Genomic DNA, 72,089 nt, shown 5'->3' with positions numbered 1-72,089 from the left:
TTTTTCTGTACCTTCTTTTCTGGCCCTTTCAAATCATAGAGAAACCTGCTGGGTTCTCATCCCCAGTCATAATCAAATTTGAGCCACAGTTCCCCCACGTGCTTTATCTGCAATTTTAAGTTGGCCCTGTATTAACTTTGCACATCATCTCATGTGGTCTCATTGGACTTTAGACAATGTTGAGACTTAGATTTGTTTACAGACCATATTCAGCTCCAGACTAAAAATCACCTCTGAAAATGCCAAGCTCTTCTGTCCACAGTGCATATACCCAAGCAAAAATCACTTACAGATTCATCATGCTGATACAAGAATTCTTAAATTTAAAAATAAAAAAAAATTAAAATTACAACACTGATTGTTCTTTGACTTACAGAGCTGTGAATAGAAAATAACTCATTTTAGTCAATTATGCTACAAAATTATAAACTGACCTAAGAGAACAGAAAGTAAAAAAAGCACCCACATGTTCTCTCCTACGTATGTTAATAAATGACTGGCAAATGCCAAATCCTTACATAGGGTTTAAGGCAAATGACACTTTTATTACCAATTACAAAGTGTTATCCAAGACTGCTGACATGCTAGCCCAAAGGAGAGACATATCAGTTTTTTATGGCTTTATTGCAGTGAGGAAAAGTACTAAAATAATTATCTCCTTACAGATGATGTAACTCATGTTACATCCAACTCTCTCAGGGATGCATTAATACTGGGGTAAAAACCATATATAAGCTTCTTGATAATTTCCTGGTATCAAAATTCCTGCTAGAACAGCCAGACAAGCACAACGGGATGCTCTAAGGTCCTCAAAATTTCTCATTCATCTTTCCTGGTTTTCTCTCTAGAATTTGTAGATGTACTAGCATTTTCAGATACACAGTAGCACTGAGCATCTAATTCCAGGCACTGACACAAACATGATGGAGACTTTTGTCAAATCCTTTTTTCCCTATGAAATGAACAAGAAGTAATAGAAGTTCAGAAAGTATCTGACATCTATGCACATGAAGAGATTTTTTTTGTGTGATTTCTTATTTGTATTTCTTTCACATATAGTGCTGTAGAAACTGAAGATAACTTCCAAAATAATAGAAGAGGAAAAGGACAATATTCACACTTTAAAAATATTAGCAAGCAAGCAAAAGTCCCAATTAAGCACATTCATTTAAAAAATTATTCCATTTTTTACAAAGAATTAGACTAATTTTTAAGAACTCCTTTCACAATAAATAGGTACCTTTTTGTTCCTTATTTTAGTCACAGAAATCTGATCTAAATCTATATTTTGGCTCATTTTGATCTATATTTGCAGAGTAATTAGTAATTTGTGGTGCTCTGAAGGGGCTTGCTCAGAAACTGCAGGTTATCATGCAGTTTCATCTGAAAAAAAAATGTTCTTCCAAGACTAACAGGCAAAACTGGGAACTCAGACTTGTGGTCATTTCTGATGGAAAAACATGAGTGAAGACCAAATGAGCAAATTTGTTTCTCCTTTAGAAGATGAAAAAATCTTTTTACCTTGTTAGGGAGTACATAGAATTATTTACCTCATTATCTTTCTACCAATAAAAACAAGAAAACCATTTTTGTAAGCCTTGCAAATATGAAAGGGAAATGTAAATTGTTGCTACAGAGGAGCTGAACACCCATACAAAGTTGGTGTGATTCTAATCCCTAGGAGGGCTTTGATACTATATCACTTGTACAAAAATCAGCAATCTCTTCCAACACAGCTATTCTGGAGGGAAGAAAAAATCTTAAATGCTTAAATGAGAAGTCTTTAAAAAGCATAAAAAATCACAGCATGCATACAATTTGCAAATCCAATTGTTTTCACACCTCTTAAAAACAAAACTCTGCAGTATCCAGACTGGTGAAATGAAAGCAAAGCAAACAGCAAATGCAGAGGTCAAGAGGGTAACGACTTAATTTGAACTATTTGGTGAACAGATCAATAAGTCAGTGAATCAATTTTGGGGGGCTTTTTAATTATAAATTACATCCAAGCTGAATAACAAAATGAAAATGAAAAGTGACATAAGAATTAAAAACTATGTCAGAGCTGACATAGTCAGGAAAGCAAAAAGACAGACCAAACCTGTTTGAAATTTCAAAAGCAAATATGACAAGTTATATATAATTAAGAGCATTAATGATCCATCTATCACCACTCAGCAGGGTCTGTAAATCTTTATTTGACCTACTGAAACAATAATGACTTAAGACATTCACAGCTTTTACTGTTGCTCTTATCTAGTATGGAATGGGAACAAATATAAACTTTGCATGTGAAAGGAAATATAGAAGGCAAGGAAATTATCTGAATTGTCCCAGATTTTATGTAACTGGAAGCAGGGTCAGTGTTCCCATTTTTATTATTTATTAATATTTTCCAGCTGAGTTAATGAAGATAAAATATTAGGATCAATAAAGCCTACAACAGAGTTCATAAAGAAGAAATCTGCTCTCAAGAAACATGAAGTATGCAGAAATGCATGGCAACATTCCACACCCTTGCAGGACATAAAGACCACAGAGGATGGAGGTGACATGTGAAATGAAAATGTATTCTGAAAAATGATGGAGAACAGCAGTGCAGCCCGCTCACGCATGCTTATACCTTCTGGGGAAAAAGGAAGCAAACATGAAACTGAGAACTAGATAGAGCAAAGCAGAAAGGACAAATTCAATTAACCTCTGCCAGAGAAGGCATATTTTCCCTGTTCCTTCATTATCAGTTATATCACTTTCAGTGTATATTGTCAGGACTTCAGCATAGGAGATTTTGGTAGGCAAAAGTCAACTCTTACATTGTATTACCTTGTCATCCCCAAAGCAGAAAGCCAACAGAGTTTACAATAATGGCAGGAATAGAAGCAAACAACATGATACAGAGTCTTGACCTGTAAAACAATTAAATATTTTTCTTCACTTCATATTTAACTCCTGACATATATTTCATATTGCTCTGTCATGCAACAGAAAAGTGTAACCAGATTTCACTATATCTGGATTATGGTCAAAGGGAAGCAAACTGTATGTGTGAAAATTACATTCACCAGCCAAAATAAAGCAACAGAATTATTACAGATAAATCATCTTCATCAGCTGGAGGTTTGTTTCTTCTTCTGAGATGAGTAATTACAGAGTCTAACACAGCAACAGGCACCCTTAATCTCTGAAAATGTGTCAACACAGTAAAATATAAGCACAGTCAGAAACATTTTCTGAGCACATTAAATTCATTAAATTCGTTGTATTTTATTAGCTGTAAAGTCAGTGTATCAATCTATGAACCATGGTCAAAAGAATGAATTCCTTCTGCATTCATGCAAGATTTAGTTTCATGCTCAGGTGTAACAATAGGGATTATAAAAAACTTTGAGGTCCAGAAATTATGTTTATAAAGAAAATCAAGTGTCAGGCTTAGAGACTGTTCCAAGTTCTCTTATTCAGTTCACTATCCTTCAGATTACATATGGATTACATCCTATGAGGTATTGTGTCATAGGACCTAGTTATACTATTTAAATTTTAAATAAAATTTTTTAAAGGACAAACAAAGAAAAATGCCCTTGCTCTGGAAGTACAGCACCATTTCAGTGCATGGCACCAGCAGCAGATCAGGTACTCTGCCACAGAGCATTTTTTTAATTTAGGTGGAGACAAAACTCAGAGAGCAAGCTTGAAGCACAAAACCCCGGCTAGCTTCTAGGAAGCCCATTGTTTCCTTAAGATCAGCTACTTGCCTATAATTGTTGCTCTCACCATTTCTTGGGAGTTTGGGGAGGGCTCAGGACATTTTGAAGGTTTCATCCAAGTGGCTTGGAGGCAGGGAATATCTCCATGTCCACTAACACACGTTCCTGAATGTAAGTGAATTTTCTGAAAAACAGGGAGTGGGTTTATTAGACACAACTCTTCACTTCTGAAGACATCACATCATACAGTGAACTTGCAGGGCTGTGGCACAAAGAGTTTGCATCCTGGGATTATTTACTTATTTTATTATCATGTAGGCCATGGCAGAAGAAGAAAGGTTACATTATTTCTGTGTAAACTGAGCTAGTGATATGACCACTATTAGACCACTCAATCTAGGTATGGCCTTCACATTTTAGAAATAATATCAAAAAATTGGAAACAACAAAAATATAAACCCCCATGAACATTCAAAGAATCATAATCTTTGAGTTATAGAGAAATTAAGAAGTTAATTTGGTGTAGTACATTGCAAAGAAACATACAACCTGGATATAAAAGACAAAAAAAGCAGGTTTTTAAATCTATCTCCTCTGTTCCTCAAATTAAGATATAATGAGATGTGTACAAGTTGTAGACTAAATGTTAATAAATTAAATATAAAAATTTTTGCCATCTTTATAAAAGAGAGTAAAATTAGCCATTGGCATGACTTACCAAGCATTGTTCATCAATAAAAATAAGAGATTGAAGGCTTGAGGTTTTTTTCTAGGAGCAGGGACTACTGAGCTCTGTGCATCTTCCAGTCAGATATCATTCACAGAAGTTCTACAGCTTCTGCAGCAAAGGAAGCCAGAATGAGATGATCATGGTGGTTTGGACATCTCACCTCAAAATTCATGAACTGAAACACCTAAAAGGTAATAAAGAAACATAAAAAATTTTGCTGAGGTCTCCAGAATGATATGCAAATACATAGCACAATAAAAAACAATCCTGTAATTTTCTGTTATTTTTCAAAAATGCCTTGTAAATTATACACTTACAAAGTAACAGAGGTTCAATACCTGTGCTCCAGAGTACTAGAGTTTTATATTAGAAATTTCAGTAAAAAGAATCAAACTACCAGCAATTCTTGTGTCCTATTTTTCTATCCATGAGAAAGCAGCCAAATTGAAGTCAGTCCAATTTATCTTACTTGGAAGTAACCTGTGAATTTCTCTCTGTGAGAAATGTTCCAGTGTTTTTACTTATGGGGGCACTCTGGTTTTGAGCACATGACTAATACATTTCTTATTTGCCTACAAGATTTGTATAAAGGTGATTCCAATATAGTTAGACAGATACGTTTGCAGTATTTTCATTATTATTATTATTATTATTATTTCAAAAGCTGCCACCTCCAAAAAAAGCTCATTTTGGAGCATTTCTGAAGTACTTTCTCAAGCAATGAAATTCAAATGGTCTCTGACATTTCTGAAGACAGTTTTTTTAATGAAAAGTGGCAAAACTCCTTCCTTTGGTATGCAGCTACAATCAAGGATATTTACTCACCATAAAACATATCAAAATAATGGATAGCACTCCCAGTAAAGAAAATTAATTTAAACGACTCAGGTAGAAACATGCACCCTTTTGCAGGGCAAAATTTCTTTGTAGTGGTTCAGTTTATTTATTGCCTCTTTGGAAAACCATACTACACAATTGCTTTGGACTCCTTTATTTTCCCTTTATTTGCCTTTGAAACAATACAAAATTCCAATACTTCTAGTAGTAATTTTGCTTCTCTCAACCTGTGTGGGAAAAAAAAAAAATCCATTTTGACTTCCAGCTGGCCTATTAGTTAGTTAATTAGTGCAGCTTATTACAAAATCAATAACAACATGCCTTTGCTGATAATTTTCCCATTTACAAATGTGAATATACAGGGCTTCCAACTACTTCATTATTGAATTTATTTCTTGGAAAGATTCTTCAGTGAGTAATGCATTAGGCTGGCCTGAATTCTCTCCACATATATAGAACACAAATAAAAGTGAGAATGAGGGAAGACTGCTTGCTACATTTCTAATTCTACAAAGTCTGTTTAGTTATCAGACTTTTCTTTGCTGTATGAAACACCAATAAAATACAGTATTAAAAACCCACACACTTTTCTATATTCTTTAATACAATGCCCTCTAACAACAGAAATAAAAAGAGCAAAACATTGCCTCACTCTAACTCATGTAATACCAGCAGTATCAATTTTGTGTGATTCTGAGCTCAGTAACATTAGATTCACAGCTATCTCTGGTACTGTAAAACACAAAGGGGAACATTTCTGGTCAGATAAAAGTCCTTTTTAGTACTCAAAAGCAACAGAGTAATTCTAGCCAAACTAAGTTGTCAGCATGTGGGACATTTAAAATCTAAGTTTAATTTCGTCTCACAGTGTTGAAACATTATTTGTCTTTTTCACCACTCTGACAGGTTTCTTAACCCCTGGCACTCCTTCCTTTACTTCTTTACAGGAAATAGAAGACCTGCAACACATGTAGTTTAGGCCAGATTACAAGACCGATCCCTCAAGGTTTGCTAGGAGCTTAAATTATTCTAGTTGTGTGATGATACTGGGTAGAACTCAAATCTTCAGTGATACTTAGAAGGAAGCAAGCAGTAGGATTCGTACTTGTTCACAGTATTCCACTTAGTTCCAAAATATAAAATACAAAAAGTACAAAACCACAAGCCCTGGAGAAATTCAACTTCCTTCATTTTGGCTCTTCTCTAAGTTACGAAGCGTTTCTAAGCATTGTGGATCTAAATAAGCTTCTCATGTGGCCAATTAACACCTTCTCATACTTACATTAGATTACTTTTACCAGCTTAGATTTATCAGAAAATTATGTTAATATATTGTGATTTCTGACCAATATAGTTATCTACCTAGTGATGTATGGTTGCTTTCCCTGGTAGCTGGAAGTCTGTGTGAGTGGTTACGTGCCTTGATGATCTGTTCAAGTGTTGTAAAGGAGCAGGCAACGCGCAGTAGCGCCGTATCTGGTTCTTCCCTATCCTGCTAACAGCTCACAGCTGACAGTTCAAATGTGGAAACACAAATTTCTTCTTTCTGCAGCAGGAAATATGCCTCTGGCATCTTTCTTTTGCACTTGTCAGTCATGAAGCTGTACTATACAGATTTTGAGAGCACTAGAGCAGCAGTGCTAACACAAGAATTACAAAAATACTGGTATTCAAGGATCTGAAGGGAGGCTTGTTTTCATGGGAAATAACTGAGGAAATGCTTTGCAAATATTCCACAGACTCTATGGGATTATGCCAATGCTTTGCCTGTGCCTGCCCCAACATCTTACTTGGATATCTCCTTGTTGCTTTGAAATTAGTGCAAAGACTGACTTCAGTACAGTTTGATCTGCTTAGAGCTGGATTTACCATTATTTCTCTCATCACAGAACTGACACTGCACACATAATTTCTGTGATAAAACTGCCTGGATATATTCATCATCTCACCCCACATTCATTTTAAAAGAATAACCACAACAAACCAAATTTTTAAAGTAGTGCTTTAAAACCTTTGCTCCACAGCCAGGTGGTCTATGGGAACAGGCTGAGATTTCCCAAGCTGAATCTCACAAAATTTGATATAACATATGTTCCTCAGAGCTCTGGTACACAGGAGATAACTGGCTATTGAGATGAGACTGCTTATAAAGCAGCATAAAAGGTGTTCCCAGATCACACTTTATGCTGCACTTTCGCTAATTTCAAAGATATTTTTATCTGTAAACCAAACAATCCTGTGCCCCATAGAGGCTCTTCTGTGAAAAGTTCCAGACAAACCAATGGAATAGGAATGACAGACTAGATGTTAGCATAAACACTTTCCTCTGAAACAAAGACTCAGTCTAAAACTCCTCTCTGTACATGGGGCTTGGGAATTAAACTGATCTACAGAACTGGTTTTGTTCCTGCTCTTTTTTGCCAATAATGGAAGCTACAGACATCTGACCAACTTCAAGGAACTTATATCTCTCTTGATAGTGCACAATTTTCCCCCAATATTTGAAGAATAATACACCATGATGAAAAAAGGCTAGGCAGAGGATAGAATAAAGTTTATGAGAATATATATATATATATATATGTAATTTTTTTTCATAGAAGAAATTCCTAGCTCATCGTCTCTGGGTACTCAGCATGTTTTCTATAAATAAAACACTCCAATATCTGTTCTGCAGTCCTGGCAGGAATGTAAAATATATTTTAAAAAGCAGATTTTTCTGGACCTTATATGATGTAAGATGAAGTGCTTCCCTAAAGTGTACCATGGAGTCCTGCTCTCTGCACTGCAGAACTGGTCTGCTGTCTTCATGTATCACTGTGGGTGCAGGTACAAGGTAGCAGATGTGCAGAAAGGAGTGCTCCATCCCTCTGGAGCATAAATTTGTAGTTCTTCTGAAAATCAGGTTAGTAGAGACAGAGACAAATGCAAGCAACAAAGCAAATAAGATTTAACTCTTTCAGGTAACAATGCACAGGAGAAAACCAAAGTACAGCTACTTAAGCAGATGAGCAAAATGGTTCTCAATTTCTTTCTGCAGTACTACATGCTGGGCCATAACATGCATTATTAATTTTTCTAGCAGAATAAGTCAGCAATATTTTCTATGCCATGTCACAGATCAAAGACCTGGATACTGTTCCTATCAAAAGTGACAACTGTGATAATGATTTTTGTTAACATTCCAATGACTCAACTACATCATTTTTTTGTTGGGAGCAAATGCACAGCATTGTTGAACCTTACTACATTCTCCTCTTTGCTCGAATGTAAATGGAATGATAATTTTCTTCCTCTCATGGCAAATAAGGTGAATTTAAAAATCTGTTTATACTGTAAAAGCATGGTAGTATTGTAGTCCATGGAACATTTGCAGAGCATTTTCAGTTATTTCCATATAATCAAACCTTTATTGTCAGTCCCTAAGGTTTTGAATAAATTTTGTGATGCCACTGCTGTTCTACTGCACCATTTGCTCTTAAAAGTTAATCAAGAAAGAAAGCAAGTTTTGGAGGAATTGAATAAAAACTTCTAAATACCAAGAGCAGACAAGGACAATTGAATTATTTCCACATTTCTTTAATCTCCCTCATGCTTAGACAGTACTGCATGGTGAGTTGGGATGTAGGTGATGTATCTAACATGCAGCAAAATGAGTTATGCAGAGAACTTGCTCCTTATTAGAGTAGTAAAGTCTACTGCCATAAGAATTGTGAATCTTAGGGGAATAATGCACAGGGTAGCCAGACATCCCCACATAGCTTATGCTTTGAAGGGTTTTCCCCTGCTTGGATCTCTCTCCAGAGCTGCAATATAAGGTAAGAGAACCTTTACCTTTACCTCACTGTGCTCCTTTCCAAAGTCTGCTCCTTTCAGTTCCCTTATGCCTTGTATGAGTATGTGGGACCACAGGGCTCACAGTTAATGCCTGAGAATCCCTCACTTTTTTATCAAGTGTACAATTGAAGATGAAAAGTTTAAACTACCACAGCAGAAAACTTGGGTGCTAGGAAATTTACCACTTCTGAAGTTAACTAAGACACCACCCTGCTGGTTGACTGATCTCAGGAGGTCAAATGAGTCTTACAATTAGCTATGAAAACCATTTTATATGGAAGAGGCATATTAGATAGTCTGAAATAAGTTCTCTTTAGAGAGTAGCACGCTATGAATTTCAAAGTGCTATCCTGATGACTTTTGCACACAGGGGAGTAAAAGATCAAACATATCAATAGCTTTGATTTATGTTGTACAGGTGAAATGACATATTTTTAGCAGTTTGGCTTTAAGAAAAAATGTGTCTAGATATGGATTTCATTCATTTGATAATTTCTATTTCACCTTCCCAGTTATTACAAACTTGCTGGCACAATGGCCTTTTAAAATAAATCAATGACTCAATTCTAAATTAATGCTTCAGCATATGGCTAATTTTGTTTGCTCTTGCTATCCATAAATGTCTGTGCCTTCAAATTTTATATTTACATGTTACATGTGTTTATTATGTGGGCTCAAAAGAAGAGGCAATCAGAAAGTGACAACATTAGTGTCTACTTGTACGGTAAGGTTTGAATACAGATCTTAATATCTTTTCAACCTTTCTCAGGTAGTAGTACATGGTAACCACTGTTAAGTCTGTTTCTCAGTATTGACTAGAATGAATTGATTATAGCTGATTAAATGTAAGGAACTATCTTTTGCCCCACGTCATGACTCTTTTCACTATGTTCTAACATGAAAGAAATTCCTTAAGTGGAGAAAAAAAAAAATCTGTAAAAGCTTACCATAGAGGCAGGCTGGAAGACTACACCAAAATCTCAGATAATCCCTAGATAGAAAAAGAAAAGAAAAAGAATATTTCTATTTAGTAAGTTCACTTTTTATTTAATATGTCCAGTTCTCACACCCATAACTGTTGAGAAAACTCAGAACATGAGAGTTTTAACAAAACCAAGGTCAGTCACTCATAGCTGAACTCTCACGTTTAAAGTGTGCACACAAAGCTTTTAACTCTTAACTTGGAGTTGCCACAGTTTGCCATGGGAACTGAGGCCAGGAACTGGGAATGTTTTTAGTGGCAGATCATAGATAAAGCTAACTTTAAACTTGCATGACAAAGAGTTTCCTTTGGTTTGGTTACAGGTTCTACACCCTGTCTAGAAATCTGGAAAATTTCCAAGCACTGAATGGATTCTCTCGATAACTGTAACCTTTAAAACCTCTATTCTGTATTCTCATCCTTTCTTTTACAGTCCTGTTGAAAGCTGCTCATCAGAAAGCTAAAGGGCAGTTTAAGCAGAATATGGACCGGACTGTTAAAACTTTCTGACAATGCTCTTCCAGTATAAATCAATACGTTTATGAGGATCTATCAATACTACAAAATAATTGTGTCTCTGTGCTCAGTCATTCTTTGATAATTGAAGCAGAGATTTTATGCACTTGAATTCAGGAAAATAGTACAATTCCAGGGAATTAATGCATTAACCTAAGAGAGAGCTACAGCTCGTACCCAAGCATCGCTTTCTAAAGTGCAGTCTGACTTTAGCCATTGGTGATTCAACCATACACATACATCTAAGGTGGGTAAATTTTTTGAAATTTTTGGAATTGTCCAGGAAACATAAGGCAATATGAACTCTAATAAAAGCAGAAACTATCCCAAGGACCTACTGAAAAAGCGGGGATATGGAGGTTTCTTGCATTTTCTTCTTCTTGTGCTAAGCTTGATAGAACCAAATGCTTGGAAACTTCTTCTCTTTGGCTTCTATTTGAAGAATGTAGAGATCCAAATAAAGAATTATAGTTACAACTTCACTCTTTTTTCCAAGAGTTTCTCAACAACAGTTCATTTCAATGAAACATCCCACCACAACCTATTTTTTAAAAATCAATTTTATATAAGATTTTCCTTATCAGTTGAGTTGATAGCACCCAAATTTCAAGTCTGAAGACATGCATACAGTCAATAAATCTCAAGCTAAGAAAACAGTTCTTAATCCTGGTGAATGCCTGAAAATATAATTTTATACTATACAAAAAATAACTATTAAACACTAGCTGCTGCTAGTAACTTCAAATGTGAGTGGAATGAATTACTTGTAAAAGGAATTTTATGTGAATGTGTAGAAAACTGGGAATTATTTAGTGAAAAGTAATGATCACCTTTCCAGCAGAAGATGGATGACAAGAAACAGTAGTCAATACCCCATTAGCAGGTCCATTATAACTTTGGAATAGAAACACACTTTATTTTAGAAAGCTAAAACAATTGTAAGTGAATTTTAACAGCTGAACAAATGTACGTGCTAATCTACAATTACAAAAGTTAAATAAATTAGTCATGCCATCACCATCACTTCTACTGCACAAAAAAGTTTGTAGCTCATTATAAGACCCATTATCAAACTGTTCATTATTATTACACACACTTTGATTGTTAATGTCATTTCAGCATTTCCATTACAAACACTTCTTCCAGATTTAATCATTGCTGAAATTCTTCATTGGATCCTTCATTCTGGAAGGTGCTTATAGGGATGGCTTTAGTATAGTTCTAAAAAACTTACAGAAGTGCAAAAATAATAGTTATTATTTTAAATAATTATTTAAAGTTCAAAAATTTCTCTGCCGTTAGGGATATAACTAATGTCTATCCAACTCGGGTCAAAACTGAGAGCAAAACCCAGAAAAACATTTTTCAAGTTGAAATGTTGAAAATATGTGAACTCCCCAAAATTCAGTTAATTGCTCAGAATATGTTCCTTCATGCCAAATTCTGTTACTTTCATAGTATCTGGATTTCAATAAATACAATGAGAAAACTAGAATTCGTTTTTGCTGATCCAACAGGCTTACAGAATCTGGACCTTATTTCACATACATTGTCTGTCAGTGAAAGCACATTATTAAACTACTTACTGACATGATTTAAAATAGTTGCCTTGTCTCATTCCACTTGAAATCAGGAATTCTAGGTCTGCAAATTCAGACTTCATGGGGATTTTTCTTTAACATAATTTAAAAAATTGATCTTAAGAGCCTTTCCTGTTTGGGAAAACTCTGCTGTTGGAGAGACAAATGTATACAAAGAAGTCAGGAAACCATATTGCACTGTGTCCTCTGGGGTGGTCTGTTGTGGAAAAATATGTTACTTGAGTTTTGTGAGTCAGAGTGAAAAAAAGATTCTGTATTTTCCTAGATGTCCAAGAAATGAAAGCCTCATGTAGGACTCCTCCATTAAAAGTGTCTTTCATCACACACACAAAAAAACAACAACAACAACAAAAAAAATCTAGTCCAGCTCAGTTGTTCAAAATGTAACACGCTACCAGACAAGAAATTTTTAAAAATACAGCAATCCAACTGTACTACAGCTGTTTTTAAACTAAGTTTGGTGTTGAGGAGAGATAAATTTTCTAAACTCTTTTTTTAAATTTTGCATAGCTATTCTTACCACATCAGACTTTTCCACATCTCAAGATAATGGATAATGGATAATAATAGTGGATCAATCCTGGTCTTTTGAAAAGAAGACTTCAAATTAAACCCTATTATAAAGAGCTTACCATGAAATGCTCCTTCCCACTAATCCATAAGACCAGTTGTGTGATGCTTACCTATAGTAGTACGTGGAGGTGCTCCCTTAGGAACGAAACCTGAAAATATTTCAATGGAGGGTATAGGTCTCTAAAACAACATATTTTAAACACTGCCTTGCTAGAAATATTCAAAATACATGTACACAGACAAGCCAGACGGATTTCCAGCAGCTCACAGTCACATAGAGTATATATTGTGATTACTACACCTTAGCTACATCTACCGAATTTTGCTCTTGGCAGATAACCACGTGCAGTCTGCAGTGTGCACCTATCTGAGGACATTCAGATTTCATGGTGGATGGAGTCACAGACTTGGCTGAATACTCATGAGAAATGCTACTTTGAACACTTTTACAGAAGGTAATTGAGCTGTATGCACTTTAAAGAGGTAAGTGATACTGACTGCTGGACATGTTGCTCCTCTTCCACCAGAAGAGCACTGATTACCCAATTAGGGCTGACTGTATCACTGAAAATGAAGGATATTCAGGAGAAAACGTGGTGGTGTGGAGAGGGTTGACAAATGCAACTTGGTATGTTTGAAAGATCAGGGAATTCCTAAAACAAAACCCTGTGAATGTAGGATTCTCCTTTGAGAGATGCAAAAAATTCAAAAGCAAAGGACTGTAACACATGTAGAAGGAGTAGCAAGAAACAAGCACATGGTGTCCAGTCCAAGATTCCTACACAAATCTAAAGGTAAAATGAGTGGAGTACAAACATTTAAGAACTTCTTGGTTCTCCAGACTTGCAAAGAAATAAATGTGACTCTTTGTCTTCTTCATTTTTTTACCAGAAAACAATGGAAAAAAACCCCCAAATTATGCCATTCTTCAAACTTCAAGGCTCTAGTAAATACAATCCAAAAACTCTTTTGCAAAAAACTACATTCTCCTGCCCTCCCCGTGTCCCCTTTTGCATCTTGCCAAACCAAGACTGAAAAACAATGCAACCCTGCTCCTCAGCCTTCCACTCTCTAACCCCAGAGCCTGCTGTGTTTTCTCTAATTCCTGGATACAGAGTACAACCCTCTCAAAAACTGTATTTTCCCAATCATTCCATATATTTTAGAGGAACTCACATGTGACTGAATCCCACTGTCCATATCAGGAGGATCCTCTGACAGCAAGAACTGTACCTCACGTCCCTGCAGAACCAGAGTCTCTGTCTAGCTTTGGAATCTCTTAGACCCCACACTGCTTCTCAGCCCAGTACACCCACAGCTTTCCCCAGCAGTCAAAACCTTGGAAGGGAAGAAAATGGAAGAGAGAGAAATATTTTTCAGCGTGGCTCAGGATAACACTGTCTCCACAAAGGCTTTACTGAAAGTGTTTGTTATGGTTTAAGTCCTGTTGGTAAAATTAGAACACACTTTATAAGTGGAACCAAAAATTTAGTGTTAGCTCAGACAACACCCAAATTATTCAAAATAAAATACCTCTCATTAATTTAGATATAATAAGATCAATAGTCTATTAATAATAATAAAAAAGCCCTTAAAACTGTCATGAAGGAAAACTTACTATCCACTCAATTTCTCTCATGTTGTAGTCTCCTCCTTTCCAATGTCCTTCCAAGTCAGAAGATTGGTGACTTCAGGTCTTCTCCAGGCAGAGCTGTCCTGTGACGTGCCACTGTGAGTTACCAGCACTCATAATAGTCCACCAGGAGCAGCACAATGCTGGTGATGGGGATCTTTCCCTCCTCACTCTTGGATTCACTTGAATCTATTTTTAAATATTTTCTTATCCCAGTCTATTTCCCCTCCCTTATGATCCCTGCACTGGTTTTCAGAGGAATTTGGAAAGCTGCAGAATAAGCTCCCACTGTCTCAGCTGGCACAAAAGGCTGTTGTTTGCTGGAAATCCATACCACCTTGTATGCTAGACCTGTTCATCTACTCCCTACATGTGTCAGATATCAAGGATGAGGTTGAGTTAAAGCAGATAAGCAAGAGTCAACTCTAGAAAATTGTTAAAAGACGCTAAAATCAGTGCAGGCCTAAGTCCTACCAGATCAATACAAAGTCTATCTACTTAAGCTAACCATGGCAAAATTCCTATTTACTAGGCTGTGAAAGATAACTGTTTGTTGCCTGGATTCTGGTTCCTGCCCTCCCTTCATATGTTCCATTGGCCAGAAGAAAAGAAAAGACGAGTAGAGAAAGCAGTGGGCATCAACTCCAGCTTCAAAACAACTCTAATACAGAAGGTGTAGACTGCTATCACAACTCTTTGGACTAGAATTATTTAGTAGTTTCTGAAAGAAAAAAAAACTTAAAATCTCATCTCTCCTTTCTGGCTCTTACAGTATTTCAGACACTTCTATTTATTTTATTTTTCTTTCTCCTGGAATTTCATAATGAAAAGTCTCTAGGCTTAGTTTTAGTTTTGTACTTCAGTGTTACCTGCTACGAGGGACTGCTTTTCTGATTGTGGCTTTTGAATTATGTGTAATTACAATGACTGTTTAGATATTCATGTTATTTTTTTAGCATGACTGTAGAAGCTACTAAGTAAATGAAGTAAAGTTCAGAAAATTAAGGGATACAATTATTACTGTATTCCACAGTGTCAAAACAAATCTTCATATTTGAATTTAGTTGTGTCTGAATAAAACATACAGAATAATTAGATGTCTTAAGGAACTTGGGGAAGAGTTCTGAGGCATTACAGACTCCTACTTATCAGAAAATTATCATTGCAAAATATAGTGATGGATGAGTGGTTCTCTGGCTCATTATTTATCACTTGTAATATTATTTTTCCAGCTCACTAGCTAGAAACTCCCATGCAGAAAAGTAACTCATAACTGTAGGAATCGTTACCATCCCTTCATTTGAAATCAATGTGGCTCCAGCTCTGTTTATGTCTTGGTTATACTAAAGCATTCTAACAACACACAGATAAATGAAGTGAAGTGAAAGATCACTACAATTCAGACTCATGACAGTAGCACATTAACATTTATGTTCTAAAACGGTTTTTGTAGACCATTATTTAACACTGTCACTGAAAACAAGTGACACATTTTGCACAACAACAAAATAGAACAATAAAAATATTTTTGAAGTTGAGGGGGTAGGTGAAATATATTTTGAGAGAAGAGTCTGTTGCAAATCTTTTCTGGGTTGCAACATTTTCAGGGCTCTTTGAAAGTGATTGAAGAAGAGTGTTTCTGAGACACCTCAGAATAGTTCTAACATGATGCAGGTCAGTTATGTTTCTTTCTATCTCCTGATATTCTTGTTCCTGTTATCAAGCAGAATCTAGAAATTGATTTCAACAATTCTGAGTCTGAAATGGATGACCTCTAGATACCAGGTAATGATAGTAACAGCAATTCTCATTCTTAGAAAAGCAAGAGTATTAACAAGAATAGTAACAGGTCTCAAGGAAGGAAATAAAATGGGAACACTGAAATCCGTTGGTAAACATTACAGTGCATTTAAATACAAACAAATGTGACTACACAAATGAGAACATCGGATGCACTAAATTCATCTTGCAGGTGTGGGGAGCCTCTTCCTTAGCTCTGAACTCCAATGAAGATCTTTTATCATGAATTATCCATTGGTTAACTTCAGCTTTTTGCCCATGGACACCAAACTGATCCAGTAATTTTCTCTGTGCTGCTGTCAGTGTCTGAATATGTCTTCAATTATTTTCACATGAACTGAATGATTTAAGAAGAATTTGCCACAAGGGAAACAGTCTCAGGAAATAATTGCACTTGCACATGAAAATGGAGGCAAAAGATCCTTTGAATACCTGTTCTCAGAGAGACTTCAAGACGACTTTTAACCTTCCTAGACTCCAAAGTCAAACTGATCTGAGAGAAATCTGTAGGAAAACAGACTGCCTTGCATTCTAGATTTTAGGGAAATATTGGTAATGGAAATAAATATTAAAATAATTCTAAATCTCTGACATCTTTTATTGTCCTTCCCATTCTATTTCCAGAATAAAAAATATATTAATTGGCATATCAACATATTTTCTATAACTGTCACTTTAAACCCTGGCACATAAATCACAGACATTTTTTGTACTATGGAACTAGTAAACAGTAGGCTGGAGGATCCTAATAAATCTAGGCCTTTTTCCTAGCATGACTGAAACAATCTTTTTTCTTTTGATTTACCTCCACGAGCTTAAAATGAAATTGAAGATATTACAGTGAACCATTCAAGGAAAAATATCGCTATATATTTCTCATTTTATTAGTTCTATTAGTGCACAACATATGGATAAGCCTTACCGTGCTCTTCTAGTTTCATAGGGCACCACTTTACCATTTTACCTTTTCACCTGCAGTATGATGTATTTAACAATACTTGTTCAGCTGTACTTCAGTAAATGCGGCATGAATCAGAAACATGGTCTAAAATCCAAAAATAAGCCAGAAGTAGTAGAAGATAAAATGTATGAGATGATCCTTTGAGTTTTATCTTGAAAAAAAGCCATTTTGTCAACAATTAAATCCAAGAGAAAATCCCCATTTTTTGTATACAACTATTTTACACCCATTGAAATGAACAAAATACTCAACAGGAACTTGCATACAGCACACAGCCCAGCTGTTGAGTACAACTTAGAAGCTATATTTTTTCTGCAGTATAAGGTGCCTTTGGTATTCCACAGACAAATCATGGAGGTGATAGACAAAATGAGACGTTATTCAATAAGGACAAGCTGTAAATCAGGTGTGTCTTCCACAGATGGATGCAGATTTATGTGGTTTCTGACTCAGAGATTTTACTGGAAAAAAAGAAGGCAGATGTTTATGCATGCACACATAGAAGTGATTTATGTTAGTCTTACCACAGTTTATTATATTAGAACCCCCTATCCTTACATGTGCTGCATCAAGTGTATCAGCAGGGGTGTATGTTCTACTGGACAATTAACCAAAATTCATGCTGAGAACAGTATTGGCATTATACACAACTTTGTGCTGGGATATCTGCAAGAGAAGGATCAAGATCAATTCCATTAACCACAAAGCATCACTGAAATAGATTTTAACCCCTTGGATGTAATTATCATGATTGCCATTAACACCACTCCATCCTTTTGATGGATTGAATGCCACTAGAAACTGAAGTTTTACTAAGACTGTAAAGTTATCCAGAGCACCTAAGGGTGGATATTTTGTGTCAGATTCAACTGATACTCCACATTCAGCCAAAAATCAGTTTTAATTTTTTTTCCTTTTTTTAAAGGGAAGGGGAGACATGTCCTTACATTACCATTTAGTCTCATTTTTATTTGCAGATACTGATATAAACTCATAACGGAGATCAAGCCAATGTGATTCCCCTTTCCACCCTTTGCACAGAATCTTCCTGGAGGAAGAAATGAAGAATGCTACAACTGCCCTGGGTTACAGAACCTCACTGGGACTTTGTTTCCTTATACATGCTGCACCTACTTTGTAGCTAGACAAACTACAGCTAGCAATTCATCTCCACACACTGGCCTCTGGAAGGCTATTCCTAGACAACAAAACATAGACAAAACTACAAGAAGACAGACATGCATATCATTCTATATTCTGCTTAGGAAATGCATAATGATATCACAACCTTCTAACTGCTAAATTTGTTAATGTATTTAGGTGTTTCAGGTCTGTGATATCCAGAGAAGTGTTTTGAGCAGAGAGCTATACCAGATAAAATTCTAAATTTTCACTGAATTCTGCTAGGATCAAGAAAAGATTAAATCAGCTAAGAATGTTGCTTTCAGGGCATTTTAACCTCTCCTATAGAAATCACACCATTAAATAGAACTCAAGACTTCTCCCCACATCCACCTGCCTATCAAGGACTCAAAGTTTCATAACCTTTCTTGTATCTCAAATTTTGTATTTGATACCTTCTGAGCTTCTAGGCACAGAGCAACATTTTTTGTGCAAATGAAAAAGTACAGACATTGGCTTTTAGAATATAAAAATGCAGTATCTAACTGTGTGTAAAAGGAGGCATTTACAGATCATAAAAATAAAAAAGATTATTTAAATATACATGCTTTATTTAAGTACTTCTTAAGGGTAGTTTAAGAATTTGAAATCATTACTTATGGAGGCTCCTATAACCCTGCATTGAACAACTTTACACTAATCTGAAAATGTAGAGATTCTGTGACAAAGACAACATATTAAAAATTAAGTTCTTCAAAACTAAATATTGCTGCAGACATCTCCTTTAATTTGTCACTTATTCATGGATGTGGAACACATAGAACCTGTCTCACTGCACTATCTGGGGGTACCAATGATGTCAAAAGCTCTACAATTATTCAGTGAGGGTGCATTGATCCAACTGAGCACAGCTAGATCTATGCAAACCTGCAACATTTCTTCGTCAACAATATAAGTTAGAGTGTTAGTAAAGTGGGTGAGAGGAGGAATCAGGAGCAACTGTATGCAGGAAAAGTTGATTATAAATGTAAATTATGGTGGAGAATATTTCTGAAGCTTCTGTACTGAGACCTTTATGCTCTTTAATACTCAAAATCAAGAGTTATGAATTGTGGGTTAAATGTTATCCTCTATCCTGCTGTAAGTCCAGACTAGCTATTGTCTTCAATAGGATAATATTATGTTACCAAGATCAGTTTTTTCCCCTAACCCCTTTTTGTCCTTATCCAGTCACAAAATCATTTTATAAACTAGCAAATCAGTGTTTGATTACACAAGTAGTAGCTACTAAGTTTGTTTAGAAACTGTGGAAAATGTTATTGACCATCTGTTTTTAATTACTGGAAAAAAACCTAAAGCAATTTTGGTGGCCCATTAGTAGTAGCTGTTTTGCACAGCTGTGTAGAGGCTCCATTAAACTGTGTATTAGTCCTCATAAAATTATTTAAAATTAAGGGAATGCCACTTTTTCCAAGTTGTCAAGACCAGAATTCTGCCCTGGAAATTCTGAAGTAACTTTCACAAAGCCTTCAGTAAAATCACAGAATGACTGAAATTAACAGCATTATAGTAATTCCAATATTTTCAAGATGGAGTCCATAAAGAAATGAGTCACATACTCGACTTTCTCCATTTTAAAGACGTAAGGAAGAAAAATAAGTCAAATTTGCCACTTACAATACTATGAGATAAATTACATATTTAGTCCTCATTAGTTTACTGAACTCATTAGTTTACTAAACATTTCATATGATGCTGTGAAAAAGAGAAGAACTGTCTAAAGAGGATGTTAGCTATTTGAAGAAAGGTTGTCTCCTTTGGATTTGGCAACTAGGAATTAAGTTTAGCATTTCTGAGGAACATCAGTAAAACTACCTAGTGCAACTTAAATCTCAAAAACAGGTATAAGTTAAATATTTTGGTATTGGATGTGTGTTAACCTAACAAAGAAAGAGGCATCATTTTGTCAGTATAATTTACACTAATTCAATAAATTTGAAAAGCAATTTAAATGTAATTGCTTTCATAACACAGTTGCTGGGAGGAGGCACCATTAGTGGTCCAAATTTGGTGAGCTCCTCATAGTTCTCTACCTTAGTACCATAGTCTCTACTACACTCTACTGGCAGTAGAGAATACCTTGCATCCAGAATGATGACATGTTATTGTTTGTACTCTAATACAAGTTCTTGCCTGGTGTTTCACTGCCATTTGCTGCATTCTTCCAGTGGTCACAGCTTTTATCCATTTTCATGCGACTGTTCTGAAAGACAGGAGAGAGCTGAAGATTGTCAAGGAAATTTCACAGCTAAGTAAAGCTGCAAAGAGATTTACAACTCAAAAGAAAAGCTTTGGCTATATGGGAAAATCAGCAATCCAAAGACAATTTCAGCCCTTATGCAAATAAAGGGTGAAATGCCAAATGTTGTTTAAATTTTCAGTTTGTGGCAGTTACTTTATTAAGTATATGAAATCTGAATCCACTCCTGAACTTATTTCTCAAATAGTAAAGTGAAGAAAATACCATACACAATGCATGCTGGGATTTAGTCATATTTTTTGTTATTGTTCATTTTTTAATAAAGTTCAGATTGCAAGGAAAATAAATGTGGACAGCAACAGTATCTTTTGCCTTATCATTAATGAATAGTACTTCGTCATGAGTTTAGAAAAGTATGCATTTTGTTCCCAATGCCAAAAGAAGGTATTGACAATCATATTGACAATCATAATATTCATTCTTTTTCTAACACTAGCTGAAGTCCTGAAGGATGGGGATTTTGGTCTTAATTTATAAATCTTTAAAAAGTAATTCTGGATTACATTGCTGTAAGAAACAAACTCTATCAAATGTTTTGTTAAAAAAAAAAAAGCTTCTGACACTGTTTGCACTGCAATATCACATTCAGAGCAACTAATTCTGACATTATTACCAGTGAGCAGTGAGTTTATCAGGCACGGTTTTCACACCCTATTTTGTATTGGCTTCTCTTTTCTGGCATAGTTAAACTTAATACTTAGCAACTTTTTTTCCCCCTATGAAAAAGAACCTCTAGCAAATTTGAAAAAAAAAACCCCACCCCACAGTAAACAATAACAATTCTTCAAATGACATTTATATTAATGTCATATATGCTGAATAACAGCATTCATTTGTGGCACAAATATGCAATAAAAATTATCATTAATAACTAATCATTTTGTTAGCTGTGTTGACTTTTAAATAACATTAGGAGAAAAGTACCAAAAGAAAATTACAAGAGTGGCATATATATAACGTAATACTTCTGAATTCCTCAACTTCAAATAGTGAATAATGCAGCAAGGTCAAAGATTTGTATTTAACCAAAACAGAATTATATTCTCAGGTACATTTTCCTTCTCATTTAATGACTATCAGAAAAGTATTCAAAGATCCTCTTTGGTAATAAAAACCTAGGGTTTAGGATTTCACATTCAGTGCTTTCCTGTACTCTGAACTGTCAGTTGTTTTATTTCTCTTTTATAATGCTGGTCTCAAGCCAGAAGGTTTTTTCTCTGATTAGTAGCCACTGTAATTTCTTTGAATTCAAGTGCTTTTGCTAGAGGTACACAGACATAATAGACTACAATTTAACCCATGGCATTTTAAGATTAAAAAGTTTGAAGTTATACCCAAACCACAGTGGTAGAGTGTCATTTCAGATGTGCCTCTATGTTAGTCTCAGTATCACTGATTTCAAATTATTACACATCTGAGATAAAAACCTACTACTCAACAAATGGCATATAACAATCTTCTCCTGATTTCCTGTCTTTTTTACACATAGGTGTCTTTCTTTGTTGTATATTGAGATCTGACCTCTCCTTCACTATCTCTTCAGTCTTTTCTCACAGAATTCTCCTTTATGTATTTGGGGTTGGGTCTTTTTTGTGTGTGTGTTCTCAACTTTTAATGTAATATTCCGCATATCATTTTATTTCCATTGTGCCATCAATAAGACATAATGTAAAAAAAGACACTATGTCATATCCTGTAGAGTTTTCCTTTTTTCCTGAATTTTTTCAAGTCAGAAATCATGACTCAAACTGCTCTGCCTAATTATATCAGCCAAGTTAGGAAATTACTCAGACTATATAGGTTACAATACAAGAAAAAAGGGGAGGTTTTTATATCATGGTATCAACACAATCAGTGCATTGTTTTCTAGTCATTAACTAATAGTGAATAAAGACTTAAACTGAGATACTAAACTGCTGCAGGGAAAGCAAGTTGCCTGTATCTTAACCTATCCTTGGATGGTATAATTTAAACATAAATATAAGCAGCTCAGTAATCATCCTTCTTGATCAAACATACTTCTTTTCCTTGAAACAAGGGAGTCTCTGAGCCTTAAAGCACCTCAGACCTGGTACCTTCCACAACATACCTCAAAGGGAAGTGAAGCTGCAGGCCAACTTACACACTAAAAGATGTGCCTCAGGAGAGCAGCAGGGATGCAGAAAAGCACTCTTTGAACTCAGCTGTTGTAAAAGTGTCTAGAACTAAAAACTATATAAGGTCAAGGTGTTGAAAAAGAGTGGGGAAAGTCTAATAAGAAGACTGATAGCTTATGAACAGATTATCAACTATGAAAAAAAGCAAGTCAAGAAGATCAATGACCCAAAAGAGCAAAAGCATGTCAAAATAGACAGGATATATTGGATCTTGAGACTTTTCTAGCTCAAACTATTGAAAAGCTCTTCCTACTGATCCTTCACAAAGCCCCCCCTCCACATAAATCACACAGCAGTACACATAACTAACTGCAATTACATGTTTTAAGCTTCACCAAATATATAACAAGCCATGTGAATATGCAAATATACATCAGAACAGAAGCCATATGTGGAGAACAGCCCATGCACTAGCTGGCTCAGTTCTCTGGACTGATCTTAAGACAGTTCCTTTTTTGATGATAGAAAGCATAAAGCTATGCTACTTGCCATAAATACATGCCTTTCTGTTTCTTCCTCAAATTCTGTGCAGTTTTTCTGTAAGAGACATGGAGGAGAAGATATTGCTAATGAAAAATCAGTACCATAGCAAGTAAACTACCCTCCTTTAAACTACATGCTGAAAAGGTTCATTAGGAGACGTTTTATCTTGTTTTTACTTAGTTCAGAATCAGTCTCTATTAAATCCAGTGATTTGCACAATGTCCCTGCTGAACAGTGCAGTCAGAACCATAAAAGAATATCATCTTCCTTATTCCATCATGATTCCACAGCAATTACAAAAATCCAAAGACTACAGTTCTACTAGTTAACATTCATGCTTGAATATCATTTAAGCAAAATTGATGAGGTTTGAATATATTAAGAACGAACCTAGTTATGTTAGAATTCTATCCCAGGAGTCTTCATAGGCTATAATCAAGCCATTAAAGAAAAATTCTTGATTTCAGAAATGAACTATTCTCTTGTATTTTAAATCCCATCCCCCCCAAGAAACCTAACCTGTCCGAATTCAAAAAGGCAGGTTTTAGGTGTCATTTCACCTTCATCACCAAGCATGGGGTTAAGTATTAGTTTTTTCATCAAACGTAAGAGCTGAACTTTAATTAAGAGCACACATAAAACAGTAAAAAAAAAAATTATAATTTTTCTCAGAGATAAATTACTTTTTTAAAAGCAGTTATTACAGTTTCAGTGTTGAACAGAAAATGCATAAGCTCCTTCCAAAAGAAAGAAATTTGCTGATGCGGAGATTTGTGATTACCATCATATTCACTATTTTGGTATGTAAGACACTGCGAGAGCAAATATCTGAGTGGCAAAGCTAGAGAAGATTGCTCTTGGATATAAAAGATGAGTAGAATTTTCACTCACTGAAAACCTGCTGGGAATGGCATCTGTGTTACTACATGAATCCTGTGCTCATGGTTGCCTTACACTCTTTTCTCACTGTTGATTACCAAAGAAATTGCTTTAGGTCAGAGCAAAATAAATATAACTTGTCTACAGCAAGCGAGATGACCAAACTATAACAAATAAATAATCCTTTTTTCTTTTCATCATCATTTTTTTTTATATATATACCCTTGGAGCACATTGTCCATGATACAAGACTGCCTGGGTCTCCTGTTAAGTATTGGCTGCACAGGAGTTTTAACACAAAATTTTTGCAGATGAGGCAAGTTATTAAGCAATGTAAATTTAAATTTTAAATTGATCTGAGGATCAAATTATGATGTGGTAAATGGAGTTTCATTCAGATGGTGGCCAGTTACTAGTGTTGTTCCCCAGGGCTCAGTATTGGAGACAGTCCTGTTTAGTAACTTTATCAATGACCTGGTGTCTTGAGGTGACTTTATGATGTGCATCCCCTATCTCTGCTCTATGCCCAGAAATTAATTTTTTGCCTTTTCTGTGCCTTTAAACTGAGCCTGAGAGGGGGGAGAGAAAAAAAAAACCAGCAAAACTTTCAAAGCAGTTTACAGACAGATACACAGACTCCTCTGTGTTCTGCTTTCTGCAGTAGAGAGCAGAGGAAGCACTGCTTGTTTTCCAGCCAGCTTTCGGCTTTCTTTTTCTCCAGAGGGAGACAGAGAGTTGAACTTTTGTTTTCCTGGGACTTCGGTTTTTTCCCTTTTCTCTCTGCTGGACTGTTTCAACATCAGAATACATTGGGAGCACTTTCCACCGAGGCCTTGGCCCTGGAGGTGGGCCCACCACCCCATCCCAGCTCCAAGGAGGGGGAGAGAGAGATCTACAGAAGGACTCTGAAATTTTTCCCAGGTTTCTCTCCACAGCGAGAGGTTTTATTATTTAGCATCATTATCCTTTTCCTGTGTGTTTGTTAGATATTTTTTATCTCTTTCACTTTCCTTCGAGGAAAATGCATTTTTTCCCAAACCTGGTGGGGGAGGGCTGGTTGTAACCTGCCTTCTATCAGAGAATATTTTTCCTCCAAATTTGTCCAAACTGGCACACCTGGTCGAGGGGATTGAGTGCACTCTCAGTCAGTTTGCAGGCAACACCAAGGTGTGAGTGTTGGTCTACTGGACGGTAGGAAGGCTTTACAGAGAGATCTGTACAGGCTGGATTGATGAACTGAGGCCAATTGCAAGAGGTTCAAAAGGTCAAGTGACAGGTTCTGGACTTGGGTCACAACAACCCCATGCAGTGCTACTCCCTGGGGGAAGAGTGGAAAGCTTCCAAGGAAGGAAAGGGACCTGGGGTGCTGGTTGACAGCAGCTGAACAAGAGCCAGTGTGTGCCCAGGTGGCCAAGAAGGCCAAAGACATCCTGGCATGTATAAACAATAACGTGGCCAGCAGGACCAGGCCAGTGACTGTCCCCATTTGCTTGACACTGGTGTGGCCACACCTCAAATCCTGTGCTCAGTTCCGGGCCCCTTACTACAAGAAAGACAGTGAGGGTTTGGTGTGTGTCCAGAAAAGGGCAACAGTGCTAGTGAAGGGTCTAGAGCACAAGTTTTATGAGGAGCAGCTGAGAGAGCTGGGGTTATATAGCCTGGAGAAAAGGAGGCTCGGGGAAGACTTTATCAGTCTCTACAACTACCTAAAAGAAGGTTAGGGTGAGATGGGTGTTGGTCTCTTCTCCAAGTAACGAGCAATAAGACAAGAGGAAATGGCCTCAAGTTGCACCAGGGAGGTTTATATCAGATCTTAAGAAATAATTCTTCACTGAAAAATGTTACCAGGTATTGAAACGGGCTGCCCAGGGAAGTGGTTGAGTCACCCTCCCTGGATATGGAGATACGGCACATGGGGAAATGGTGGATTTGGCTGTGTAAGGACTGGGGTTGAACTCAATGATCTTAGGATTTTTTTCCAACCTAAATGGTTCTATGATTCTATAAATGTACAGGCAAGTTTCAATATTTGGTTCATTTTTTTCATCAAAACATGAAGAACTGAACAAGATGAAAAAATGCTCAATATGATCCAAATTAATAATACTTTTTTTAATTTTTAAAAAATAATCAAGAAGTTGGAAGCTATTGTGTTAGCTTTTTCAAATGAATCACGTCAACTTTGCATGGCTTTTCATAAAAAAATGTGCTCTACTTTTGCTTTGTCTGAAAACATTATGGTCACCAGCTAAGGTGAAATACTTAGTGCTTTGGGCTGCACTAAGGATAAATCAAGTCAATATAAAGTTCACCTACCTTCTTAGAAAAAAGCCAAAACTATGCAGTTCCAGGCAGTAAGTGTAATTATTTTATTCAATTTTTTGGAACTGCAGCCACTCACTTCAAACATTCAGGTTTTTAAGCAGATTTGGGGGGGTTTTTTAATCTTTAACACTCAGGTTTCTGGCATCTTTCATCTCACCAGTTCTCTTTTCACACTGTAGCTTTACTACAGCTTGCATATATACTGCTTTGTTAGACTAACCCTGGCTGTGTCTGTACTGCCAAATCTCTCATCTACAGAGGTCTTTCAGTGCATCCTGGTATGCCTGAGCACGAATGTTAGCTAGCACTTAGTCCTTTAAATTATGCTGTAGAGGACTACACCTGGCACTTTGATCACTCCCTGCACTAGGAGTTATTTATGTCTTTCAAGACATACTTCACCAGACAGCCCAGTATGGCTACACACACCAGTATCACCATCCATGCCCTACTGCCAGAACAGCACAAAATGAGTGCAGCAACATTTTGCCTCTCACCTAAAACCAGAAGTAGATGGGGTAGAGCCACACAGCTGCACTTATAGACCCACCAATCTCTTTGAAGTCTGCAGACAACATTCTCCTCTGCTTAGATCCCAAGTCCAGTTTTCTCAGCCACAAAATGAAATTTTCATCTGGAAATCAGCAACTCTGCCAGACTTTGGTGTGATGAGGTCCAGCCAACATTACTTGCCAGAACCATGCATATGTGCCACCTCTCTGCAGCCACATGCCTGTGGCTACTCTTCTCCCTGACCATGTGCCCTTGTATCTATAATCAGCCAGAACACTCTAACCATATTGGTCTCTTTGTGCGCCCACAGGACTGTGTAGCCCCGGCTGCAAGCATGTGGAAAAACACACCAAAAATCATTTTGGACTGTCCCAAGACAGTCTATCTGTGACTTTGGGATGCATAAGGCAGAAATCTGTAGTCTATACCCATTACACCCCATTGTACTTACTATCATCCTCCACCTTCCAGCTTGACTTCTCAAGGGTGTGTCAATCACCCTACTCAAAGCCCCTTTCAGGATGGTTTGGGCATTCAGTGCAAAATTGTCTTGCTGTCAAGGATTCCTTAGAGAGACGTGTGAGCTGCAGGTGCTCTGTGCACACTCTCACCAGAAGAGAGAACTGCCTTCCCTTGGGAAACTCGGTTCAGCTACCCACCATTACCAAGATGTGATAGCCACAGGCAGGCTCGCAGTGCTTGACAGTACACCATTTTTCAAGACTTCCTCAGGGATACTCCCTGCAGCCTGGAAATCCTAAAATAGAGTACCCCTTGTCTTCCAGCTGTTACCCAGCTCCTCTGCAGAGAGAGCTGCAGGAGCTGTTCTAACACTTTATCATCCTGAGCCTGTCATTTTGGAAAGAGCAGGAAGAAATCCTGAAAATTAATGTTGCCAAAGATAAAAGCTTGGATTTGTTTAGGAGCTATAGGTAAACAAACATTTAAAGATTTGGTGAGTACCTGTTTTTTGTCCCAAACATGGCCAACAGTCCACCTTATTGCTACTCTTCTAAGAGGATGCCAGACCATCTTTCAGGATTAGTAACCTTGAGGGTCATCCCAAAAGGCTTGTGGGATACCAAAAAAAAGGCTCTCTCTACCTGATTAATCTGGTTCTTCCATAGAAGTTCTGCTAGGAAGCAGGGAATTCAGTAGTACATGTGTTTCTGGATTGATAAACTCTGTGACCATGAGACGTTCTTTCAGCAGCTTCTATATCTCCATATCTGCTTTATCTGCACATTTAACTGCAGATCCCTAAGTGCTCTGATATCACATTTTGACAAGGGAAGTGTCGTAGGTTAGCAAGGATAGTCCCGGAAGGGATGTCCTTGCTAAGGGGTGCTTACAGCTTCCTCTGGGACCTGATAGAACCTATCAGCTGGCCAGTTTGAATATGGACAATTCTTTAAGCCACTTAAAGTTGTGACGGCCTCTGTGATACACACTTAAGAATAGACAAACTCCCCCCAAGCTCTCTCTCGTTTCTGGCGCTGGGACAGGTGGCTGTGGGCCCCGTGCAGGGGCCAGCGGGCCCGGCCAGGCCCTGCTTGGGCCAGGCCGGGCCGGGCCACGGCCAGCCTGGAGCCATGGGCCTGTTCCAGCCATGGAACCCCCCCCCACTGCCTTGCCGTGGGCAGCCGGAGCGGCTCGGAACCCCCCCCCTCCACTGCGGCCGAGATTCAGCAAAGCGGCACCTCTGTCCGGCAGAGGTCAGGGGACCAACTGCGATAAGCCACATTCCAGCTGCAAGGCCGAGGTGAGATTAACCCTTTTAGTGCTGTGAAGAGCTGAAAACCTGAGGGAAGAGAGAGAGGAGATGCTTAAAGCTGAAAGTCTGTTGTGAAGCTATGATGTATCAGAGTATCCTGTTGTAATTTCATGAAGATATGGGGGGTGGAGTGTTCAACTCGTAAGCAGAAGCACCTGCGCTGAGATAGGCAGATGCTGATGCAGCTGTAATTTCATGAGAAGCTTGGACAGGGAGAGATGAACCAAATGAGGACTTTTGCTCCAAATGGGAAAGGAGAAAAACCTCAATTCCTAGAGACGCTCCCAGAGATAGTCCTAACGATGAAGATGTGGAAGACCCTTTGCTCCCAGGGAAGGAGAAGGGCCTCTGTTTCTTTGTTTCTGAACAGCTCAACCTTAAAATTGTACCCCAAAAACCTTCAAGAGTGGACCCTCGAAAGCAGTTGCGGGAAAAGCTGCAAGTCGGGGGAAGGGACTCACATCGCAAGCAGAGAGACTCCTCTTCCTAAATGGACTGAACAATATTTGGAAGTGGGTGGCTGTCTCGGTGTGATACTGTTTTCATAGCATGAGCAAAAAGAGACTTCTCTTTCTAAATGGACTGAACAAGGTTATTATGGAAGTGGTAAACAGACTGAACATCTCAAGGGTTGTCTTTACATTGTCAGTGGGAGAAGGGAGGAAGGTGGGGGGAGGAGGAGAGTTCTGAAGGTGGTATAATTTTTTTTTTTTTCCCTTTCCTTTTCTTCTTTTAGGTCTGTTAATAAACTTCTTTATATTCTTTCAAGTTTGGTGCCTGCTTTGCGTTTCTCCTAATTCTTATCTCACAGAAGATAAACAGTAATGAGTATTTGAGCCCAAACCACTACACTAAATTGGTGTTTCCGCCCGGTTACAAACCCAACCCGCGACAGGAAGGTGCTCTACTTTGCAGTTTTAGATTGGTAAAATTGCCAACAGGTAACAACACACACCCCCTTTTCTGTTGTTCTATAATTTGATAGTGCCAAGGAAAACAAGAGAAGGGTGAGTTGAACACTTTTCTGAATAGGCCATATAGGAAATGGCTCATCTCATATCTCCTAAACTCCATTGTAAACTATTATATAATACAGTTAATATCTGAAGAAGATGCATTTGATTTGCACAGCCCAGATTTATCTGTAAGTACATATTTCTAACAGTGAAGAGAGAACAGCAGCCCAAAAAGAATGCAAGGTAGAGAGGGATGTTTAATAATTTTCTCCTAAGTGCAAATGCCTCTGTGCATACATTACCTCAGCAGCCACTTTTCTGGAGCTGTTTACAAGAACTGTTGTTCTTAAACTACTTGAACTATCCGCTATTCTTGATGCATGGAAAAAAACCCTTATGAATTCTTTTGTATCAGTCTTCTTGGTGTATAAAATAATTTTTTTTAAGATGTTTTTTGGCTCTGTATCACCTTGTTTTTTCCCTGTTATAATATTCTTCTGCAGCTCTTCAGGTATCTTTCAACAAAATCCTGTTCACTAAAATACTTGATTGCCTCAGGATAATAGTCTTTACCACCTATAGGTTTTACCACCTATAAGATATGGTATGAGAATGACCCCTCGCCTTGCCTTTGCAGGGCAGATCTCTTTGCTTGCTTTGAATGAGATGGGCAGGTATAGAAGCTATAGAACCTCTGGAGTCCTACCCACCCACCTTTGTCAAGCAGCCTGAGAATCTGTATCTCAAACAATCCAATTTTTCCTCAAATCCTATTTTCTGGAAAAGCATGCATTTGCTGCTGAAAATGATGCTTCTCTTCACTAGGTCCTGTTTGCCAGACACCTTTTGGCAATGCAGTAAGTGGCTTAGAGTCAGTTTCAGCTAACAGTCACCTTCTGTAAATAACAAAACCAAACTATTTTTATTCTCAGAGCCTAAGGCCAAAGACATTTTTCTGTTTAATTTTCCTTAGTGACAGTGATGCATAAGCCACACACATCCAGGGCTATCATATGAGAAAAGGACTGTATCAACAAGTTCCTTGCAGACATCTGTAACTACAGACCTGGGGGTCTGTTTAATATGGCCTGTTTGCTCACTTTTCTGTGCAGGATTTTCCAAGTGTGTTATCTTCATTTCATCTAATGTTCTTCTTAGTAAGCTTTAATTTATCAGGTCCACTTCTTCCTCAGCTGCACCAAGTCTGGAGTCATGCTTTTCTACCATTCTTGCATCACATTCAGACATCTCCATATTCAAGCACTTTCTTGGTAAGCCTTAACATGACCAGGGGTAGCCTGAGAGACTAGTGTCTCCTAAAATGCACACTGAATGACTGTATGAATGAGAGAGTGTACTAATTTTTTTATTCCTAAAGGAATCTGCTGCAAACCTGAGGGTATTACAACAACAACAAAAACCCCAAACAAACAAAAAAATAAAGACAAAACCAAAAAATAACCCACCCCACACCAAAACAAACAAACAAACAAACAAACCCTATGTCAGTATCAGTCTTCTTCTCTTGTTGGTACTTATCTAATTCTTATATATATATATATTTTTTTTTTAATCTGTTTTTTCTAGACCCACAAAGAATGTGTCTTGCCTGACAGTTCTTCTATAGATTATTCTCAGAGCTATCCATGTTTTGGGGTTGGCTATTTTTGGTTTGTTTGGTTTTTTTTTCTCATTGGTTTGTTCAGGGATTTTTTTTCTCTGCATAAAGATAAAAAGAACTGTTTTGGGGGCATGAATCATAGCTCAGCTTTTCTTTTTACAGATCCTGTGCTACACACAATTTAGAAGTTCTTTGTCCAGTGGGAGATATCCTCAAACAATTACTCAACCATTTTGGTTTTCTTAGTCTCCAGAGAGTCCACACATATTGATACACTCTTAAATGTCTTATGGTTTTAGCCATGATGCTATTACAAAACATAACACTTTATAAAACCCTCCGGGACCTGCAAGTCCAAAAGTTGTTCCTGGCTGACACAGGCTATCGGGTACCACTTTTTTCCTTTCACTGCAAACTTTCAAACAGGCTCAGGCAGCTAATGGGAAGATGTACCCTTTTATCCTTTTGAAGAAACATGTTAGTGTTTTGGGCTCTCTGTGAGTAGTCTAGTATCCAATTTATAATGATTACACACCCCAGAGAATACAACACATTGATGTTTACTTCACTTAGCCTGTAACTCAAGTCAGATAAGTATTTCTCTATAAAATCCACACCATCAGATAGGATTCATAGAGTTATAGGTTCTAAAACTATAAAAATTAATTAAATCCATGGTTAATCCACTTACAATACAAACAAATCTCAAAATTCTTCCTTCCTTTCTCCAAGTCCACATTCACATCTCCAGACACTTATTTAACACTTACAGTGAGGTAAGGTTTGGAATTGTAAACCACTAAACAGGAGAATTTACAGTGTTAACCCAGTTACTGTCATCTAAACCACTGCTATCAAACACTTTTCATCAGCTTGCTCTACATAAGATAAAATGAATAAGATAATGCCCTCCTTTAAAGAAACTATTAGAGCTGTTGGCCCCTCAGACTGTAGTGCTGGTGTTTGGAGGCAGCCCTCATCGATACCCCATGTTACTGATGGGCTAAAACACCTGCTCAGCTCCCTCAGCAGAGACAAGCTGGATGCCATAAGCATATTGCAGGTAATGTCCATGCTAGACCTCTAGACATTGCATAAACTTGATGAGCAGCAGGAACAACTAACTTCATCCTATGAAATAACCTCCACACAAATATTTGGGGGAGGGGGTCCTCAAAATACATCTTTCATCTTACACAAGAACTTCATGTAACCTCAAAAATATTTGCATAGAATCTCATGTAACCTCAAGCTTGTATATACAAATGGAAAGAGATAATGTTTCAGCTTTACTCATAAAAATGTGTGATTTCTAAGAAGCAATCATGTATTTTCTGAAAATCAGGAATTCTAATGCAAAAGCAGGTCTGTTTAAGACAGAATTTTCTCTCTAGCAACAAGGCTAAATAAAACAGCCAGGCACCTGGGAACATGAAGGATAAGGAGGAATAGGTCTCTCATTTCTAAATCAGCAGCAGTGCTTGCGTTCTACTTTAGGTAAACAACAGGAGCAGCAGTCATAATCTCTCTCTGTGGAGGAAGCTGTAAAGCTCTAAGCTGTTGTTTGAAGAAAAGAATTTTTAAAATTTTCTAAAAAGGGTAAGCATTTTAAGGTGGGAGAAATCTTGCTTTTTTTTTTTCCACATACCTGCTTCATGAAGCTCAGGGAAAGAGTGAAGAATATTCTTGAGACTGGTCTGGCTTCCCACATCTTAGGAGTTCAGGTAGGCCTGATCCAGTCCAGGTTTAGATGTGAAACAATCTCACCCTGCAGTTGTCCCTTTGCATATACACACGACCTTCTTCCCACTGTCAGTGATAAGAAAATGGCAAATAGGTTAAGTACATGTTGCAGTGCTAGGTACCTCTGCTTAGGAAATTGCAGGTGTTGTATATTCTTTCTTCTCCATGGTGCATACCAATTTGTGGGGTATGGCTGGAAAGCAAGCCTTTGAAGCCAATTATGAAGCAGGATATGCAGAGTTGACCAACAAAAGGGTGCTACTGCTGGAAAAGTTCTGTAAGTTTTGCAAGGTATCTTTGACACTCCAGGAACTTTTCTAAATACACCTGAGACAGTGACAGAAGTAGCCTTCAATATGCATTTATGAAACTGTACACACACACACATATATATTTACACACACACACACCTATGTGCATGTACCTTCCATGCTCTCTTTCTATAATGCACACAGGACAGCCTATACTTTTTCTTTGTACACACATTGAGTCTTATGTTCTGCTGAGTCAGACACTCCTGTAGATTTTTGAAAATGCCAAAGAACCCTGCCAGTCAGATTTTCTCACCCACAATGAAACTAGAGTATCAGCCAAGGTTAAAACAGTCAGTTTCAAATGCACATGAATAGATAACCACACTTAATTTGTCATTAAATAAACAGAATGCATGTTTTTATCTATATATCTATGACATACAGGCATGTTCACACCATTTACACAGCAGTAAGAAATAGAAACTATATTAATTATGTCATCTTATTAATTATTATTGTCTTCCTGGCAATGGTAAAAGACAACTTGCTCATTCTCCCTCCTCTCTGTCTTAATAAGGCATTTCTGAGACATGTCTGGACCCCAGAGGGAAAGGATAAATTTACTGGAACATGGGAATTCATCTTGTTGAGAGTACCTCAGTAACCATGGTGGATTCTTCTACCAAAATGTCATTTCATGAGGAACCACTGTTCTACAATGTATGTGCATGTCAGCTGGCTGTTATTTCAGTATGGTACTGTCGCTATTCCATCCTGCCTAGGTAAAATGGAATAATACTGTTTTTATCCTTTGGCTTGTTATTTCAAAGTACAAATTCTCAGTGGGGAACAGTAAACAAATTAGATGGCTTTCTGCGCCTGAGCTTAATTGGTGAAAGACAGGTTAGAGATGCATTGTGGATATATGAGTAAATTAGATAGTATTTGCCACAAAAAGGACTGGATAAGTAAAATTGTTAGAGTTGGCCCTAAATCTGTTAAGTGTGCTCCAGATGCTCTTATCAAATATTCCAGACACACAAACAAAAAATAAAGTTTCACTTTTTTCCGTTCTATTTAGTTTTTTCAAAAGAGAGTCACAGAGTTTGAAAGTCACATTTCTAACAAGAAACAAAAATAAATTCAGCAACAACCCCTGTCACATGGTCAAGACCTTTCTTGAACGTTCCAGATTAAAATAGCCTTGGGATTTAAGTGCGTTATTCTATGCTGATGAAAGTCAACCTCTTTAGATGTCAAATGAAAAGAACCATGGGGTAATTATTATTCTAAGATGGAGAGTAAGAAAAATGAAGAAAAACAAAACCAAAAGAAAAAAAAGTCTAAACCAAAAAAAATATTTTGGAAGAAAAAAAAAAGTATTACAATCACAATAGCCAACCAAGATCAGTTTTCCATCTGCCATACATTCTTTCAAAATGAAATAAAACCTGCTGAGTTCATCAAAGTAGAAAGTGCCTTACTGCTACAGCCTCCAGATCACTGTGAATCTAATCACTGGGAAACAAAAGACGAATGCAATGAATTAGCTGGGAAAGGGATAACTGGTTTTCACTTCTTTTACTCCTTACAGCATCTTAATCTGAATAAAGTATCACAGAACCCTGGCTGAGCCTAAGATTGGAAAGAAATGTGTATAATGCATAGTTTAGAGAGTCAGGCTCAGCTGTTAACAGCCAAGATAATTGAACACCAATGAGAAAGATGATGAAGATGAAATATGTAGTAGTAGTAGTGCACAGTCAAGAAGGATGATTGCAGTGTTTGACTCCAGCGATGATAAGATGATTTGTTACAACTTTAAAACTGTTTCTTAATGCATGCTGGATCTTTTATAGATCGTTGGATGGACTGTAATGTTTGCTATTTTTTTGTTCTCACAAGATTTACAGGGATCCTTGTTTACAAGAGGCTCTGGTCATTTCACCCTTTTCAAAGGTTGGGGGCAAAGCCCTCTTTCAGTGGGGTAAAGAAAAGTATTAATTGCAAGTAAAATAAACTCTCAAATATTGTAGTTAATACAATTGCATGAAGTTGCACAGTTCCATCTAGTGGTCAAAAATTACTACATAGAACAAACAAATACAGCACCTAAACCATAGTCCCAACAGATCTGCAAATGTTATTATCTGTTTAAGCATTGTACCAATATTCTCATGGATTCCAGCCCAGCTATATTTTATTGTAAGGTAACCTATTGCAGAGCCATATACAGCGAATGCTCCCTGCCCACAGCTAATTCCAGTGAAAACAGATACAATAGCATCTCAAAACTGGACTCATCTAAAGAAAGTGAGCTATCATTGATTTCATTTTGCAGCTCACTCTGCTTCCTAAGAATATTTTCTCGTAGTAAATATCACTCTCTAATGGTATTCTGCAAAGTGGCAGCTGATGGTAGCATCATAAACAGCACTTTACAGACATTGTGGATTATATTACTATTGACACAGTCTTAAACCCAAGCAGAATTCCATTTTTAATGCAATTGCAATATCTCTTTCACAGTCTCCAAATCAGTATTTCAAGGAAGGCTGAGTCCTGCTGCTAGAGATGTGCATGTTTCTATCGCCACCATATGCCATATTTATCTATAGCATTTGTTGAAAATTGACAGAAAATTGTTTTAAATAAGCTCAGAAGCACCCTTCTTATCAAGCTAGTAAGTAAACTAATCCCTAAGAGCATTCACGGTTCACAATGTTAAAAGGCTGCTGTTTTGGAGACAAAATCCCTGATTGTTGTGATACAGCTGGATTTCAATCAAAGGTTAATGTGTGAATTGTACCACTTCGATAGAGAATGTGAGCAGCCAAAAAATTATGAGGCACTGTTATTTTTCTCTTTAGGAAAAGTTTAGGAAAAAGCATGGTAATTGTGTAAGTGGTGAAACCCACAACATGGGTGGGATGAGCGTAATACCTTTATCTCAGAGAGTTGATATAAGCAGTGCAATTGATGTCATCATTTCTGTTAAGGAGAAGGGCAACATGTCCACCACAGAGGCAACAATGCCTAAGGAGACTAGAAGGGCAAAGGACTAGAAAGTGCTCTTAGGTATGAAAGTGGACTACACACCAAAGCATGCTGTTACAATTTTGCAAAAGAAAGGTTACATGACTTACCACCTGAGTGACATTGCCCACTGCACAGACAGCAGGCCCTGCACATTCTCTCAGTTTAAATCCCATTCATCCACTCTGGAAAATGAGATTGCATTTACCTTTTTAGTTCTGCAAATCCATGTATTACCTGAAAAATATCCTTGTCATCCATTCTGTGTTGTATGCACACATTGTCCAAGTAAAAAATTCTGCATTCTTTTTAAAGGCTTATAAGAAATTTCATTGCAAGTAAACCTGATTCCTTTACAATATTCCATACCTCTTCAGCCCTAAAGCACTGCATTATTACATTGGCCAGACGAGTTACAGCCAGTCTGCAAGAGGCCGGTTCCCACACCTGAGCTAGGAAGCGTCAATATGTGGGAAGCACAGTGTTTAAAAGCTGCCCAATTTATCTAACTTTCTCTGACATTTCAGGGCAAGCTTGACTAAAATTTTACTCAAGTTTTATTCAGAATAAAAATGTCGGTAACCTACCTGGGGAAAAAAATATATTCTGCTGCATTAAAAAATCCAGATATGTGTGAAAGCATACACATGTCAGTTGCAGACAAACAATAGGAGACATACATATTGCAGGATGATAAAAGCTGGTACATGTGGTAGGAAAAAGTCCTGACCTCCTCCTGTACAGTTCTGTATTGCACTAATGTATTCTCCCTATGTTTATGGGAACAGGGTTGATTGCAAGTGGGTCTTGAGGGCATAATTAGATGCAGGTGCCAAAGAGGTCTCAAGATTAGAAATGAACTTGCTTAAATGCAAGTTGAAGTTAGTAGGTAACAGCTCGTCATTGGACATCTATCAGGCTTAGAATATAGTCTGTCTTTTTCACTTTCACTGCTTGCATAGCCAAACCTTTTCTGGCAAATCTGCCTCACAGAGTGAAACCCAATGCTGTATAAAATGTGAGGTAAAACAATAGAGTCTACCCATTACAAGGATTAGGTCATGGTATTTATATCTATTATAATTGAAAATATAACTAGAGTTAAATGAGTGCTACAATTAAAGGAATAAAAAGTTACCTCCTTGTTGAAGTTCTTTGAAATTTTACACAAACAAAGAAAATGGAAAATCCTCCCAGCTGTCATGTAATCAGCAGAAAATGTCTGCTCAAGCCATTAGAGTGAAAAATAGAAAATGAAAAACTAGGTACAAAAGAACCCATATTATACACATTTCCGTGCTATCTGTTACCAGGGTAAGTGAAAATGGAATAAGGATCAGTTTACAAGCAAGTCCTTCATCTATCACAACAGTCTAAACTACAAGATCTTACCAGGCAGTTTGCAGTCCTGATTTTGGCATAGCAAAAAGATAGAATTGCAAAGACAATTGCAAATATCTCTGATTCTGAAGTACTGCATAAGGCGAGAGTTGGGAGGGAAGGATACAGAGTGACTTAATATTTTAACTTTCCCTTAGTCCTTCTTCCTCTGAGTATCTCCTGTGATAGCTATTTATGTCTTGGATGGAGTTTGGAGAATAAAGGAAGGACTTCCTCTTTGAGCAGCGAGGGGACGGCCAGTGCTGCAGAAAGTGGACAGAAGGCAAAATAGCAGTTTTTCTTCTTAGGTCACTAGCTTGGAGGCCACACAGGCTATTTAAAAGACTGACATCAGCGGCAGAGCTCTTTGGCATCAGGAACTCAAGAAGGTTATCTTTAGCTAATTGCTCCCTAAGCATCATCACTAGCAAGATAGCTTTTCATTACATCCACTGTAGTTCTGTGGTTAAATGCCACAGCTAAGACCTTTATTTGTCATAGTATTACTGTTTCCTCCTCTCTGTCTTTAACATCCATCCTCTTCTGACCTGTTCTTTCTCTCACTTTGCTTTTTATAGATGCATAAGATTTGGGCTAGGAGGGATTTCTGCAACCAATATGTATTTCAGAATACATTAGATGGGTGTGGGTCACCACAGAATTACTTGGTCTTACATTGTTATGGCTTTTTTTCTCCAGAACTCCTGTGAGACTTGATACTTACCAGAAGGTTTCTGTTCTTTACATACATATTTTATGTTATCTGTAAATCATACTGTTCATTTTACAAGTAGAAAATATGAGCATTTCCTGTCTATTACAAAACCTCAAGTACCTCCTAAGAGTTCAGGTATTGAAAGGAAAACACAAATGCTTGCATACTGTATTTTCTTAGAAAATGAGAATGTGTGAGGCTTTATTTAATCCTTAGTGCCTTATTGACACTGTAGCATTTATTTTGAATTGTCTTGCATATAGCTTCCCAAAGCAGTAAAAAAAAATCTTCATAAGCGGCTCTTTATTGGGGTGTTTTCATTGTAGATGCTACTGCAGTTTAGACTTGAATGTATAAATGAACTTAGGTGAATAGGCAGTCTTGCTGACCCTTAGAAAGTTAGGATAAATGCAATCTAAACAACTGTAAGTAACAACTGGCTAATGTCTATCACATTTACTTTTGGCATTCACAAGGACTAGATGAATGATAACTGTCTGCTGAAGCTGCTGTTGTTTCAGCTATTTGCATTCCATCTCATTTCTTCCCTTAAATACCATTTTCCTTTTTAATCCTTCTCACCTTTCTGTTTCATCAGTGATGACCTCAGTAAGTCTTTGGAAGCACAAACTTATTCCAGCTACCCTTTAAAGATATAAAGTACATTTCTGTCACATAAGTAAATAACTATATGGTGGAATTTTTTGTCACAGACATCCTTGGCTTCCAGGGGGTCAGAATCATTAATAATGATAATTATTATTATTAAAATGAACATTTTTATGAAAAAACAAAAAAAGATAAAGCTTATAAAACAAAAGCATTTGGAGGGAATATTAAACCTCATGCCTAAAGGCATAAACAAACCTCTAACTGATCGCTTGAAGAAAGAAAGTTTTCCCTCAGGGCAGATTTTATAATTGCTTAGCACATGTCTTCTCCCAGCTTTCTTTAAAACACATTATGGCACTGAGAGTCCCTGCTAAAAATAGGATAGTAGAGTAGATGGAGGGCTGGATTGGTTTTGTAATGACATTTCTTATATCCCACCTCACTTTAATGCTGTTTTCATTTAGTTACTCAGTCCCAGAATATACTGAACAGATTCTAAGATGACCCTTTTCTCAGCTATATTTTTTTTCTATTTTATATTTGCTACATAGTTTATGCAAAGTTAACTTCAGCAGACTCTCTGCAGTACTTACAGCCTCAGCTACGTCTTTCACCTCGTAGCCTCATTCACACATTCTGTTTTCAGGCTACTAGAGTTCTGTTTTGTTTTTTCTGTCAGTCTTCTGTCCTTTCTGGCTTGGTTTCTGTCTTTCTTGTGGCTTTTCAAGTCTCACTGAAAGCTTTTTTTCTGAACAAAAATAGTTGGCATGCTATTCTGCTTTACTAAGAAAAAAAAAAACAACAGAATATAAATTACTAAAATTAGTAGAGGATCCTGGTTTTCCTTCTAGGAGCTTGATTTTCATCATACCACTTTTTTTAACAGTAATGGACTCTTTTAATCCATACCAAATTGATAAAAAATTAATTTTTAGCTGATACAGATTAAGTCTATTAACACTGTAGTCACCAGTTAAACTATAAGGAAACAGCTTCTCAAGAGCTCTGTCCCAAGATCTGTAGGGTGAAAAAATAGGGCAGTGTAGCCAAAATAAATATATTTACAGGCTGAACTGGATGGTCTGGTTCTGGTAAAAGAAAAGTCTTTTATTCTTATGAATTTATGTTCTAGTTTACAAAATTGAATTTGTCTCTAGAAAATACAGCAGTGAACAATGTAAATTGACCCACATAAGTAAGCAAATTTTTTTTCTTTAGGGATATCAATTTTACATGCATTTTTTCACCCAGGTGTGAATCAACTACTTACTTTTTGTATCATAAATTATGCAGCTTACATAAATATGACTTATATCAGTACACATGCAAATAAACTGACAGACTATGAACCTTGTATAAATTCTACAACTATGATTTACTGTACCTCATAATCAGTTACAGATTTTAGTTTTCATAAGTAAAAATGTGTTCCAGCATTTTCTTTAAGTTACCATCTCAAGTAAGACTTTCAGTACTCATGATGATCCGGTTAGTAGGTGCCAAAACACGCGTTATGATAAACATACCCTTTTTGTTTCCACATCTGTTTAATCTGTCAGTGATTCTGGACATCAACCAGATGTTCACAGGCTTCTTAGTGTTTTATATGATCTTCTGAAGTGGACATTGCTCAGCAGTTAATCTTGCTTGCAAGGTTCCCTTTAAACATTACACACATAGAGTTTACTACCAAAGTGTCCCCCCGTATTTTATTCTGTCCATGATTTGGTGCAACTAAACGTGCACAGAACTGAACAAAAGTGGTGATGTTGGCATTCTGTCTGTGATTATACTTAGTTGAATGGGTGCTGTGAATATTAAACCCCCCATACATATAAGAACAAGAAGTATGAAGGAGCTGGCCTGAGGATACCAGTAATAAAGTAGTTTAAAGGTAAATTGAGTGAGAATGTGGGACTTACATTTTGAGAATGAATTCTCCATTCGTCTCTAGCATTTATGGATGTATTCCTTTTATTCAAAGTAATGGGAAATTATGATTAAATCTTAAAGGACTCAGATCAGAGACTCATTGAGAATAAGTGTTCCTCTAGTTCAGAAACTTAGCCAGATATTCTTTCCACTTAAAATATGGTTGTATGAAAAATTGCTTTTTTGGTGCAGTAGCTTAAAAAAAATCACCTCAGATCATATCAGGATTAATAATTTCTGAATCTTTCCCTGACTTTTTTAGTTTCTAACTCACTTGTAGGCAAATCAATGGAATAGAGGGTTGAGAGTCACAACATTACTGGAAGGAGAATGGCTGTCACAGGACCTCAAGAGTTGGTCCATGCGAAGGGGAAGTTTCTGAGTCCAGGCTTTCACAAATGCAGGGCACTCAGAGGAAGACGATTTTCTGAGTCTCTTCTTATGACATTATACCAATAATTAAAATAGCCCTAGAATCCTCATCTCTTAATGAATGTCCTAATCATGAAATCAGACGTGAGCATCTCTCAGGTTTCTGTACTGTGCATTCTTTCACCTTTATCAAGCTCACTCAGCCCCAGACAGAAACTCCAATGAATGTTGTTAGTGTGGAGCTGGAACCAAAGTACCCAGCGGTGCTGAGCTCGTGCACCTGGACAGCAGCTACAGAGCAAGCTCAGCTCTGCGTTGGGCTTGCTCATGGGTCTTCTTCTTGGCTCAGAGCAGAAACAGAACAGGAGACCATAGAAATAACTTGTCTTGTTTCTGTTCTAGATGCAAACCTTTATTGAAAATGGAACAGGCTTGCCCTCAAAATCTGTTCCAAATATTTTCATTGTTCTTTCCCATTCACAAGCCCTTTATGGGTCAAGACCTTTGAACATTCATTAGACAACTATTTGAAACCTTTCTCCTGTGTAGGCAATTGTGCTTGTCCCAGTCCTCTCATACATCTTCCATTTAAATTTTTCCACCCATACAGTGGCAAAAAGGGATGTCTTGGTTCTGTCAAATTCTGATTCATCTTAGTCTCATCCCTGTCAACTGTACTGTGGAATTTCAGGAGAAAACTCAAGTTTTTACAATAAAACCCAAGAGGCAGGAGGAAATAGACCTTCTCTAAGAATTCTTTTATTCTTCTACTTTAATTGTTATATATAACCAAAAATTATTGTTCCTCAAATTAAACATAATTATTCTAATGACTTCTTTTACTGAATATATCAACATTTCTGCTGTAAATCTGCCTTTTAAGTCAATAATCTCAATGCTTGAACAATTTACTGTATGTTGTTTTCCTATAGTTCACAGCTAGGGAAATTAATTTAATACTGTTCAGACTCAAAGCAAATGTTTGACTAAATGCAATTAGTTTACTGATACATGAACAAACCCAGGACAGGATTTAATTACATTTACAGAAATTTAATCTAATGAATCAGGTTGATTTTTTTCTAGTATTTAATGGAGCTTACCAGGATCAGTAAATCACCTAAAATACGAAAGCAATTTCTTCTACACTCCTCTTTGAAGGAGCAACCTGTATAACTAATAAATAGCTATATACAATTTGTACAATCATATGAAGGGAATCTTTCTTCTTTCTTTTTTTTTCCTTCTTTTTCTGTGTTCTAAATTATAATCAAGACTGGCTTCTCTAACAACATTAATGTGCTTGCAGAAAATAGCTGCGTAATGGGCACATTAAGGGTAGATTTGCCACATTGACTTTCTAATTTGGTGTTCTGTCTTCAACAGTAGTCAGTACTGAGTGTAGAAAAAGAATCACAAGATTTATTAATACTGGATAAGCACATGATAACTTCTTAAGAGAGTATTTCTTTAAAAATATTTGCCTTACTTTCTTGAATCATAGGGAATTATTTCCAGTCTATCCAGAAAGTAAAACCATGCTTAACTTTACTACACAAACATGTTTACATCTTCTCCCACAGTAAGATTGTAGTTTTAATAATATCTCATGGCAAGGAATGCATAATTCTAACACTCTATCAAGAAATCAGACAGTTTCTGGAGCTACAGAAATATGGAAGGCTTCTTTTGTTCCTGTACAACTGGCTAAATACGTCGCCAAATTTGTATTGCCCACAACATTCATTAATAATAAACCATGGCTATCCTATGCTCTTTTACTGGTCCCATGTCTACAGCTTTTTTTCTGAGACCTTTTGATGTTTCTAGGTATTTTCTTTCTGCCTTAGATGTATGACTCTCTGTATTAGTTTCTCAGACTATAGTCTTTCACCTATAGTGTTTTGACTCAAGCAACTTTATGAACTCCAGTATTAAGTAATTTATGATATAAAAAATCTTTATTTCTGTCCTGATTTTGTAACCTCATTGAAATAGGAAAAAAACCTCAGTCCTGTACAAATCCTATTCCTAGTCCTAAAGACTTTTTCAAGTTTACATATAACATTTTCATAATAAACTTTCATTATGAAAAATGAAAACTCAAGATTCACTTTATGTTTCCATAAGGAATTGCTATAACAATTAGAAGCAGAAATGTAGTATTTTAAGGATTTAGAAAAATATTTTGTTTTTAAAAGTTTTTTAAAATGTGAATGCAGTACAAAAATATTTCTAACAAAGAGGTTTCAGAATTGTTTTTTTCTAATCAGGTTTTAAACTATTAAACTGCCTAGGAGGCAATAGCGTCCAGAGGGTAATTCCTTCAATTAGGATATGTTACAAGTCTTTCATTTTTATAATATTAATTGCAAAATCATACATTGCTAAAGCAAACAAGCATTGCTAGGCTTGAATCTTATTTACACAACATTAATGGAAAAATTACCAAGGCCATATAAAACTTCTATTTAATTCTTCACTTTGAGAAGAAAGGTGAATGTTATATTTCCAGTACCCAGCAATTTTGCTTTCACTCAAATGCACATTGCCTATGTTCTCACATGAATAACATAATCACTTTATTTATCAAACTTGATCTTTTTAGCAATCTGTTGTATTTTAGAGGTAAAATAAATTCAAACGCCATTTCTGTTTCCTAGATTATTTAATCTAGCAAAAAAAGATTGATCGTAAGAAGAAACTATTCCCAATGTAGTGAGCTAGTGCAAACCATTTATGACCTAATAATTGCTCAGAAGTTTTACCATTTTGTAGCTCTTTTCCTCCTAGATTGTCATCCAGGCTAGGTGCTGTTCGTTCTCTCTAAGGCAACTTAAACCCAGAGTTATGACTAAAGGGAACAGTATGTGAGTGTGGGTTTAGTTCATGGAACTCAAATTTATGCACAGAGACTACCCAGAATTAACAACAGCAAAAGAATTGTTACATACCTGAGAAACACTTTTGCAACCACTTATACACTTATGTAGAACTATTCTGAAGTTATTCTGATTTCTTCTTTCTTTTGGTTTATTTCAAGGCACTTTTTCATTCTCAGTGAAGCTTTGTTCTGCAAGCAGTTAGAAGAGAAAGAAGTAGATCTTTTGAAAGATTTGTGGCATCATCAAAAAGGAAACTTAGGGGAGAAAATGGATAAAATAATCTGAAAGTGTCCTGGATAAGTGAAAGGGAAAAAAGAAAAAGAAATTGTAGGATATTTGGTAGACTTGCACATATACAAATATCCATGCAACTATGTATGTATATACGCAGTCACACATAAAGAAATACAGTCACACAGGCAGAAATATATACAGATGTTTCCAGAGAATGACAGAAAAATTATGCAGCTTGATGGGCTTTTCATCCTTGCCACTCTGACATTCTGTATCACTGCCTCAATTGCAACAATATTACTATATTTTGGAGTATACCTCATAGGCATAACAGGATTCTCAGTGCTTTAAAAAAACAGTTCATTCAGAATTATACTTTTTTTTACACAGGCAAAAATAACAGAGATGAGATTTTATAGACATTCACTTTCAGTGCTATTTCCTGAGGAAAAAGCTTCTTGGTTCAAAACTGTGATTGGTTTTACTTATAAATAAAATCACAAAAGTGATCACTATAATAGTAATAACACATTCTTTACTTGTTGTTTTAGAATACAAAAATCTAAGGAAAATTGGGACTTCAGCAGCTAAGCTCCTGAAGATCTGAGTATCTGCAAAAGACTACAAAAAAGAGAAAAGGTCTATAAAACAAATGTCCTGATAAGAGTTATGCAAATTATGATAGCTGCATGGATAACAGTTATCATGCACCACCAAGTGCAAAGCAGCTGTATAGAATACATCAAAAGCATATGTTGATTGACTAAAAACAGTCTTAATCAGAAATATTCTTCAGTTGTGGCTGTATGTGCACTTCTACGCTGCTAACCACACTAAGTAGGGATTAACACCACCTCCAAAACTATGTGAAATGTTTATCCATGAAGAAGAACTAAATATGAAAAGCTGTGCCGATGAAATGGTGGGAGACACAAAGGTTTGCAGGGAAGAGACAGGAACTGCCAAGGAGTCCACACTGGCCTTGGTAAAGAGCACAGAGGAAAGGGCAGATGGAGCCAAACCAGCATGAACCATCCTACTACTGAGCACATGTGGAGGAGGTAGAACATTCACCAAGTGAAAAAGTAGTAGAAAAAGATGTTACATGTGGGCACAGAGAATGGCAAGTGGGCAAACACACTCTTTTCTTTAGGAAACGGAGAGAGAAAAGTCATTTTTAGTCTTCACAAGAAGATCAAATAAAAACTCTTACAACTAGCTTCAGCCTAAATGCTGCACAGACAGAAATTCCTCAAGACAAATTAACTTACATGCATTAAAATAATGACGATCAGGATCTCTGCCCTTTTACCTGCTAAGAGCAGGGCCTCATCCTGAATTCTTCTGTATCAAAGTGTTCAAAAAACTGTATGAAAGAATGATTAACTTTAGTGAAATTACTGTTCATTAACCCCTTTTGACATGAGAAAATAAAACACTTTAGAGAACCGATACTGAAATTAAAGTTAATTGAAACTTATAGACATACCTCCTTGAAAAAATTTTCTCTTATATCAGCAGACACCTCTTATTCTAGTTGTCAGATTCGTCTTCAGTCAGTCTTTTCTCTCTGTAAATATGAAACCGAGAAATATAAAACAAGAAGTTGTTAAACATTTTCTTTTTGTGACCATAGCAACCTTCCACGATAACAGAGTATTTCCCTGGAAAATAGAATTAAAGTGATCCATGTTACTGATTCTAAATAGCAGTCATTCAATTAAATAGTCTTATTTAAGTCAAAGAGATTACTTTTGTAAGAATCTAATTCTGGTAAATATATACTTTTATGTTTTATATGCTTTATACCAGAAGCAACATCTTAAATTCAGACCCTCTTGAAACAAGATTTCATGGTCATGAAATGGAAAAAAAACCAGCATGAAAGTTAATGAAAATTACAAAGAGCTAATGCATTGAATCTTGACCTTTCATGCCAATTAGCTGAAACAACTTCAGGGGAAAACTGTCTCTCTTTTGTTGAAATGTGACAAATTCACGAATGAACGCCTTAGTTTAGGGGAAAAGCAGTAAGATCAGTGTGGTCATACATTATTTAATTAAGTTAATTAACAGGCAATCCTAATAAAATACGTAGAAATATAACTGAAATACAGAACTAAGATCGGAAAACCGTTTTTCAAAATCCCAAACTGAACTGTTAGGTCACAAATCTATTCACAGTTAAGGAATGCAGACTTCAAACCAATATATCTAACTCCTGATGATTATTTATGTGTGACATCAGTGTGATTTAGACACCCAAATCCTACAATCATTCTGAACATACCAGCCTGAATTACAAGCTTTTGGAGCAAGATAAGCCCCAAAGCAATATAATGCAACATTGACAACATCTAGAATTTTTCTGTATGTAATGCATGCTATATATTAGAGTTGAAAGAGAATCAGAGCAGCGACCTGTAAATAATACCCAGGCATCGTACAAGGGGCTTAAGATACTATTTTACAAATAAACCAATGCAAACAACTTCCATTGGCATCATGGAACTGATTGTTTCCTGAGGCAATGTGTATTGTACAGCCCAGTCCCCTTCAGAAGTGCTCTCTTATCAAATTGGTTAGAGGAAATAGCCAAAACAGACTTAAAAGAAAGCCTACTTCAAAATCTCATTCTTCTTATGGCTACCAGGTCCCTACTCTTCTAATGTTTGCTTTGTTTCCATTGTCCTTGATCTTTTGATTCATGTGCATTTGCTCTTTGACTGGGACAATTTCTCTGTGGCATTTGACCAGCATTGTTTTTCCTTTTGATAAATTTCTAGCAAGCAATTATATGATCTATGAGCTAGATGGAAAAAGACAGACTTTTTCAGCACTCTGGTAAAATGAACTCCCTACTTTTCTGATTACTCCAGCAGCTGCTGTCTAGATTTCATCTAGATGACTAGAATTGAACAAAGAATTCAGGTCAAGGGTATAACAGTAACTTTTGTTTTATAAGCATTTCAGTATTTCGGTACTTGAGTGGAGCACTTTCTACTTCCAGAAATTCTTGAAATTTATTGGATTAAAAAAGGCAAAGCTAAGTGTAGCAGCAGCATTGTGATGGAAACATGGTCACAAAGCAGAAAAGAATTAAGATAAGAGGTTGTCAGAACACCTTTGTCAAGACAACTTTAGTTTTTATTGGAGTTTCACAGATGGAAGGACAGTGTTAACATAACTTGGAAGTCACTGTAGTACAGCCAGTGGCCTGGCAGCCTGCCCCAAAGAGTTCCCAGTTTTCCACCACCTTGTCTGTTAAGTTCTGCTGCTTATATAAATGTTCAGTGGCAACAGCCACAGAGCTGCTTTGGTGTCTCAAGTTTTCACTAAAACAAAAAAACAAGCAAGCTTTGAATCTCACCAGTCCAAAAGATTGACATTCCAAACTGGATCAAAGTTCAGAATATTTTATGTTCAGACACTGCAGCACTTGTCTGATGCTCAAAACAATGAATGCAGGGTCTGTCCCATACTCATAGAAAACGCCAGAAGCTTTGCACACAGTAGAGCCACAGACCTTAAACCACCTGGATGAAGCAAAGTAAACTACCATACTGTCTGACATTATAAATTAGAGTCAGAAAATAATTGTACCATAATTTTTGCCAAAGTTCATGGCTCACAGGGACAGATGGAGTCCTACTATTTTTGGGCTACAGTAGACTACTGATGTTATGGAAAAAGAAAAAATACTGAGATACCAATATTTTTTTTCCTGTATCTACTGCATCCTTCATGCTTGCATTAATTAGCTCTCAATACTGAATTGGATAATTTTCTATCTATACAGTTAATCAAATCAAGATTGACTCTTTGGAGCTGATCATCCCAGGTAGTTAAAAGTTACTTTATGCAACTGAACATCCCAAGTAGTTAAGAAGAAAAATTTTCATTCCCACTTAGTTGTGGTGCATGAAAATTATGAGAATAACTGATGTCTTAATGAAGGAATTTCTCTCAAACTAGCAAAAAAAAAAAATAAAAGAAAGAAGAAATGAAATAAGTTATCAGTTCCTCTTCACATCTCCAGAATGTATAACACAATAAACAAATTGCTGCCTGACTCAGTCTCTATTACTTATTTTACATATTATATAGTATTCTCCTTGAAAATTAAATATTTTTCTCCTTGGATACCTTTTAACATAACCTGAAGGATTGTTTTTAGTATTCTCACCTTGAACACAAGAGCTTTCCTTTAGCTGTATTCTCAAGTGCTCATTCATGTGTCCCCCTGTAAAACTCAAGCACATTGTCTCAGAATGGAAATGGATTTGCTCAGTACCATACAAAGCCCACCTAAGTACCATAGGTTGGAAATGTTTGCCTCTCAGGCTTGTCTCCAATAAACCAATGAAAAGAGAAAGAATCCTTCTTCCCTTGTGGGATACCTTCACGTATTAGAGGCAGAATAGTAATTTAAAAAAATATATACTCCCAAAATTTGGAATTCTGTCCCATTCAGAACTCTTACTTAAGGCAAAATAGGCGCCTTTAATACTGTGGAGTAATATCAGAAAGGTTTGGTGCATAAAGTATTAAAAAATGCTTAATTTTTTTTCACTATTCAAATATGTATTACCACTAGTTTTTTTAATATTATCTTTCTTTCCTCAAATAGGACTTCCAGTACGCTGAGATACCTGAAAAGTAAAGAACCTACTCTGAATAAAATTTTTTTTATTGTTATTTGATCTGACAGAAAGATACATAAAAATACATCTCAGAAAAAGTATGAAGCATCATTGAGGAAGTTACCAAGCAACCACTCTTTAAAGCTAAGTAACAATAATATTTCCTATCCAATTGGTGAGCCTATATGAGAAAAAATATCTATGTTAAATCATAATATGCTGAGAAGAAATGCCAATACAAAATGCAATTTTAATTGTAACAATCAGCAGATGAAGATACAGAAATAACACCAAATGCATGGCATAATTACTAGAGCCATTGAAAACAATTTTATTGCAGCATCTTTTCCAGAGATGTGCTACAGCAATCAGTAAGAGATATTGCTGACCTTGCAGTGTGTATAACATTCAATAAATATCATGGGTAATCTACTATCATTTTATTAAAATGCATCTATAACACTGTATTGTCTAGTAAATTGATCACATCTGATGTGACCACCAATATTAGTGCTCCCAAAGTTATAAAGAGAACCCTAAGATAACTCGTAGAACAATTCCATGCCTGTAGTGGTGGTAAATTAGCATAGAAATGGTGCCAGTGTAATTAGAATGATTAAGGTCTTTAAAAAAGTAATAGCATTATCAGTATACTCTCTCATGTTGCTACAGTAAAGCCAATGTCAAAGCAGTTTACTGCTAATCACTTCTTTAAACATATAAGGAAGGAATACACACACACACAGAAGATGCAGGGGTTTTATATTTTTAACCACAGCAGATTTAAGCTAGTAGAATCAGTCAGCTTATCAACGATTTTTAGATCCCCTTTTTTTCTTTTCTTAATTGAATACCTTCCTTCCAGAACATTCATTGATCTCACAGGGAAAAAAAAAAAAAAAGGGAGAAAAAGAAAAAACCAGACCAAAACACTGTCACACAAACCAACACACAAATGTGAGAGGAAGAGTTCTTCAAGTTAAAAAGTGATATATATCCTTGCATGTGTGTGGTTAAATACTAATGTCTGAAACGTGACAAGCAATATTTATGCTTTTATTTGCAGGATTCTCCATTCTAGCCTTCCAAGAACACATTCAGATAGGTTTACATAATGTACCTGTCTTCAGATGAAAATTTTGCAGTATTTCTTACAGCAGCAAGGAAGCATGTGCTAATGAGAAGGAATAAGTTGTTTATAGGCTGCAGAACCATTCTGACTGCAAAGTATATATTAGTAATAATAATAATTAATAATAATAATAATAGCCAATAGAACAGCAGTTTTCAGTTTAGTCAAAGTGAGATTTTTTTCCTGTTTTTCCACTGTACTTAAAAATCAACTTTAACCTTTTATTCTTTATGTTGTTATTTTTCAATAATCCATAATTCTGAGAGCATTTCTTACAAAGACAATAACCATGTAACTTAGCCATCACTCAATTAATTTTTTATGCTTTTATAGTGGTGATTTAATTCAATGTACAATTATTCCTATGATAATTTAAGTAAAATATTAACATTTGCAAATCTCTCAGAAGCAACATATCATATCATATTCTCTGTAATTGCTGTAAATATTCACCAAAACAACATATATCTCAATGTAGCTTGAATTTCAGAAAGGGTTTGCAGAAGAATAGCTAGTTGCAATTTCACTTACATTTCCGTAACTTGGATTTAAAGAGCAACAAATACACTAGAGCAGTATTCATGTTCTGTCATAGAACTGAAAAAATCCAAAACCTTTTAGTAAAACAGGGCTCATTTTCTTGAGTTACAAATACATTTATGGTCTTTCAACCTAATATTATTTCTTGCTTGTGCTTGTATCACCTGCCTCATTATATATTATTCCTTGAATGTATTAGAGACAACACACCCAGAAAGACAGACTACTCGAACAAAGATGCTCTTAAAAACACCAGTAATACTAATTAGTGTTCTGTTCATTCTTTACAGATTGCCACTAAAATTTAGCTTTAAAAATGTCACTATTCCCTTCATTACTCTTTTACAATCCATATTATATTTCCTACTGGTAGACCTGCATCACCCTTACCAACTTTTTTCACGGCCTTTTTGTGTTATCTCATGAAAAATTCTTAAAATATATGCTTTTGTAATTTATTGTTAAATAAGACTAGGAGAGCCTCTTTTCTTTTTTGTTTAGGTTTTTTTTGTTGTTTGGTTAGTTTGGTTTGGGGTTTTTGTTTGGTGTGGAGATACCCTGGTTTTAGGAGAGGGGGTTGCTTCAGTTAGTTGGCAGTAGATTGTCACTTGGAGCTAACAGCACTACTTACACAGTGAGGTAATATTTTTTTAATTATATTGAATTTTCCTCTGTTGCATAGCTATGTATGGAAGTGTCATCCTACTACCATAAATTTAAGAATTATACATTGTAATTCCACTGACTTCAGTAAGCTATTCTTGTTCACACAATTGAGATGGATACTTTTCTATTCACTAGATTTTTTAATTATACTGCTGGGCTGAGATCCATGACTTGTTGACATTGTTCACTGCTTCTACAGGGTCTGGCTCAGTGAATAAAATATAAAGCAGATAACAACAACAATCTAGATTACTTACTTTTTATCATCATGTTAGATAAGCCTTTCATAAACTTCTCTTTGTGGTGAAAACAATGTTCAAATGATGCCAGAAAGTCTTTTACACTTTGAGTACTATTTACTTTTATTGGCCTTTTCTTTATGAGTGAAACAAAACATTAATAATGATTTCTCAGAACAGGATTTCCCATCAGTGGAATAAAGATTTACACCTCAAGGGCTTTGGTATAATTGTTCATGATTGCACAAGTTAACTGGATATACTGTGTTTGACAGCAATATGCTTAAAAAAGTAGTTTATTTAGTAATAAAAATGTGATAGAATGATTGAAGTGGCTCAGAAGTCTGAAATTAATCAGCTACCTTTCCATAGTTGTACTTTGTCTTCTAGAGGTACTGTTCTGCTATTTGTCTCCAAATTGTAAAGTGCATTGTTTCCAGAAAGGCAGTATTTTTTAACTTTTTTTTTTTTTTAAATAAAATAATCATTTTCTGAAGTCCCAAAGCCTAATTTAATCTCCTTACCTTCCACAGTTCATAATATTTCTCCACAAAAATTTCAGACCTCTCATTCAACTAGGCAAAAAAAGCAAAATGTCAAACCTTCTTGGGAATAGGGCAACCTTCTACAGGTAACTGAATGAACTTTTTACTCACTCTCCCCTCAGAAAAATCAATCCACATACACATTTATTTTTCTGTTGCTCTGCCATATCACTTTGGTTGCAAAAATACTTTACTGGAAGGCAAGTCTTACTCTAAAGACCTACAAAGGACTGAGAGCCACACCTTCAGCTAAACATTCAGACCTGGATGTCAGCTGAAAACATTGGGAAAGAAAGCAAAAAAAGTCTCAAGACTGATAGTAAAGTATGGGAAATTGCTCTCATCAAACACCATAATTGCTCACAGCTGCTGCTCACATACCCTGAGTAAAATACTGGACTGTATGGAGGTGATGAACTTGGATGACACCAGTTCTCTTTCATTTAAGCAGAAGAACTTTAGTAGAAACGTTTTGTTTAGTCAGCCTTAGTTGACGTGCAAGGCTGACACCACTCAGCAACTATCTCAGCAGCTAAAGTTGCCCTTTCCACAGGAGCTGGGATGGCAAAGGGCAGTGAGGAAACACAGGCCTTTTGGCACCCCAGAACCTGACTAACAGGTAACAAGGCCACCTGTTTCTGCTGCCAGCTCACCAAATTTACAGGGCACAGTATCTACCTCTGCTGCAGGGGAATCAAAGCTCAAGTGGAGCCTTAATCTGGTAACAGCCAGAGGCCCAAGCAACTGACTGTAGATTCAGTATCTATGAAATTTGCATGACATATGGAAATTGGCAGCTGCTGCTTTAACTAACAAAACCAACTGGGTCCATTGGGATTACCAGGTTATATCCACAATGAAAAGGGCTTTTTTCTCCTAGTAAAAATACTGGAATGTGTAACAAGAAAAAAAATGAAGGACAGTTCCATCAATCCTCACATCAATCTTAATTTAAAGTCATATCCTATGTATGATGTTGGCAGGACAACTGCACTGGATTTACTCATTTGCCAGACCAGGAAAAAAGGTGAGTATGAGCAATGAAAGCAACACATCAGTTGAGCTTAGGCTGCTACTGAGCCCTCTGCAGCAGGGCCATGGTGCACCATGCAGCACGACAACTGCCCAGCCAGAGGGCAACTGGGTACAAAGAGGCTGCCACAGACACAAGAGACTGCAAACAGATTCCTTGTCCCAGCAGTCAGGTCACCTGCACATGTCCCTATTATCCTGCAACAGTGGGATCTCTTTCTCGGAGAAAAGTAAGTTTAAAATATCAGCTTTTTACTGATACACTGGACATGGAATTTCAGTCCAGTTTTTTGATGGAGCATTTTTTTAAAACCTCTTTAGTACCTGACTTGCTGTTGTTGCTCACGGAAATACACTGCTGTATGTTGAGAGCTTAGCAATAGTCATGCACAATATACTTATGCGTGCAATTCATTTATACCATGACAGCCTGTGGAAGAAAGGCTTGTGCAGCCCACAGACTCCACAGGCAATGTCTTTCTCTTACCTCTGCTTGAATGTCTGTCACTCAGATCACCTCGGATTAGTGATTTAATCTGTTGACTAATTTTAAAAGAATTGAAAATAGGGGTGTATTCCCAGATTCAGCATCCAAGGATATTCTTCATCAGCTTCAGTTGCACTGAAAGGATGTTCTGATCCATCACACATAATTAGAAATAGCAGCAGATGACAACGTGTACTCACATTAATGAGGCACAAAACACTCCTGCTAAGGAAACAATAGGAATGTACAGCATGACCTACTTTCTTCTTTACTGTTATTTAGGTGACAGATTTTGAGGTAAATAAAAGCATTGCTTGAGTTTTGAAGGTGCTGAATAAGAGAAAGTGTTTTGGTTAGCAACATTTTTTCTTGCATTTTAAGATGGAGATTTTTAAAGCCTCTAACCAGAAAAAAACCTTGGTGACACAAGAAAAATATCTAACCCCAGTGATAGTGAAACAATATGAGAGTATTAGGTTTTAGGATACATAAGTGTTGCTGATACCATCACAAAAATTTCACTATGTAGTTTTACTAGGTAGAAAGATAACACCACTGTTTTGACAAAACATATATGAAGAAAGCTCATATGACCTAGCAAAATTCTCTCTCCCATCAAGTCTGAGATATAAAGTATGATCAAAAATTTAAGCAGTAAACATTGCGATCCAGCAATGAAGACAGAAGAGAGAAACTGAGATAAAAATGGTGGGGTGCTGTGACTGGTATATAAATAATCTGTGATATCCATACTCTCAGCTGGGAGAATTATATTCAAAGGTAGTCAGAGTAGCCTGAATTTAAAAGATTGTAAAAATCAATGGGGTAAGTAAAGAACAGGTGTGATTCTACAAGCTTTAAATGTTCTTACTAATGGATCATGTTACTTACTTTCCTTCATCAGTGATGAGCCAGTTTAACTCACAAAGAGTAACAACAAAAATATTCATTTCCCTGAATATTTCCATATCTCATTTAACAAAAAAAAAAAAAAAAAAAAAAAAAAAAAATCCTCTTTGAAACCTTTGTTTCCCAAGTGGATTTTTTTTTTTTTGAAAATGTGTACCTTCCAAGAAGTTGCATTCCTAAAACAAAATATGTAAATTCAATGTAGAAACAAGTCATGAGTCTTTGCACATCCCAGAAAACAGATCCAATACTAGGGTGGGTAGAGCAGGAAAACACAAAACAGACAATCCATGAAGTGCTGGAGCTTAGAAATTCTGCAGCTTCCATATAGAGCTGCCCCAGGGAAGATGCAACTAAGGAATAGACGTGTACTTACTACAAAGTTTGAAAGCAGAAAGGAGTGGGCTCATGGCTTCCCACAGGCTGAACAGAAAGCTGACCATGTACCAGTTACCAGTGTCATTTTGACAGAATCAAAAACAGAAACCAAAAGAAATATATGGATTTTGAGCAAGAAAGACTATGTTCCTTCAGTCTTTATCTTTTTTCAGAGATTTTAAAACTGGTGTCAATTATTTTGAGGCAAATTTCTACATAAAACACCTCAAAATCACTTCATCTTATCTTCTTTTTACTTCTCCTTTTTTTGGATGAAATCAATCTTTTCAGTCCTCAGGTTATGAACTAAAAAATCATAAATTGCATCCATCCTTCTTCTATCAGCTTTTACCAGCAAACAGCACCACTTCAATTTCATTGAAACCTCTCCCACAAGATACCTTCATGTATGCTTCAGTCTCCTCTTGCTTCTAATCTAAGATCACAGCAGGAGGCAGAGGTAAAAGTCTTCATGTGATCACTGTACCAAGAACTATAAAGCCAATATGTTGTCACATAAATATCATATAACAACAATAAACTAATACATATCCTTTTTTAAAGGAACCTATGTAGAAAATTCCACTGTCTCCTAATTAATTCAGGCAAATAAAATAACGTGTTTGTCCTTTGAATATTATACACACATATCTCTGATAGTTTTATTACATATCCTAGGTAAAGCAATATTTGAATCAACAGCTATTTGGATATATACTTAAATTGATATTTATTAAATATATATTCATAACTATATCCATGTTACATATTTACTTCTGCTAGGAGGCAGGAGAAGGAAAAGGCCAAATCTTGTACAACCGAGTGATAGAAAAAGACAGACATTCCTATTTCAGGCTGACCTTTAGATCAATGACCTTCTTCTGCCCTAAAGCATCTGTCAACAGGCAGTGCCACAAAACACCATTGCTAACCTTCAGTCTTCAATTCTCCTCTCTTACTATGCCCTACAGTTCAGGTTATATCTACTATCCCCTGAGCCACTGAAAAACTTCTGGTCTTTGCCTGTAGGGCATTTATTGTAGCTCTAACTTTCTTTCCGGTATTTAAAAAGCCAGATGGTAAGGGTAACACTCACTTTCTCTGATGTAGTTTTCTTGGATAAAAATAACTGTCAGTCTACATGGTTTTTAGCAGTAAATAATGAATTTATTCAGTGCTACAAACAAACTAGACTGAGTTTTAGACAGAACCACCAATTTCAAAACCTGCTTATTTTTAAAACACTAGCAAATCTGCTTGTCAGCAACAAACTACAGATTTCCAACCTGCCATTTTAAATGAAAAACACCTGACATTCCTGAAGAGTGTTAATGAAAGTGGGGTTTTTTTTCTTCTTCTCTGTTTTGTTGCCCTTCCTCACTTATTTTGTGGCTACTACTTTATTAGAACCTGAATTTAAAGTTCATCCTGGTATTCATTAAGGATAAATAGATATATACAGTGACAACCTGTCAGAGACCGAAATAGTTCATGCCTCAATCACTGATACAAAGTTTAAAAGAAGCTGCAGACGCAGAAACCTCCTTGTTGAACTTTGGACTGTAAGTCGAACTGCTGATTAAATAAAAGGAAACCCATTGTTCAGTCACCTCAGGCTGAGGGAAAGGTGTGCATCCACAAAAGGCCAAAGCCACCAGCTGCAGCTATCCTGTGCTGAGTGTGGGGTGAGGGAGAGCCCAGCTCACACAAGCCAGGCTTACACAGACTCCCCCCAGCCGAGGGGGGAGGAGGAGGTTTTGGGTGCATGGTGCAACCTCTGGTGAGAGGCAATGAACACCCATCCTCCGATTACACAAACTGGCCCAGCTGAGGAACCCCCAACCCCACAGGCCACATCCACATCCACAGGACGTTCACGTGAGAGGCTCGGCCCCACAGGACTGCACGTGGTGCAACAGACCCAGAGTCTGCTGTGAGAGACTGACCCCCACCCCAGGGGGACATGGCTGGATGTGCCCACCCAGCCTCAGCATGTACACCCATGGGGCTCTGTGTGCCCACCCAGCCTGGGCATGTACACCCGTGGGACTCTGTGTGCCCCCCCAGCCTGAGCATGTACACCCATGGGGCTCTGTGTGCCCACCCAGCCTGAGCATGTACACCCGTGGGGCTCTGTGTGCCCCCCCAGCCTGAGCATGTACACCCGTGGGGCTCCGTGTGCCCACCCGGCCTGAGCAGGTACACCCATGGGGCTCTGTGTGCCCACCCAGCCTGGGCAAGTACACCCATGGGGCTCTGTGTGCCCACCCGGCCTGGGCAAGTACACCCATGGGACTCTGTGCCTTCCGGGGGGACCTTCACCACCGAGAGAGCAGCTGGAGAGGATCATCGAGGCACCAGTGGGACCCACAGAGCGGTGATATTCTTTTATTCTGTCTCTGTCACTCTTTGTCCACCCCACCTATTTTCTACTTCTTTCTTTCTCTCTCTCTCTCATATTTACCATCAAATAAAATCCTTACTGTTGTCCCTGGCATATGGTCTCGTTTGCACCTTAATTCGGGCAGAGGCATTTCTAAGAACCTTAAAACTGGATCATAACACGACCTCAAGTATATTGTCTTCACTCACACTGATGGGTCTTTTGCCTAGCAATTTAATCTTGTTCTGACTAGCCACAAGCCACAAGCTACATAAAATTAGTGAATAAAACAAATTTTATATTACTTTTATATTAAATTGCTTTATAAGCAAAGGCACAATTTCCTGAGGAGCCAGTTTTGAGTTTTGCTCACATAGGAACATCAAAGCCCAAATAACAAAATAAAGATATAGTCTCAGAGAAAGACTTGTCATAAAAAAAGAATTTTTTTTTTTATCATGTATAGAGTGAGACTGCAGACAGATATGATACAGGATTTCATATGAAAAAATTAAAGCAGCTTGGACCTAAAGAGGGCAAGGGGTGTTATAACAGCCATGTTATAAGCAGAGCAGTATTCTGAGATTTCAGGATGATAATTATGCTTAACAATTGAATGCTTTCACTTTGCTGTTTAGCTTTTAGCCAGTGGTGTATGTTTTCCTTATCATTAGGCAACTTTCTGTCAAATCACTTACCCACTATATAAACTAATTGCTCTGCCATTCTGAGGTATATTTATATGCATAAAGAAAACTGCTGAATTTATTGGAAGTCTGAAAGCACAGGCACTCAAAGTGAAATAGATGTGCAGCTGGGAAACAAAAAATAAAAAAAATCCCACATAAATTAATCACATAAATTTTTCACACAACTGCCTGCACAGTCCCCTGTATATCTCCCTAATATTACTTAACTTTAAAAAAAAAAAAAAATAGAAAGATAAATATCAATGAGGTTATTTGTCCTTATTTTGTTCTAATTTCAACAAACTGGACAGCTGGCACACAGAGAAATGAAGAAAACTTGCAAAACTGTGTAATTTGTGGTAAAATTTGCAGGCTGGCTGACCAGTTATGCATTACCCTTTCTTTGGGGGAAGGATTCTGGCAACCTGCATTTCATATTAAGACAAGAAAGCAGTCACATTTTGTGGTGGTGGTACAGACTGTGTATGACAAGCTAGTTTACCTCTGCTAGTGTGTGAGGGTGTGCTGTCATGTACTAAATCCAAGTTCTTTGCTTAGAAAAGGCAATTTAAAAGTGTGATTAGGAACCAGAGCTTGTTAACCCTGCATCTGATCTGCTGTAGCTGTTGAAAGCCCTGGGTATTAATCTTCCTTTTGCCACGACTTATTACAGATGCCTTTGCTGGACTTCTCTGGCTGCTGAAGGAAAAGGGAGTGGTTAACCCAAGGTCCTTAGGACCAAAAGTTAGTCACAGTAGTTCCTAGGGTCTACAAGTTTGGTTATGGCAAATAAAGACTGCAGGGCAACCACTGACAAATGGGGCAATGATGACTAAGCTCATCCTCTTGTGCTTTGATTGCTTCTCACTCTCTGCTTGGTGCCCAAAGGTGGACTTTTAGCAGAGCTGTTTCTCCCCATACTATTTTTTAGGAGAGATACTCTGAGTGTTGTTATTGAAATAGTTCACTGATAAGGCTAATACAGACATAGGACTTCAGGGCTTTTAGAAAAGATTTTTTTAAGGTCTAGCCCAAAGGAGCATAAAAGCACAGCTTCAGTACAGAGGACATCAGAATAACAAGTCAGGAGAGAATTTTTCAGCCAATGCATGAAGACCTCCGAAATTAACTTGATTTTAAATATGCAACAGTTATTCCAAATGCCTCGTAAATGAAGGTATAGGACAAAAAAGAAGTGACCTGAGAGGGAAGGGTCTCTCCCCTTTCAGGGAAATTGAAAGCAGATACATTTAACAACGTCCTGGAGTTGGCTTGGTTTCCATCTTGGTGTTTGTCTTTTTTTAATGTAAGAAAGAGCTGAGGAAACACAGCCTTGTACAAACCAACTAAGGATATAAAGAATAATACTAGGGTTATTTGTAAGTATAATTCGTCCTCCTGTTATCATTTGTTCTACACATTTCAGGGTAGTTCTGCACGTCTCACTTTCCGTCTCAGATGGTGTCATGGTTTAACGCCAGCTGGAAACCAGTCACCACACTCACTCTACTGGTGGGATGGGGGACAGAACTGGAAGAGTCAAAGTAAGAAAACTCATGGGTTGAGAAAAAGACAATTTAATAGGTAAATCAAAAGCCACACATGGAAGCCAAGCAAAACAAGGAATTTTTCATCACTTCTCATTCACAGTTAAATTGTTATTTAGAATAAATGAATTGATATATATGACTTTTTCAGCAACCAAGATTTAGTTCTGAAGAAATCTCCACTGTCATTAAGAATATCTTTATAGCTGTGTTCATCCTCTGTGTTGTGAATATGGTTTTATAGGCACAGCTACACTTTAAACAAAGATATGATAAGAAAGTTCAGAAAAATCTTACTCTGCTTTCTTTTAGACAGATGTTAGAATTCCTATCCCAGCCATTTGCAGACTATCCATTTTGTGTTTAGAGCAAGACAAATTACTTCCTGTTTTGATGAATTTTTAATATTATAAACAGTCTTAGTCACAACACTTAAAATTACTTCTAAAATATCTTACAGAATCTCAGTTTCCTATGTTATGAAGCTTTACATTCAGGCAGAATTTTTCCTTTCATAGAATCTATATAGAAAAGCAGAAGCTTCAGTGGAGCATCCCTGTACCTTGCCATATGATAGTGAAAGGGATGGTTTCAGTCTTGCATCACACTCCAAAAAAGAGACAAACATCAATAATTATTACAGTCAGATAAACAGATTGATATCTTTTTAAGTGAGTCACTATAATTCTTAAGTTTACATCATTACACACAAAGACAATGTCTTCAGAAAATGCCTACACAGAAAAATAACAGGTTTTTTTCACACAGCAGTATCTTTTACAGTTTTAGAGCACAGCTTATAGGAGTGGAAAAATGCAACTAAGCCTCACACGTAAACCACTTTCTAAAACAAACCATGTGGAACACCCTCCTAAACGCCGCATAGAGAAAAACAAACCAGGACAGAATTTAAGCACTACTAGTGTCAAAATGTTGGGTCTTTGATAATGGGTACGTGTGGGAATGTTAGCCACATCTATTTTTATCTTTTTGAAAAACATTTCTAGCCTGCTGAATGAGCATCTTCCTCTCTTTCTCATTGCCAGGAGAGAGATTATGAGCTGCTTAAGAGTCCAACCACAGGTTGGCCTTTCTATAACTGGTGCAAAAATCTATTTTAAAAAATGATGTATCTTAGCTGATTATCTTACCTCAGCTGACATAGCTTTTTTTTTTTTTGACAGCTTCATGCTTCTCATAGCCAATTTCCTCTAGAATATCAATTTCTGCAAGAAGGAATGAAACATATGTCAAAGTAAATAAAAAAGTTTGAAGCTTTTAGAATTAACTAACCATTATATACTGATAATAATTTAAATCTTTATGTCCAGATATTACTGCCAAGCTCACTTGTTTCACAATTATAACACTATGAAACAAACTTTTTTTGGTTTACAGTCAAAGAATTTTTAATAGTTTCTAAATGATGCAAGATTAGACCTGATCAGAAAAATTTCAAAGCAAAATGACAATTCTTGAAAATAGAAGCTTTTCAGAAGAAAAGATTGCAAAATCTTGTGCCAGAAATAAACACTCCTTGACTCCAAGATATTCTTGACCAAACAAGAATGAGACACTGTAATGTGCTACTGATGCTCAGTGTACTGTCAGACCATGAAACTCAAACTCTTGGTCTAAATGAGACATGAGAACTATAGACTCCTGTGAAGCATGTCTGGATCAGTAACTTCTGTTAAAGGGTTTGTTTTTTGCATAGAAAAATAACAGGGTAATTAAATTAATCCTCTCTTTCACGCACACAGACTGAGAGAAACTGCAGCTCTCCAAGAAATTTTTCTGTAGTGTGCACTAGAAAAAAATATCAAAATGACATCAGTCCTGCTATGATCAACAGTAAACCAGCTCTTTTACCATTTCTACATAGGTGTTGTAATTAGAGAACATTAACATTAGGTTCCTTCACTTTTACTGGAAATAACTTTTAAACATACTGTAAACACTAAATTCCTTGTAATCTGGGACACTGTGTTAAAAAAAAAGTATTTAAAAGAGTATTTTTAAAAATTTTTAACATAAAACCTTCTAAATAAAAGTGGCTGTAAAAGATAACTAACAAAATAGAAAACAAAAGGCTATATTTCTACTCATGTTCCCAGGTAAATATAGAATAAATTTTAAAAATATGGAAACAAAAATATGCACATTTTGATGACATATCTTTGCATGTGAATTGTCTGATAAGTTTAAATATAGTACTAAAAAGTCTATGTTCTCTATGGAAAATTTTTGAAATATTTTACTGAAATAGTTCCCAGTTCCAGATACCGAACAGGAAAAAGTAGCACCAAAAAATCAGCTGTCAATTGCAATAATGGAACTAATATTGCAAACAATTGAACAGGATCATTCCCATCTTCTCATCTTTTCTCTGCCTTTTTTTTCTTCAGCAACAGAAAAGTTCAGCATTTCTGTTTCTCTGCTCATTTTATACCAGGCAAATTTAATACAACCTGATTTCTAACTTCAGTAGTTTATATTTCAAGTAAGGTTTATGCTGTAGGTAGACAAAGAAAGGGAGTAGCAGAAACAAAAACAGAAAACTCACTGACCAGTAAAGAATGGTCTGAACTAGTTTTATAGATGAAATTTACAGAGAATTAAAAACCTCTCTGGAATGATAATACTGAAGATAGGTGGAAGAAAGACTGTTGGAAGAGACAAGATTCAAGAGTTCTAGACTAAGAATCAGAAGGCATTTCTTGAAATCTATGACTAGAGCATGTATTCCTATGTAATCGTGACACTTCATGTAAAACCACCAGATGGACACAAATAATTCCCAACCAGCATGTAAGGTTAGGAGCAATGGTCAGAGATGCTACATTATTTTTCCCCTAGAATGACGAAAACTTTGCATGACACTAAGAATACAAAACCAGAAAGCACTCAAAGAGAGACATAAAGCAGTCAGATGTCTTAAGTGGATAAGATAACGTCCAAAAGACCAATACACAATACTGCCTCCCTACAAACCTGTAGGTATGCAGTCTCAGTTGTACTGAGGTGCAAAATGTACTTGGATAGCTCAGCTATCATTATCAGCAGGTTTTCTCCCCAAACTCCAGCTACAGTACCTGATTTCCAGACAAGATGATTATTATATTAATCTAGACCTCATTTTTTGTGTATAAACATGAATTTCACAATCCATGTGCCCGCCCAGAGCTCAAACAAATGCCCAAACAAACTCAGGAAGTGGGTACAGCTTCAAAGAATGGCCCCTGGCTTGCCTTACAAATCATTCTCCTCTCATATTTTTAAATTTTTAACAAATGAAGAATGGGGGAAAAAACAAAAAAAATAAAAAGGAAAAAAACCACCCAAACTCTACCATTAATTAGCAAAAACATAACAGGAAACAAAAATCTGCTGACTTTATATTTCTAAATTCAATCAAGGCTGAGAAAAACCATTACTTCAAGAAGTAAACTTTAAGTACATTTATGCATTCGCTGTTTCTTTTTTGAAAGGTCAATTAAATGCCGAAAGTGTAACTAAAAATGAGAAATTATTTAACATTCAGCAGTTATAGCTTGCCTGTTGGTATACATTACACCTAATTATGTACTTCACAATCATTTCAGAAAAAAAATTCATAAAACATTTACAAAATATGTTCAGCATGTTAGTCATAACTAGATTTTTAAAATACTTTCAGAAATACAATTAAGTGGAAATTAATCTACTTATTTAAATTGTTTTGATTTAATTGCATAAAGTGTCAGCAGACAAAATGTCTCCAAAGTCCCTGGAATACACATTGTGTCTTGTAAGATAGTATTGTGAATGAACAAAACAAACTATCACATATTTATGAGATTTTTTAATCCTTGACTAGCTATATCTGCTATTAAAGGATTTAAAAAATAGTAAATGTATTCCTGTGAAGTCTGCTTTATAAGAAGAAAAATGCCTATTTTGAAAATTGTGATGCAACTTCTGGCAAGCTGGCAGTAAATGCCACAGTGAAAATCACAGACCACCAGGTGTTTGTTGCACAGTAGTCAATAATACCGTCTGTATTCAAAAAATTGTCTCTGCTGTGTTTTCCTACTTGGAAATATCCCACAAAACATAGACTAGAAGATAATCTTATATTTTATAAATTGCCATTTTCAAAGTTACACTGTGTACAGAACACATTACTAAGGCCTAGGTTCTCATATCCTCAGTCTCACCAGATATCTTCTTTTTGGTCAGTCATGCAGCAAGGTGACATTAAAACAAAAGAAAGGACATTCAAACCTTTCCATAAAGGAATTAAATCAGCACAGCAGCAAGGCAGCCGTCAAATGGGCCAGCAGGAAGCCAATAAGAAAGTAGATACTTATCAGCCAGCAAGATTAGTCACACCTGTATTTATTTTACTAATTGAAATTTCATATACCTGGATTGTTCAGAAGACTGTTGTTTCTTTCCTAGCCCTTGCAAAAATAACTGTTCACTTTTTCGGTTTTGTGCTTCTGGAATTAATCTAGCATCACCCTAGAGCAAAACCTCTATTATTTTATAGAAATCTACAGGCAACAAAATACCTTTAGGTTGTCAGGAGGTGGATTCTTAAAACTCCGAAGGCAAAACGGTCCCCCAGCAGTCCCCCAGTTCCCCAGGAGTGTGATCAGTAGTTCTGTGAGTTCAACTCACCTTTGCAAAAGGGTCATCCACAGGCCCCCTGGGCTTACTGAAGAAATTATTTCTAATTCACTGGAGCACAATATTAATTAAAACCGTGTATTTGTGACTTCAGCCCTCACAAAAATATATGCATCAATATGCAAAAAGACAAAACTTGATTTATGCCTGCGTCTGTGTATGCTTACACTCTTCTTCCTCATTTGTTTTCATCTTAGCAGGATAATTAATTCGTTTTATATCACCACTCTGGGTAGGCTGAAGTGCAGCCCCATGCTCTTTCCATAGAGGTATTGGAGATAGTAAAAATGTCTGTGGACACTATGATAGCAACAAAGGTGATCCTGTTGATGTGACACCCTTTGACCCAGAGCAAGATGTTTCCTTGGATGCAATCCCCATGCAATGGCAGCCCCTGCCTTTCTAGATATTAGAGCAACAGAGCTATGCCAAGAAGTCAAAGCCTGAACCGAGAATCAGTAATACTTGGGGAAGGATTCCTCTCAGGGCAGGGAGTGAAAATAGTGCCTTGATCATGAATCAATCATTTTAATTATGCATTACTTGACATCTGCACTCTTCTGTATCTTCATTCTTCCACATCTACACTCATGATCATCCATAATTAAGTGACTTACTTTGTTAGCTTGCACACCAATCAAATCCATTTCCATAAGTCACACGTGCAGGTTTGGTAGTACAGGATGACTGTGACTTTGAGTTTCCAAAATGTCATTGACATTTGAGTGGATTGACCCTGGCTGGATGCCAGACACCTGCCAAAGCTGCTCTATCACTCGCCTTCTCAGCTGGACAAGGGAGAGAAAATATAACAAAGGTTCATGGGTAGAGATAAGGTCCAGGAGATATCACTCAGCAAATACTGTCACGGGCAAAAGAGATTCAGATTGGAGATATTAACTGAATTTATTACTAACAAATCAGAGCAAGATAATGAGAAGTAAAATAAATCTTAAAAATACCTTCCCCCTACCTCTCCCTCCTTCCCATCTCTACCTCTTCCCCCTCAGAGATGCAGAAAGACAGGGAATGGGGGTTATGGTCAGTTCACCACATGTTTTTTCTGCCACTGCTCAGGAAGAGGAGCACTTCCCCTGCTGCACTGTGGGGTCCCTCCCATGGGAGTCAGCTCTCCATGAACTTCTCCAATGTGAATCCTTCAGGCAACAGTTCACAAACTGCTGGAATGTGGGTTACTGCCACAAGATGCAGTCCTTCAGGAACATATTTTATCTGTACAAATAAGAAAAATTACATGCCAAGATAAAGATGTTAACAAAGTAGATTGTTCAATATTTTGCTTTTATTTTTTACTAGTGTCTCTTCTCACTTAGAATTATACTAAATATGTGCCATTTATATGACATACAATAATATTCATATACTCCAAGAGAATGTCAGTTAACAAAATCCCCACTGTCTGCTATTTTCTACTACAAGTTTCATTGAACAGATTTCTATGTATTAACATTGATTATTCCTAAGGACAGGGCTTTGCATGGTGACCACTTGAATGGCAAAGTTTCACCTCCCTTGTACACTCTATTATTAATGTTCTTGCTGTTACTGTTCATTTCTTGTTTCATTGATGTTTCCCGTAAATTGTTCTTATCTCAAACCCTTGATCTTTAACTTTTGTGCCTGTAAGTCTCCTCTCCAGCCTGCCACATGGGGAAAGGAAGGGGGAAGTGAGAGAGCAACACATAGCTTGGAGTGTTTTGGTAGGAACACTGGATTGGGGAATACCATTTCTAAACAAAGACAAAAAGTTATTTGTATGTTCCTAGTCTAGACTTCTCTTCTGTCGACAAGAAAGGAAACATCTGATGACTTTTAGAAAGCAGAACATCTCAACAAACAAAAGAGTCAAAAATTAAAATGCTGGGAAAAAAGAGAGAAAATATTGGATATTTCATATCACTCATCCAGCAATTTCTTTAGAATTATACAACATGAAAGATCTCAGGTATAAATAAGCTCTACAACCAGACGAAGAACACTTCTTTAACAGTTTGCTTGCATAGATGAAGAGACACTAAAATTCAATTAAATTTACTGAAATAATGGTTCTTATTTTAACGTGAAGATCTTAAAAAAAATTCATGCAATAAAATTTACTTTGTAAGTGCATTTGATGTTCTACAGTTTACCTCAGGATACCAACACACATTCATCAGTTAGCAAGTATACACTCTGAAACATCAGTATGGCTTTTATCTTTTCTTCTGATACAAAACCACATTTTTATGTTTTCAAACATCTGCACCATATCTATTTGTCCTTCTTCCAAGGCAATCTCAAGATCCAATGAGTGAAGTTTTTTCTGTTCCTTACACTCGTAAAAGATAGAGTTTCTATAAATAAATATAGAGTATTTTTTTGCCTTTAGGAAATTCACTGCTATCCTTAAAGATGGAAAAAGTCATAAGAAAAAATACCTTATTAAGGAAAAGTAATGAATTTCAGATGCAAGCAATTGGCTTACTACTTCATTTTTTCAGCTGCTGACCCCAAGATGCTCTGCGCTGGGAAGAGCTGGAAGCTTTTCCTTCCAGGATCTGTAAATAGTACAAGATTGAAATAATTAGTTACAGTAACATGGCATCTACAGTTAGTCCTCATAATCAAAGATAATCTTATCTAGTCAGTATTTCTGGAAAATCATAATCATAAAATCATAAAACACAATATGCAGAAGTTTACTTTTGCACAATTTGTGTACACAATGCACTTTATCTAAGAAACTTCACAGTTAGGTGGCTTTAGTGGCTTGTCAGATAATGATCATACTATCCCACCACTTTGCAGCAATGTTACATGCTTTGTAAAGAGCTAGATGTAATATGTCTTCAGATAATGCATGATTAGACAAATTTGTCTTCTGTATTTTTTAAAACATTGATAAAAAAAATTTACACCATCACTTACATTTTTTATTCAACAATGATTTGTTTCCAGTATGGCTTGGACTTACACAGTTAATCATTCTAAGCATTCACCCTCCCCTACCTCGGGCTGCTGGCTAGATGAGCAGTTACACTGCATTTTCTCTGATCCCTGACCAAATGGACATCTTTATATTTGTAAGGAGGACAGCTTAAAGCAACATCTGTCTAGTATGGCAATATTATTTACAGCCTTCTGTTAAAGATTTTAACTTTTCCACACAAACCTAAGGTGACATGAAATTACAGTTCTGGTTCTAGTAGAATAATTCAGAATAAGAAGAATGTCTAATTTCTGTGACTATGTGCCATTTACTGTCATTATATCCATCTTCCTATTGCCACCATTTTCTGATATTAAATTAATTTTCCCATTACAAATTTGCCACTATTTTGCAGGTAGTGCTCTAATGTACCGATGCCACAGGGACATAGATAGTTAACATGCTGGAAATGTGAGGGATAATGACCATCCATGTAAGCTCCTAAGCCACATGAAAGGCATAAGCCATTTACAAGGAGCTAAGGGCTAGAGAGAAGATTATACCCCAACAAATTAAGCAAGCAATTTCTATTCTAGCCTTGATTCTCCTACGTGAGCATACACAATCACAGCTTCTATGCAGATTGGTTTTCTTGCTGTGTCATGTTCTTTTTCTATAGAAGACAGACAGGATTTCTTAATGATTTACAGGACGAGCAACAAAATTCACTCAGATAGAACTGCAGTGCCTGGCAAGGAATTAATGTGAGGTGTTTAACGTGCTGGGTTATGTCTCCAAATGAGTCACGTATGTCCCCAGACCCTGGTATCAGCCATGAGCAGCACTATTTTTTTGTTATAATATTCAGTGATACAGTTACCTGCCAACACCATCAACTCCCGGGGCATCAGAAATTTGGATTCCAGAACAAGATCCCATATTTATTAAACAAGGCTCTGTTGCAGGTAATGTTCTAGTTCTGTGATATATTAAAGCAGCACAGACAATTTCAGGAAACAAAAGCACTGATAAATGTTGGGGTTTTTTTCACTGCTGTTAGTTAATCTGCTATTTGACTGGCTTTTACTTCATTGCTTACAATTTCCAGTTGCTTACCAAATATATACGGCACACAAATTTCAACCTGTGGATTGCTTATAAAGGGTTGACTGTAACAACTTTGGCTTAAATAGATTTTATTCTCATGAATATTCAATCATTTGTTTTTTCTACATCATGTTGCTTTCTTTCCTGTCTGGGTGACATAATAATTTGAAATGGTTCTGCTTTCTTTCATGTGTAATGCAATTTTACACACAAAACTTGGATATGTACCCAAAAGTGCATTTTCTTGAATAAATTTCCCGGCATAAATATGTGTGTGGGGGAGGGGGAGGGCTAATTAAAAAGCCCATATACACATTCAAGCCCAGATTGTATTGGGAAGGCAATGAAATTGCTCCCTTGCTGCACACTGTGAAGTGATCTGAAAATGGAAACTGCTGTGCTCCCCTCTGTTAATGGAACAGGTTACAATACAATTCAAGACCTTCCTCTCTCATTCAGAAGTGACTACGATCTGAATGAGAAAATTATCTCTTTCTCCTGAAATGCACATATAGAAAGTGATTTGCTTTCTGTCCCTCATTACAAACAGGTATAGATCCCACTTAAACCTGCCACAACCTAAGATAGTCAGATTGGAAAATGCTGGGAGATGGCAGGCTCACAGCCTACCATGTTGATGCAAAGCTTATACTGTTTTTCTCAGTGGGTCAATTTACATTTACCTGTATTAGATTTTGCCTAACATTTCCCTCATACATGGAACTTGTAAAGCCCTTCTATGAGTCTGTGCTGCCTGCCACTGACCTCCTCAGTACCTTGAACAACAACAGTGTCACCTGCACATTTTCTCACTGTCTCTGACCAAGTCATTCATCTGTTTATCTTTCAGCCAATGACTCATCCATGTTATGATCTTTCCTCTTGCCCCACCAATGCCTTGAAAGCTCTAGGAGAATGTTTGCCTTTTGGAAACTTCAGTACATTATTTTAGCAGACCAAATCATCCCACTGATATGGTTGCTGCTGCTCTGAAAGCACTTCAAGAAGCCATAAAAAGGCACAACCTCTGAGAACAGAGCTGTGCTGAAATCTTCCCTTCACCAAAGCTTCTGCTGATCTGCCCTGTACAGGATTCAGAACAGCCAGCCTATGCTTCCTCACTTTGCTCCCACCGACAATTTTTTATTTAGGATGTTAGAGTAGCCATTCTCCCGTCTCTGGATACCAGGGATGTTCCAAAGGGAGCCTACAGGTGCAAGGTGCTTCAGGCTTAAGCTGTGTTTGAACTAGTATGTGAATATTAAACAATCTGATGATTTTGAGGGATTCTTTCCACACTGTACCACATCTTCTTCTGCAGTCAGTGTGTTTTAAACATATCCTTTTTCTCCTGTGTTAGAGCCTTACAAAGTGCAAACCCTTTTGCTTCTTCCACAATGAACATCAATGCATAAAACTCATAGAGCTTCCCTGAAATGGCCTCATGCTCTTTGAGTGTTCCTTCTATAATCTGGCTGTCACAGTACAGGCCATCTGGTAGGCTTCTTTTCCAAATACACTGCAAAAATGATTTTGTTCTAGTTTTGCTCCTTTAGCCAGTTTTTCTCACTTGTCCTTGACTAGCAGAATAATATTTTTAAGCTGCCAGTGTTTATGATATTTACTTTTTTCTATTTATTTATATTTCCATTTATTTTATTCCTATGACGGTTTTCAGGTACAACCATTTACAGAGTCCTTACCAGTGATCACAATGATATGGAGTGTACAGGTCTGTGATAAACCACGCTATACCAAATCATCCTCCTGACCAGTTCTGTACAATGAGAATAGCATCCTTTTTGTAGCTATCATCATCTTAGATAATTACAAAAAGGAGCATCCCTAAGCTTTTTCTTTCTTTCTGCCTACTGAAATATTTTCATAACTCTGGCAGCAGGCTCTCCAATAAGTCTTGACCACCCAGCTCCAGGTCAGTCATGCACTGTGGAAAGAAGCCATACAAGCATAGATGGCTATATATAGATATCTGATTTGCATCAACACAAGCTAGCAGAAGCATGCCAATTGCTTTAACTAGATTGCCAAAGTTTAGCTAAACTCAGGATTCACCAATTTTGGCAGCAGTGCAATTCTCAGATAAGTTAAGCCATTTATGCAGTGTATCAAGAGTGGTTACAAAGCCAAAATGTGTCTACCAGAATTTTGAATTTTTTTTTTTCATACTTTAAAAATAAATAATGAAAACCAGATATATTTTCCCCAATGGAAAGAAAACATTCTCTTTTATGAGAAAGAGTAAAGGCACCGGTTCTGTTCCAAATGACTGTTTCTACAAAGATTCCAATGATATGTATCTGAGGCATACTTGGAAATGCACTAGCTATATGTTTATGTATTCACTCCATAAAGGGTTCAGTATTCTGTCAGATTTTGCATTGCATATAATAGCAACTGGATTGATGTCACCACTCAGTCAGTTAAAAAAAAAGAAAGGGCTGTTCTTATTCATTGGCAATTTTGTCCTTTAATTATAATGCTTTTATTTCCCAGTTTTGTATAGCATCTTGTGATTTTTTGGTAACTATAGCAACTATTCTTTTTTTTTTTTAATAAAAATGTGTTTTAATGCCACATGACTTGCTGGCATATAAATTAAGGCTGCCTGCTGAAATTAAGATGCCAGAATACTGTTTTCTCACTTAGCTTTAAATTGACATGTTCACTCTTGGTGAATAAAGTGCCTGCCTTTGCTGAGGAAAAAAAAAGTATTTGTCCTGAGTAGGTGGAAAAGGTCATTCAGTTCAGTGCACAAAGCACAGATACTGATGACTGCTGACCGAGGAAGTGAGTCAGTCAGGCTGAGCAAAGAAAATAATGGAATTACCTTTTACTAAGCTATGGCATCAATACCAGTCAAGAGGAAAGAAAGAGGAAAAAAAGAGGTTGAGATGTGAAACAACAGTTGAAACTTACCTGCATCCTAGAGAGAGCAGCTGAACTTCCAGTCACAAGAACACATTTTGGCAGCTCTGGCCCAGGCTGTGGCGTGCAGAATCACTGACGCAACACTCTAGAGCTGACTGCCCTGCTGTCATTCTTCAGGCCAGTGTAACCTCGACCCTCAGAAAATACCTGCTAGCACCTAATTCTTCCTAAAATTAAGTCTCTGAACTTTTATTACTACACTTTAAGGCTCACATACTTCAATGGATTAAAGCATTACAACAATAGATTTTTCTCTTCCTAATTCACTCCCATCTGTTTTTCCTCTTTTGTTTTCTTAGAAAAGCAGGAGATTTTTATTCAAGTCAGTTAATGCTAGAAGGTACATTTTACTTCCTCCTGTACTGTGGCAGCTGTTTGCATTTCCAATATATCTGAAATTTCAAATACATCCTTGGTTATTTGGACCCTGCTCTGGTCTCTCATCAGTATAACACAGAATGGTAGAATAATTCAGGTTGGAAGGGATTTCAGGACATCCTCTAGTGTAACCTGCCATTCAGAGTGGAGAGTCAAATTTATTTCAGACCAGGTTGCTCAATCCAATTTCAGCAGCATTCCTCCTGAGGTATCTGGGTACAGATGAAAGAAGAAACTGCCTGCAGCAAAAGTAATAAATTGATAATTTGATGAAGGACATTGCAAACCAAGGTTATCATAATACTCATATTTCTTCTTAATCCAAACAGTAGTTTATCTTGAAATATTATCTCCAGAATTACTTTCAGAATTCCCT

General features: G+C 36.8%; 1 long non-coding RNA gene across 11 annotated transcripts; it reads right to left on the bottom strand.

The window, feature by feature from the left end:
- Positions 1-15,838: 15,838 nt before the first annotated feature.
- LOC138109716 (uncharacterized) lies at positions 15,839-64,017 on the bottom strand. Of its 11 annotated transcripts, none has more exons than XR_011150679.1 (10): positions 63,876-63,986; positions 60,828-60,902; positions 45,976-46,056; positions 45,758-45,852; positions 44,322-44,440; positions 40,590-40,722; positions 39,657-39,846; positions 32,972-33,132; positions 32,747-32,880; positions 15,839-20,559 (listed from the first exon to the last, which is right to left on the bottom strand). It is a non-coding gene; the product is annotated as an uncharacterized lncRNA (long non-coding RNA). The 11 variants fall into 11 exon arrangements; XR_011150676.1 differs by lacking the exon at positions 32,747-32,880 and having other exon boundaries at positions 15,839-17,635; positions 17,733-20,559; XR_011150681.1 differs by lacking the exon at positions 32,747-32,880 and having other exon boundaries at positions 15,839-17,840; positions 20,490-20,559.
- Positions 64,018-72,089: the final 8,072 nt, after the last annotated feature.

The sequence above is a fragment of the Aphelocoma coerulescens genome, chromosome 4 (genome assembly GCF_041296385.1).
Source record: "Aphelocoma coerulescens isolate FSJ_1873_10779 chromosome 4, UR_Acoe_1.0, whole genome shotgun sequence".
Classification (NCBI taxonomy): Eukaryota; Metazoa; Chordata; class Aves; order Passeriformes; family Corvidae; genus Aphelocoma; species Aphelocoma coerulescens.
The sequence above is the reverse complement of the archived record's forward strand: the minus strand, read 5'-3'. Positions and strand labels throughout refer to the sequence as shown.